Below are 72,089 nucleotides of genomic sequence, written 5' to 3'. Positions count from 1 at the left end.
TAGGAGGCTGGCACTCAAGGGGTTAAATCTACTCCAATTTCTCAAGCTGCAGCTATTGTGGTACTACAATCCTAGATTTAGGATGTTCTTTGGGCAGTAAGCAGTCACGTTAATATGCATGTGGCAATAGAGACTGAATTAATCTCCTTTATGTATTTGGAGTTAACTCTCTTGGTGACTCAGGGGTTAATTTTTGGGCTCTATAATATTGCATCTGTTGTTTTTATTAATACAATGTGTTTGGGCACTGATCGCACAATCGCAATGTTTTTAGCCGGCTCTGACAGATTTCTCAGTCGGAAAGCTGTTTAGTTTCTTTTTCTCTTTGTTGTCGGCTGGAAGCGTGAGCTTTCACTACTGTGGCGCAGCTTCCATAGCCAATCACGTGATGCTCTCTTTACATTGCAGAGACCAGAGCGGTTGCGACTGAGAGCAAGTTTCAAGTGGGCAGGCAGGTAGTCACCTCAGTCACTGACTGAGGTGTAGAGGTGTCTTTTAGAGATCGTTTTTAATTTCAAATTGCTGCCTAATTGATGTGAAAACTTTTTATATATGTTGGGTGCATTGTTTGTCTTAAAGGATTTAAAGGGACAGCACCTTGTTATAACATTTAAAGGGGAAGTAACTTATATAAGTATACTTGCTAAATATTTTTTCTGCATTATGGATCCGGATCCTGCTACTATCGACAGGTGCCGGCTTTGCTTAGAGAGCCAAATTATACCAACCTTGCAATTTTGTTTTTTATGTACAGAGAAAACTATAATGCATAAAGATAAACTTTTTGTTTCTAAGCCAACCGTCTCTCAGGACACGGCTGTTCAGGCAATGCCACAGCCTTCTCAATGTCCCAAGCCTTAATGGTATCACATGCAGTGCCCTGCGGTTCCTCTCAAATCTCCCAGGAGATTTAAATTTGCAAGCAGAGATGTCTGCCCAAGTATCTTCTGCGTTTTCCTGTGGTATTAGCTGCCATTCCCATGCTACAGGGAAAATGCAAGAGGAAAGTTCTGCTACCTCAATTGCTTCTCTCATAATCTAATGAGGAAGATACGTCGGTAGCCTCTGAAGGTGAAATCTCAGATTCGGACTGTATAATTCCTTCATCTGATGCTGAAGTTGTATACTTCTGATTTAGGGATGAATACCTCCGTGTACTGTTAAAGGAGGTTTTGCTGCTCTTGATGATTCAGATATTCCTTCCGCTGTCATCCCTAGGAAATCTGACAAGCTTAATAAATACTTTGATTTTCCTTCCTCTGTGGAGGTCTTTCCAGCCAGACTGTGCCACTGAGATTAAGCACATGAAGGGGAGAGACCTGGGATTCCTTATTCCCCCTCTCCTGTCTTTAAGAAGATGTTTCCTGTTGCTGACTCCATTGAGGACTCATGGCAAACGGTTCCTAAAGTAGAACGGGCTATTTCTACTCTGGCTAAGAGAACTACTATACCTATTGAGGATAACTGCTCCATTAAGGATCCAATGGAAGAATAGAATGCCTTGTCTGATTCTCTCCAGGTAGAGACTCCTTTAGAGGAACTCCAACATAGGATTAAGGCTCTTAAGTTGGCCAATTCCTTTATTACTGACGCTTCGTTGCAGGTCATTAAGTTGAGAGCCAAAAATATCTGGTTTTGCTGTGCTTGCACGCAGAGCATTGTGGCTGAAATCTTGGTCAGCCGATGTTTCCTTTAAATCTAAGCTTCTAACGATCTCTTACAAGGGTAAGACCTTGTTTGGACCCGATCTGACAAAAATTATTTCTGATATACAGGGGGAAAAGGGTCTTTTCTCCCACAAGACAAGAAGAGTAGACCAAAAGGACATCAGAGTAATTTTTGTTCCTTTCGTAACTTCAGAGGTAAGCCTTTCCCTCCCTCTTCCAAGCAGGAACAGTACAAGCCATCTTGGAAACCTAATCAGTCTTGGATCAAGGGGAAGCAATCTAAGAAACCCGCAGCTGACTCTAAATCAGCATAAAGGCTCTTCCCCGGTCTGGGAGCGGATCAAGTGGGGGATAGACTTTCACAGTTTTCCCAAGAATTGGTGCGGGATGTCCCAGATCCTTGGGCTGTGGACATAGTATCCCAGGGTTACAAATTGGAGTTCAAGACCTTTCCTCCCAGGGGCAGGTTCCATCTCTCAAGATTATCTGCAGACCAGATAAAAAGAGAGGCGTTCTTGAAATGTGTACAGGACCTTTCCGACCTGGGAGTGATAGTTCCAGTACAGGAACAGGGTCTAGGGTTTTATTGCAACCTGTTCATGGTTCCCAATAAAGAGGGAACTTTACGACCAATTCTAGACTTAGTGTCTAAACAAGTTTCTCAGAGTACCATCCTTCAAGATGGAAACTATACGTTCCATTCTTCCCTTGGTCCAAAAGGGTCAGTTCATGACGACAATAGACCTGAAGGATGCGTTCCTTCATGTTCCTATTCACAGGGATCATCACAAATTTCTAAGATTAGGTTTTCTAGAAAATCATTTCCCGTTTGTAGTTCTTCCGTTTGGCCTTGCTACAGCTCCCAGAATTTTTTAAAGAGGTTCTGGGGGTTCTCTTGGTAGTGTTCTGGTCATGGGGAATTTCAGTGGTGCTCTATCTGGACGACATTCTGGTTCAGGCACCGTCTTTTCAACAAGCAAACTCTCATACAGAGATCTTGTTGTCTTTTCTACGTTCCCACGGATGGAAAGTGAACCTGGGAAAGAGTTCCCTTGTTCCAGTTACAAGGGTAGTTTTCTTAGGAACCATAATAGATTCACTATCGATGAAAATATTTCTGACGGAGGTCAGAAAATCCAAAATTCTCTCTTCTGTCCTCTCTCTCCAGTCTACTGTTTGGCCATCAGTGACTCAATGTATGAAGGTAATTGGTCTGATGGTCGCTTCCATGGACATCATTCCCTTTGCTCGATTCCATTTGAGAGCTCTGCAGTTATGCATGCTCAGGCAATGGAACAGGGACTATGTGGATCTGTCTCAGAGGATAGATATGGATCAGTCGACAAGAGTCTCTCTCCTGTGGTGGCTGTCTCAGGAACATCTCTCTCAGGGAACATGCTTTCGGAGACCTTCCTGGGGGATTGTGACCACGGACGCCAGCTTGCTAGGCTGGGGAGCAGTCTGGGACTCGTTAAAGGAGCAGGGATTCTAGACTCGGGAGGAGTCAGCTCTCCCCATAAACATCTTAGAGTTTAGAGCAATTTTCAATGCTCTGATGGTTTGGACTCAGCCTTAGCCCAGTTTATCAGGTTCCAGTCAGACAACATAACCTAAGTGGCTTACATCAGCCACCAGGGAGGAACTCGAAGTTCCTTAGCCATGAAAGATATGGTTCGGATTATTCAGTGGGCGGAAGCTCACAATTGCTGCCTATCTGCCATCCACATTCCAGGAGTGGACAACTGGGAAGCTGATTTTCTGAGCAGACAGACTTTTCATCCCAGGGAGTGGGAGCTCTATCCAAAGGTGTTCTCCAGCTTAACCCTCAAATGGGGGGTGTCGGAGCTGGACCTGATTGCGTCTCGGCAGAATGCCAAGCTCCCGAGGTATAGTTCAAGGTCAAGGGATCCACAGGCCGCTCTGATAGATGCTCTGGCGGTTCCTTGGGTTTTCAGGCTGGCATACCTGTTTCCTCCATTCACTCTCCTTCCATGAGTCATTGCTCATATCAAGTCAGTAATTCTCAGAGCTCCTGCGTGGCCTCGCAGAATCTGGTATGCAGACCTAGTGGAGATGTCGTCTCTTTCACCCTGGAGATTGCCTCTGAGGAAGGACCTTCTACTTCAGGGTCCCTTTCTTCAGCCAAATCTCGTTTCTCTGAAGCTGACTGCTTGGAGAGTGAACGCTTAGTTCTGTCTAAGCCTGGGTTTTTCTGAGTCGGTCATTGAGACCATGATTCAGGCTTGCAAGCCTGTTACTAGGAAGATTTTCCATACGAAATGGCGTAAAAATCTTTATTGGTGTGAATCCAAGGGTTATTCTTGGAGTCTTAACCTTGTTCTTAGAGTTTTGCAGCAGGCTCGGTTTGAGCCAATGCATTCCATAGATATTACGTTATTATCTTGGAAGGTTTTGTTTCTTGTTGCTATCTCTTCTGCTCGGAAAGTCTCTGAACTCTCAGCTTTGCAGTATGATTCACCTTATCTTATCTTTCATGCTGATAAAGTGGTTCTTCGTACTAAATTAGGTTTCCTTCCTAAAGTTGTTTTGAATAGAAATATTAATCAGGAAATTGTTGTTACTTCTCTATGTCCTAATCCTTCCTGTCATAAGGAACGTTTGTAGAACAACCTGGATGTGGTGCGTGCTCTGAAATTCTATCTACAGACGACTAAGTATTTTCACCAGTCTTTTGCTCTGCTTGTTTGTTTTTCTGGGAAACGTAATGGTCAGAAAGCTAAAGCTACTTCTCTTTCTTTCTGGTTGAGAAGTATAATTCGTTTGGCCTATGAGACTACTGGTCAGCAGCCTCCTGAGAGAATTACAGCTCATTCCACTAGGGCTGTCTCTTCTTGGGCTTTCAAGAATTAAGCTTTTGTGGAACAGATTTGCAAGGCAGTGACTTGGTCTTCTTTGCATACTTTTTCCCAATTTTTCTAAATTCAATACTTTTGCCTCGGATGAGGGTTCTTTTGGGAGAAAGGTTCTTCAAGTGGTGGTGCCTTCCATTTAGGTTCCCTGTCTTGTCCCTCCCTAATCATGTGTGTCCTCTAGCTTGGGTATTGGTTCCCACTAGTAATTGATGATTCTGTGGACTCAACATATCTTAGGAAAGAAAACAATTCATGCTTACCTGATAAATGTATTTATTTCCGGATATGGTGAGTCCATGGCCCCGCCCTTTATTTTAAGACAGTTATTTATTTATTTTACTAACACCTCAGACACCTCTACACCTTTGTGTTATCTTCTTTTTCCATTTCCCTTCGGCTTAATGACTGGGGGTTATGGGTAAGACAAGTGACATTTAAGAGCTTTGCCTCCTTTGTGCTCTTTGCCTCCTCCTGCTGGCCAGGAGTGGTATTCCAACTAGTAATTGATGCCGTGGACTCACCATATCCGGAAATAAATAAATTTATCAGGTAAGCATAAATTATGTTTTCTGGGCATGCAGAGTCCACGACCCACCCTTTTTTTTATATTTAAGACGGCAGTGTTTTTGTACAAACCTCAGACACCTCTTTACCCTTGTGTTATCTTATTTTTTCCATTTTCCTATGGCCAAATGACTGGGGGTTATGGGTAAGGGAAGTGACACTTAACAGCTCTGCTGGGGTGCTGTTTGCCTCCTCCTGCTGGCCAGGAGTTGAATATCCCACTAGTAATTGGAATGAAATTGTGGACTCTCCATGCCCGGAAAGAAAGAAATATATCAGGTAAGCATACATTTTTTGTTTTTGGGACTAAAATAATTGAATTACTAACATTTTCTGTGAATGCCATTTTAAAAGCTTTAAATTTAAGTGTTAATTTCTATTTATGGGATGTTGGGGAGTAATTTAAAAATAGTCCACAGTGACCAGTAAACTGCCCTCTAGCATAGTGGTCCCCTCCCCTTGTAGTAGACACTAATTTCTAACAGTTAAATGTTTTAAAAATAAAATATTTATATTATTTACAAATAACATTACTCCCATTCTATTTCTTTTTAACAGGTAGCTCCACAAGCTGCAATAATCCTAGTCATGATCTGAGTACAGATACTTCTTTCGATCTTTTCAAAAATAGAAGATGCTACATAGGAAACGTATGTTCTGAATGCGGGAAATGTTTTACCAGGAAATCACATCTTATTAATCATCAGAGAATTCATACAGGAACAGGGGAATTTTCATGTCCTGTATGTGGAAAATGTTTTACGTGGAAATCACAACTTATTATTCATCAGGAAATTCATACAGGAGAAAAAAGATTTTTATGTTCTGAATGTGGGAAATATTTTGCTCGAAAATCTACTCTTTTTATTCACCAGAAAATTCATACAGGAGAAAGAGCATTTTCATGTTCTGAATGTGGGAAATGTTTTACTCAGAAATCTACGCTTATTATTCATCAGAAAATTCATACAGGAGAGAAAGAATTTTCATGTTCTGAATGTGGGAAAAGTTTTACCAAGAAAGCAAATCTTATTACTCATTATAAAGTTCATACAGGAGAGAGAGACTTTTCATGCTGTGAATGTGGGAAATGTTTTACCAAGAAAACAAATCTTATTACTCATCAAAAAATTCATACAGGAGAAAAAGCATTTTCATGTTCTGAATGTGGGAAATGGTTTACTCTAAAATCAACTCTTATTAGTCATCAGAAAACTCACACAGAAGAAATGGCATATTCATGTTCTGAATGTGGGAAATGGTTTACTCGGAAATCATCTCTTATTAATCATCAGAAAGTTCATACTCGAGAAAAGGCATTTTCTTGTTGAAATGTTTTACTTTGAAATCAAATCTTACCACTCATCAGAAATTTTATATTAAAGAGAAAACCTTTTTATGTGATGGTAAACTTTCTCCTTTTGTTAAAACAGATCCAGAATGTTAGCAATATTCTAGATGGAGTTGAATTCATCAGTTGTAATATAGATGCGCTATAACTTGTTGTATAATGTAGCACTGAACTTTTAATAGCCAGTGCACTGGCTAGCGGTTTCAACTATCTCCAATCAGCGCTCTAACCATACAGCACTTTAGTTGTTGCTAGAACACAGATTGGAGAACAGTTCAAACCTTTAGCTCACAAAAAAATAAATTACTTTTTAAGTGGCCATCCGAAGCACAAGGTAATTTCAGAGCTACATTAAAAAGTAAGTAAAAGCGCATCTTTTTTTCAACTGATTAATTAAACTTCATCAAAAATACCACTAACATTTATAAAAAGGGCAAAGTTTACCATCACTTTAATGTTCTGAAATCAGATTTTACCACCTTAAGTACAGAGAAGGACATGTAGTTGTCATCGGCACAATGCCTAGAGTCTTAATGACTACATGTCATCCTCCTTGTGAGGGTGCATTTTCAGAGATGGTAATAACACTCCTGCACTTCAAGCAGTTATGAGGTGGGCATGTGTGTGTGACATCGGTGACATCATCAAGCCCAGGAAGTGCCAGGCTGCTGCAGAGTAGAGAAGGGAGCTGGATTGGGTTTGAGTATTAAAACCCCTTGATAGCTTCCATAAGACCAAGAAGAACCTAAAACCCACCTTTTGACAAGCAATTGTCTGTTCTTTCAAATGTGTCTTCCTTGGGAATATTAATTTTAAGCATATTTAAAATTAAAAAACAAACAGATTTTTGTTGTGATAGGTTCTCTAGGGCTATAATGCCTAATCAAAAAGGCCTACAGATTCAGAAGACCACTATTTTAAAGCCCAGGAGGCCCTCTGTTTAAAAAGACAGGTGATAACTGTGGTAATAGTTATCACCTGGTGTAAATAAAATGTGTATTTATTTGCATAAATCCTCTATGTGCAGGTCAAAGTTATATAAATATACCTTAAAGTCCTTGTTTATATGAAGATAAACACTTCTTTGAAATTTAGGTACTTGTGAGGGCATTTAGTCAGGTGATCACTGAGGTGACAGCTTTACCTATATGAAATTTAAATTGACCAGGTGTATCAAAAGTGCAAGATGCCCTCCAAAAGACAGTGGATTAGAATAGTCCCCCTGGCTGCAGCATGCAATATCAATTTGTATTTAAATTGTTTATAGCTACTTGTATATATGAAATGCATTGTGCTGAAATGTAACAAAACAATTTTTATTTTTAAATGTTTAATTTAATACATAAACAATGTGAATTATTCTATGCTTATTTCTCTTGTAAGGTGTATCCAGTCCACGGGTTCATCCATTACTTGGGATATTCTCCTTCCCAACAGGAAGTTGCAAGAGGACACCCACAGCAGAGCTGTCTATATAGCTCCTCCCCTAACTGCCACCCCCAGTCATTCTCTTGCAACTCTCGACAAGAAAGGAAGCATCAAGAGATATGTGGTGACTTAGTGTAGTTTTACCTTCAATCAAAAGTTTATTTTTAAACGGTACCGGCGTTGTACTGTTTTACTCTCAGGCAGAAATTAGAAGAAGAGTTCTGCCTGGAGGTTTGATGATCTTCGCGGTTTGTAACTAAGGTCCACTGCTGTTCTCACACATAACTGAAGAGCATGGGACAACTTCAGTTGGGGGAACGGACTGCAGATTACCTGCTTTGAGGTATGTTCAGTATTTTTATTTCTAGAGAGATGAAATGAGTTCTAGAAAATGCTGACAGAGCCTTGTGTATATTGAGGTAAGCCTGATGCAGTGATTTAACAGCGACTGGGATCATGCTTACAAAACAGGGTAATACTCATGTTATTACTTATATTACTTAGTGACAAAACGTTTACATGACTTCATAAATAGGACGTTTTTTCTCTGAGGGAGATAACTCTTTATTTGGGGCCTAGTTTCCACATGGCTAATCAGATACTCCTAGGAGTACTTTCTTAAGGCCCCTCTGGCATGCAGTACATGGTGGGAGGGGCCTATTTTTGCGCTCTAAATGCGCAGTTTTTTTTTTTTTTTTGTTTTTTTTTTATATTTATTTGTATAATTAGGGAAAAATAATGACAATTCAAAAAAAAATACAATAACAGTGTGTTATCAAAAGAATGCAAAACATTATTAGCGAGTTAGCTATCAATGAACAATTCTAAGAAGTCGGTAACAGTTAAACCAGTATGAGTAAGCGAGAAAGAACAAATCGAAAATTTGGATTACCGTTACCCTACGGGAGAATCTTGTTTTTATCTTATTCCCCATTTTCAATTATTAAATAAAATCTGGTTAACCAGAATCACACCTAGAGCAAACCAAAACAATAAAACAGGACACAACAAAACCAAAACATAAGAAACAAAAAAACAACAACAAAAAAAACAACAACTCTGTCGGGCCCCCCCGAACCCTATTACTCAACATCCAGTGCCCATTCTTGCGGAAAGCGACCCGAAAGGATACTAATTACAACAAACTCGGAGTCAATGAATGGTTTTATCATTTTTTTTTTGGAGTGCCAAGGGCAAGGAAAGAACAAACAATTCCCATTTCCTGAAAAAGACCCCTAAATGCTCTTCTTGTGGATATGGAATATTAAACTGTTCCGTCGTAAATTGATTCATTAGGGCCGCTTTAAAATGAACAAATTTAGGTGCTTCACGGGCCTTCCATAATTTGAGGATCAGATTACGTCCTATTAATATGATTGTGTTTAAAAGACTAAAATTTTTACTAATGCCTTGGAATTGTACCAGGAAAAAAATCTCAATGGGTAACAAATCATGTTCCAGCTTCAAAACTGTATTCATCCAATAAGAATTGAAAAATTTTGGGGCAACCCCAAAGACAATGTACTAGGTCAGCATCCGTTGACAAGCATCTAGGGCACAGAACCTTTGTATTGTACCATTTAGATAAAGCACCGGGGGTAAAATACCTCTGAAGCCCAATTTTTATCTGAGATTCTCGCCACACTGTAGGCACCCAACTGTTGGATTAATTTAAAGCTTCCGACTATAGTTTGTTCGTTTATCTCAGGGAATTGGGTAGACCATTTTACTACCATTTCGCTGACCTGTGAACTAGAGGACTTTTGGAGTACAAGTAAATATAATGGGGAAATTGGGTACAGTCCTGCTGCATAAATAGATATCCTTGGCTGTAGTTCACCTATTGACCAGTTCTTTCCATAATTTTTAAGTAACTCGTAAAGATAATGTCTGGCTTGAAGATAAGCATAAAATTCACGAGGCCCGAGGTCAAATTTGTTCGCTATATCGGAAAAAGGTAGTGGGTAGCCATCCGTACCCAAAATTTGATGCATAGTTTTTAAACCTTTTAATGCCCAGTCTTTGAATATCTGGTTGGAAAGACCCGGGGTAAAATTCGGATTACCGCATATTGGTAAATATTGCGAAACATATGGAGAGCAATCCAATTCTGTACAAAGTCTTTGCCATGCCACTATAATATTTCTAAATGTAAGAAAAATACATTTGAAGGAAGTGACGTTAACGGGCAATGGAGTAAAGCCGTTAGCTGGAAGGGTGCCACTATCTGCGATTCCCAGGCACACAAAGAGATTTGATCTTTTTCAGTTACCCAGTCCAGAGCGAATCTGGCGAGAATAACTAAATTGTAGATTTGTATATTAGGGAGGGCTAGACCTGCTGCCAATTTGGAGTTCATCAAACGATGACAGGCAATCCGCGGTTTGGCACCTTTCCATAGGAATCTAGAACAAGCCCTGTTATACTCAACAATATCCTTTTTGTGTATAAACAACGGTATATTTTGAAAAATGTACAACAATCTAGGAAAAATAACTGTTTTAATCAATGTCACGCGGGCAGATAGGGAGAGAGGTAACATGCACCATTCTTCTAGTTTTTTACTACAGTGTGCCAACTCGAACCCGTAGTTATTCTTGTACCATTCCTCCGGGTTTCTGGTTAACCGCCAGCCTAGGTAATTAATTTGTGATACTTCCAAGAAGGGATGTTTAATGACAAGTGAGGGGCGTTAGTGTAGCCACATTAATTCTGATTTCGTGGTATTAACCCTAAAACCAGAAATCTCACTAAAGTCTTGGATAATACTCTGTAACTTTGGCAGCGTAGTCCTCAGATTAGAAAGAAATAGTAGCAGATCGTCCGCATACAAAAGCAGGACCAATTTCTCCCCCGCCAGAGAGATGCCATCCAACTCCTGACGCAATAATATGGCCAAAGGCTCCAAACTGATGTTAAATAACAGGGGCGAGAGTGGACAGCCCTGTCTAGTCCCTCTGTTTAAAACAAATCTTGGAGAGGTTACATTGTTAACAATGATGGCCGATGAAGGAGCGCTATAAATTAAACGCACATAATTATTAAAGAACCCTGTAAGCCCAAATTGGTCCAAGGAAAAGAACAGATGATCCCAGCTTACCCGATCAAAGGCTTTTTCAGCGTCAATCGTTAAAATGGCATTCTCGGGGAGCTCCTGTGAGATAGAAACATTATACCTGTGCCAAAGGGATTCAATGAGCACTAAAAGTTTTCTTGTATTTTTAACCGGATTCCGTCCGGGCATAAAGCCAGATTGATTACCATGTATTAAATCACCTATATGTGGTTTTAATCGAGTAGCTAAAATAGCTGCTAGAAGTTTATAGTCAGTATTGAGAACTGAGATGGGTCTAAAGGAACTTGGTAGTTCAGGATCCTTACCCTTTTTTAAAATTAACGAAATATTTGCGGCTGCAAAACAAGGAGAACAACTGGTGTTTTCTGAAAAATAAAAATTGTATAACCTAGTCAATAAGGGGGTCACCTGGGTCTGTAAAACCCGGTAGAATTCAATAGGAAGTGCATCTGGTCCGGCCGCTTTATTGGGTTTGGTGTATTTAATTGCTGATATGATTTCGTCTTCCGTAATAGGGGCGTTAATATATTCCCTAGCTTCCTGTGATAATTTCGGGATCTTAATCTTTTCCCAGAATTCTTGTTTCTTAGTTAAATTAGGAGACTCTGGGCTATATAAATCTTAAAAAAATTCAAAAAAGACCCTTTCAATATCAGAATGATTTGTGTACCTGTTGGCACCTTGTTTAATCGCAGAAATTGCCTGCCTCGGGGAGGATTTGGCCAACCTAGAAACAAACTTGGCCGATCTTCCGGTGAAACCACCGTATAAGGCTTTTGCTCTAAGATCATCGTGGGCACTCCTTTGCTTAATATGTATGTCTCGAAGGGCCTTTGCCCTAACATATGCCTCCCAACGGTCGTTACTTGGGTTATCTAAATATGTTCTGTAGGTATTTTTTACATGATTAGCAAGTTGTCTAGCCTCCTGACTGTTTTTCTTTTTCAAATATACCATGTAAGATTTAATCTCCCCTCGTAAGACAGCCTTGGATGCCTCCCAAAACACTTCGATTTTATCTAAATAATTCCCGTTATTTCTATAATAATCTGCCCATTTCTGTCGTAACCAATTCTGAAAACTAGTATTGTTACTTAGGAATCTGGGAAAATGAACATAATTATTGCAGCGAAATGGCAGCGTGGTCAGAGATTAAGATATCCTCAATTTTAGGTACCCAATCCCATTTAAGCAATGCATCTGAGATGAGGAAGTAATCAATCCTTAAGAGTGCTTGATGCACTTGAGATAGACATGTGTATTCACGAGAATCTGGGTTCTGTACCCTCCATATATCCACAAGACCTAACTGCGAACATATCTTCTGGAAGATCCGTACTTTTTTTACCTCTATTGTACAGTGATCTTTTTTTTGAGCTATCTAGAATGGCATCTGCTGTCAGGTTAAAATCACCTGCAATAATTAAATTCTGGCCTATAAACCTGTGTAGCTTCACTAATAATACATCCCAAAAATTATGGTCAATTTGATTAGGTCCATAAATGTTACAAACTGTATATTTGAAATTGTTAATCTCCATTTCCAAAATTAAAAAGCGCCCACCGGGGTCTAGTTCAGTATTAACAATTCGATATTCCAAGTTCCTATTCATTAGAATAGCGACCCCCCTCTTCCTAGATGGAGACGGGGCGGCAATAACCTCCCCAACCCATTTGGTTTTAAGTTTAGGGATTTCCGGGGGCTTAAGGTGTAACTCCTGGAGGAGAACTATGTCAGGCTTAAATTTCCCCAAGTGTTTTATTATGGATTTCCTTTTAATTGGGGAGGTTATGCCGCCCACGTTCCATGAAATTAAATTAAGATTAGGAGTTGTCAGACCTTACTTTCTGAATTGAAGGGAGGGGACAGACAGAGGAAAAAAAAAAAAAAAAACACATACAACACTTAATTAAACCCACAAATCCATTTTTGAATGTATCATACATCACATAATAAGCTAAACAATACACGATCATAAGCCAGTAACAGTGTAAAGTACCTATCAGACCTCTTAACAGTAATATCCGCATATCCATTGATTCAAAGATCCAAAATAAACTGTTCCCTAGTGAATTATGGGACACCTGCTGCTTTACAGAAAGCCTCAGCTTCCATCACATTATTTAGTATGTGAGAGATTCCTTCTCTCATCACAACTAGCTTAGCGGGGTATATCAGTTTAATGTTGTAACTCTCTCTCTGCAATCTACCATAGAAAAATGACATGTCCCTTCTCTTGGTCAGCGTTTCAGAGGAAAAATCTTGAAAAATTACTAATTTGTGTAAACCAAAGACAAAGGGATTACATTTTCTATAGTGCTTGAGGTACAGTAACTTGTCTTGGAAGTTAACAAATTTAAATATCACTGGCCGTGGTCTAGAGCCTTCACTGGTGTCCCTATGGTGTCCTAGCCTGTGTACCCTCTCTATCTGAAAGGGAGCAGCAGGAACTGGTATCTGCAACGCCTGCGGTAAAGTAATTGTCACAAAGGCCATTAAGTCTTGGAATTCTGGTAATTCAGGGAGACCGATCACTTTTAAGTTATTACGTCTTGAGCGATCCTCAAGGTCTTCGATCTTAGCCTGTAGTGCAGCGATCGTTTTACTGTGTATATCTATCGTTGGATCTTGAACATTGAGTCTGTCTTCTAGATCTGAAACTCTATTTTCGACTTCGTCTAATCTTGTTGAGAACTGTCTGACCTCACCCGTAAGATTGGATATCTCATTCCTGATCTCAAGTTTAATTAGATCAAATTGGGGGGATAATATTTTGGCTACTTCAGCAGCATATTCTGCCATATTATTATGGGAGGGACTAGCAGTACCCTTGTCATATGATGACTCAATGCTAGAATCCATAGTCCTGCTGCTCCCTTTCTTGTCCTTAGACTTAGGAGGCATATTGGAGGGCGATCTCTTTTGGAGTAAGTATCTGTCCATGAAACAGAAAAATACCTCAGGTCTCTGAGCTTGAGGAAAGGAGAAAAAAAAAAAAAAAAAAAGTGAGAAAGACTCCTACTTATACTGCTATTATAAAAAGTGGTGCTGCTCTAGCGTAATTCAGAGAAGCAGCTATAGGGTATGTTGGGAGTATTACAGCTATTAATATTAGATTAATTCTAGGTTATCCAGTAAAAAAATAGGCTGAAACCAGTGCATGTACTTCTAGCAAAAAAAAAAAAAAAACGTGCTATTTTACCTTGACTGACCCCGTAAAAAAGAGGGACAAAAGAAGGTGCTTCTTATAGTAATTATACTGTGGTGTTTGGCTATATTCTTACCTCGTCCTAAGCGGGGTGAACTTAAGTTAAATATAATGATATCTAAAGTGCCTGTGCTTTTATTTCCCTTTTCTCCCTTTAAAGTACAAAATTATATCACAACAAAGGAGGGGAGAAAACTAAAAAATGTTTCCTAAAGTGCATCTATTCTATAAGTGAAATTGTCTCTTCTTGATTGGCCCGGAGAAAAAAAAAAGACAAAAAAGAGAGCAGCTATGGTAATATGCTGCCCACAAAGGATCAACTGACACTTTGTTAGTGTCACTTTAATTCAGGGCCAACCCTGAAAAAGAACGCCCTAATCATGTGCAATCTAAAGTGCTTATACTTTAATATTGTGTGAACCTTAATTACAGCTAACACATCAATAATTTACAGATTGTGCAAAATACCTATTCTAACCTTCGAATGTACATGTGACAATAATTGTTTTTTGCGTTAGCTTACAAATGTGGCCTATACCTAGTATATAAGGGGACCCAGCTAAGTCAGAATAATAGAGGTTTCGAAGTTAAAGCCCAAAATAGCTCCAAATAATATAATAAGTCAAGATGAGACTCACGGAACAGTCAGTTGCAACTGGTTATACCTGATGTGGAGCACCCAATTGCAAATGGCCACACCTAATACACTAAAAAGCAACTTCAGTTTCTCTTACTCAGGTGATAACTCATCCCCCTAATTCAACATCCTCATCAATGCTGTAATATTTTATGCAGTAAAACACTACTCATAGATACTGCTGCTGGTATGCAGTATTAGAAAAAAGGGGGAAAGCAGCACAAAAACAATAAATACAACAAAATAACTGACTCACTTATATACAGTGTCTATCCTTATAACAGAAACCAAAAAACAAAAAGTGAAACCAGAAAAAACCAAGAGAAAAAAAAAAAAAAAAAAGCAAGGTTAGATAGATAAATATTTAGCCAGTCTAATATAAACGTATTATTTCAAAGAATAGCTTGTATTTTATATTTTGATATGCTGTCTGTCCCATCACAAGTGAAAAACCAAAAAGAAAGAAAACCCGTCCAGGAGAGTGACCCAATATTTAGGCAAATAGCTTCAATGTCACTTCTGAAAAATAGAAATAAGTCCTGCACATAATGGCTTTATCCTATTCCCAAAGCAAAGTAACCAATATTTGCTTGTAGCCGACTCCTGTGCTATATTTAGGCACCCTCTGCCGTATTCCAATTATTCCCACTGGACACCCAGAGAACTGGATCACCCAAGTCCACCTATAAAGTGTCCTTCGAGATTCTCTCTAATGACTTCTGCCCCGCACAAATCTTACCTGGGGCCGTAAAGTACCTTGCTGTCCAGACAGGAACCGTATTAAACCTTATACTCCACGTTCTCCTGCCTGCTTGTTGGGATGGCTTATGGGCTCTTGACGTCTTGTCTCGTCTCCTGATGTGCTCCGGGACCCACAGAGCCAGAGATCACCAGACGCAAGAAAGTAAAGACCAGGCAAGTCTGACTTCAGGCACTTCTAGGTTAGAAACAGCGGCCAGAACCACTTTCCGCATAGCCCAACCAGGTAGGCTGACAGACCGCTTCTTCTTCTGTTGTAGGTATAACCAGGCACCCCTAAGCAAACATAACCCGCCTTCCAGGCGAATCGCTGATGTAGCCGGAGGGCCCTTCCCCAACGCCAGCACACTCAACACCGAAGTCAAGCCAAATTCATGTTCGGGCACCGCCGAGCCACCACGTCACAGCTCCAACCAATGCGACCACAGAGTTGGACCACACCACCCGCGGCGGCGCCAGCAACCGGAGGGGCAATTCAAAGTGCAAACCGGAACCGTCAGGCAGACATGAGCACCGGCAGTGTCCCCACTCAGGCAGGTATGTTTAGCGATGAACTAGGCACCTCGAACAGTCATATCTCAGCATCCAATGGCTCCCTGGCGGGGGGCAGGAGCTTCAGTGTCCGCACAGCCCTTGTTAGAATAGCAAGTTAGAGCCGTGCCCGGGAGCCATAAACCGGTGCAGGAGTACTTTAGATAGGTAAAGTAATCAGGTATTGGATAGCCCAGCTCTGTAAAACACCGGGTAAAAAATGGTGTGCACCAGCCAGCGTGCACAATTAGACTGAATGTTCAGACTTCCAAGTGTAGGATCAAAACGTCCTTAGAACCCGAGCCTAGAACCGGCCAAGGGTAACAACATAGGCTGGTGATGTAATTAGCCACTCAAAGAGGCGCGGAGCTCCAGATACACCTGCAGCTACCTGCAGTCACCTGTACACCCCTCCTCCAGCCGGAAGTCTCTCAAAATGCGCAGTTTTAATTCAGACTGAGACATCCAGCTTCCCTAGAGGAGTCCTCTGACACCTGAGGACCATTACAAGGGGTTTATTTCTGCACAAAATCGTATTTGAGGGCAGGTAGTAGCCTCAGCAGAGCTGTGGCAGGGTGCTCAACTGTCTTTTAACGTTTTTTAAATCCGTTTTGGGGCCTAAGGGGTTAATCATCCATTTGCAAGTGGGTGCAATGCTGCTTTAGTCCCTTACACACACTGTAAAAATTTCAAAGTCTTTACTATATTTTTTTACTGTTTTGCAGTTTAAGTGTTAGTTTTTTTCTCTTAAAGGCACAGTAACGTTTTTGTTTAATTGCTGTTTTACCTTTATTAAAGTGTTTTCCAAGCTTGCTTGTCTCATTACTAGTCTGTTAAACATGTCTGACATAGAGGAAACTCCTTGTTCAATATGTTTAGAAGCCATGGTGGAACCCCCTCTTAGAATGTGTACCAAATGTACTGAAATTTCTATAAACTATAAAGACCATATTATGGCGCTTAAAGATTTATCTCCAGGGGATTCTCTGACTGGAAAAAGGGAGATTATGCCATCTAGCTCTCCCCATGTGTCAGAACTTATAACTCCCGCTCAAGTGACGACAAGTACATCTAGCGCGTCTAATTCTTTTACCTTACAGGACATGGCGGCAGTTATGAATAATACCCTCACAGAGGTATTGTCCAAACTGCCAGGGTTACAAGGAAAGCGAGACAGCTCTGGGGCTAGAACTAATACAGAGCTTTCTGACGCTTTAATGCCTGTGTCCGATATACCCTCACAATACTCAGAAGCCGAGGCAGGTGAGCTTCTATCTGTGGGTGACATTTCAGACTCAGGGAAGGCATTACTTCAGTCTGATTCTGAAATGACAGCATTTAAATTTAAGCTTGAACACCTCCGCTTATTGCTTAGGGAGGTTTTAGCGACTCTGGATGACTGTGACCTCATTGTGGTTCCAGAGAAATTGTGTAAAATTGACAAGTATTTTGCAGTGCCTGTTTACACTGATGTTTTTCCAGTCCCTAAGAGGTTTTCGGAAATTATTACTAAGGAATGGGATAGACCAGGTGTGCCGTTCTCTCCCCCTCCTGCTTTCAAAAAGATGTTTCCCATAGATGTCGCCATGCGGGACTCGTGGCAGACGGTCCCTAAGGTGGAGGGAGCGGTCTCTACCCTAGCTAAGCGTACAACCAACCCCTGTCGAGGACAGTTGTGCTTTCCTAGATCCTATGGATAAAAAATTGGAGGGTCTCCTTAAGAAAATTTTTATACATCAAGGTTTTATTCTCCAGCCTCTTGCATGCATAGCCCCAGTTACTGCTGCAGCGGCTTTTTGGTTCGAGTCTCTTGAGGAGGCTCTGCAGGTAGAGACCCCGTTAGACGATATTCTAGACAGGATTAAAGCTCTTAAATTAGCTAATTCCTTTATTTCTGACACCGTTTTTCAGTTAACCAAACTAACGGCTAAGAATTCAGATTTTGCCATTTTGGCGCGTAGGGCACTATGGCTTAAGTCCTGGTCAGCAGACGTTACTTCAAAGTCTAAACTTCTTAACATCCCCTTCAAGGGATAGACCCTATTCGGTCCTGGTCTGAAGGAGATCATTTCTGATATTACTGGAGGAAAAGGTCACGCCCTTCCTCAGGATAGGTCCAATAAGTTAAGGACCAAACAGAATAATTTTCGTTCTTTTCGAAACTTCAAGAGTGGCGCAGCTTCAACTTCCTCTAATACAAAACAAGAGGGAATTTTTGCCCAGTCCAAACCAGTCTGGAGACCTAACCAGGCTTGGAACAAGGGGAAGCAGGCCAAGAAACCTGCGGCTGCCTCTAAGACAGCATGAAGGAGTAGCCGCCGATCCGGGACCGGATCTAGTGGGGGGCAGACTTTATCTCTTCACCCAAGCTTGGGCAAGAGACGTCCAGGATCCCTGGGTGCTAGAGATTGTTTCCCAGGGATATCTTCTGGAATTCAAAGGTTCATCTCCAAACCAGATAAAAAGAGAAGCATTCTTACGTTGCGTTCAAGACCTACTGGTTATGGGAGTGATCCACCCAGTTCCAAGAGAGGAACAGGGGCTGGGTTTCTATTCAAACCTGTTTATAGTTCCCAAAAAAGAGGGAACTTTCAGACCTATCTTGGATCTCAAGATCCTAAACAAATTTCTCAGGGTCCCATCCTTCAAGATGGAGACAATCCGATCCATCCTCCCTATGATACAGGAGGGTCAATATATGACTACAGTGGACTTAAAGGATGCTTATCTCCACATTCCGATTCACAGAGATCATCATCAGTTCCTCAGGTTCGCCTTCCTAGACAGGCATTACCAGTTTGTGGCTCTTCCCTTCGGGTTAGCCAGGGCACCAATAATCTTTACCAAGGTTCTAGGGTCCCTTCTGGCGGTTCTAAGGCCGCGGGGCATAGCGGTAGCCCCTTACCTAGACAACTTTCTGATTCAGGCGTCGACTTTTCAAATCGCCAAGTCCCATACGGACATTGTTCTGGCCTTTCTGAGGTCTCATGTGTGGAAAGTGAACATAGAAAAGAGTTCTCTCTCTCCTCTCACAAGAGTTTCCTTCCTAGGAACTCTAATAGACTCAGTAGAAATGAAAATTTTTCTGACAGAAGTCAGGATATCAAAGCTTCTAACCTCTTGCCGTGCTCTTCATTCCACTTCTCGGCCATCAGTGGCTCAGTGTATGAAAAGGATCAGCCTAATGGTAGCGGCAATGGACATAGTTCCGTTTGCCCGCCTACATCTCAGACTACTGCAACTTTGCATGCTCAACCAGTGGAATGGGGACTACACAGATTTGTCTCCTCTGTTAGATCTGGATCAAGAGACCAGGGATTCTCTTCTCTGGTGGTTATCTCGGGTCCACCTGTCCAGGAGAATGAGTTTCCGCAGGCCAGAGTGGACTATAGTGACGACAGATGCCAGCCTTCTGGGCTGGGGCGCAGTCTGGAACTCCCTGAAGGCTCAGGGTTCGTGGACTCAGGAGGAAGCCCTCCTTCCGATAAACATTCTGGAACTAAGAGCGATATTCAATGCTCTTCAGGCTTGGCCTCAACTAGCTGCGGCCAAGTTCATCAGATTTCAGTCGGACAATATCATGACTGTAGCCTATATCAACCATCAGGGGGGAACAAGGAGTCCCTTGGCCATGATGGAGGTTTCCAAGATAATTCTATGGGCAGAGATTCACTCTTGCCATCTCTCAGCTATCCATATCCCAGGAGTAGAGAACTGGGAGGTGGATTTTCTAAGTCGGCAGACTTTTCATCCGGGGGAGTGGGAGCTCCATCCGGAGGTATTTGCCCAGCTGATTCAACTATGGGGCAAACCAGAACTGGATCTGATGGCGTCTCGTCAGAACGCCAATCTTCCTTGTTACGGGTCCAGGTCAAGGGATCCCCAGGCAACGCTGATAGATGCTCTAGCAGTGCCCTGGTCCTTCAGCCTGGCTTATGTGTTTCCACCATTTCCTCTCCTCCCTCGTCTGATTGCCAAGATCAAGCAGGAGAGATCTTCGGTGATTTTGATAGCACCTGCGTGGCCACGCAGGACTTGGTATGCAGATCTGGTGGACATGTCATCCTTCCCACCATGGACTCTGCCGCTGAGGCAGGACCTTCTACTCCAAGGTCTATTCAAACATCCAAATCTAGTTTCTCTGCGTCTGACTTCTTGGAGATTGAAAGCTTGATTTTATCAAAGCGTGGTTTCTCCGAGTCGGTCATTGATACCTTGATTTAGGCTCGAAAGCCTGTCACCAGGAAAATCTATCATAAGATATGGTGTAAATATCTTCATTGGTGTGAATCCAAGGGTTACTCATGGAGTAAGGTCAGGATTCCTAGGATACTATCTTTTCTCCAAGATGGATTGGAAAAGGGATTATCGGCTAGTTCCTTAAAGGGACAGATTTCTGCTCTGTCTATTCTTTTACACAAGCGCCTGGCTTATGTTCCAGACGTTCAGGCGTTTTGTCAGGCTTTGGTTAGAATCAGGCCTGTGTTTAAACCTGTTGCTCCGCCATGGAGTTTAAATTTAGTTCTTAAGGTTCTTCAAGGGGTTCCGTTTGAACCCTTGCATTCCATAGATATCAAGCTGTTATCTTGGAAAGTTCTGTTTTTAGTAGCTATCTCTTCGTCTCGAAGAGTTTCAGAGTTATCTGCCTTGCAGTGTGATTCCCCTTATCTGATCTTCCATGCAGATAAGGTAGTTTTGCGTACCAAACCTGGGTTTCTTCCTAAGGTAGTATCTAATAGGAATATCAATCAGGAAATTGTTGTTCCGTCACTGTGTCCTAATCCTTCTTCAAGGAAGGAACATCTGTTACACAATCTTGACGTGGTTCGTGCTTTAAAGTTTTATTTGCAAGCTACTAAGGACTTTCGTCAAACATCTGCATTGTTTGTTGTCTACTCTGGAAAGAGGAGAGGCCGAAAGGCTTCGGCAACTTCTCTTTCTTTTTGGCTAAGAAGCATAATCCGTTTGGCTTATGAGACTGCTAGCCAGCAGCCTCCTGAAAGAATTACAGCTCATTCTACTAGAGCGGTAGCTTCCACATGGGCTTTTAAAAATGAGGCCTCTGTTGAACAGATTTGTAAAGCGGCAACTTGGTCTTCGCTTCATACTTTTTCCAAATTTTACAAATTTGATACTTTTGCTTCTTCGGAGGCTATTTTTGGGAGAAAGGTCTTACAGGCAGTGGTGCCTTCCATTTAAGTACCTGCCTTGTCCCTCCCTTCATCCGTGTACTAAAGCTTTGGTATTGGTATCCCACAAGTAATGGATGAACCTGTGGACTGGATACACCTTACAAGAGAAAACAAAATTTATGCTTACCTGATAAATTTCTTTCTCTTGTGGTGTATCCAGTCCACGGCCCGCCCTGTCACTTTAAGTCACCACTGCACCCTATAGTTTCTCCTTTTTTCTTGCTTGTCTTCGGTCGAATGACTGGGGGTGGCAGTTAGGGGAGGAGCTATATAGAAAGCTCTGCTGTGGGTGTCCTCTTGCAACTTCCTGTTGGAAAGGAGAATATCCCACAAGTAATGGATGAACCCGTGGACTGGATACACCACAAGAGAAAGAAATTTATCAGGTAAGCATAAATTTTGTTTTGAGAAAGGTTACCTAATGCAGTTAAATTTTGACTAAGATTGCATGCTATTGTTTACAACCTTGTTTATTAAGCCATTAAGGACTGGGAATTTCAGAGAAATGGGTCTTATAACAGGGTGAATTCTCACCAAGGCTTGGATAAAAGTTTGAACATCAGGTAATTTGGCCAGTTATGCCAATTATGCGGAAATCTGACCTTTTAAAAAACTAGCATAATCCCTTATCTAGTCCATCTTTAAGGAACTAAAGAATTCTAGGCATTCTAAAAGATTTCCCAGAGAAACCTCTAGAAGAACACCAAAGTAAGTAAGCTGTCCAAATCTTATGGGGGGAAAAATTATGCGTGACAGGCTTTCTTGCTTGCTGTAAAGTAGAGATAACATAATCGGAGAAATCTCTGTTTTTGAGAAATAGTCGTTCAACCTCCATGCCAGAGATTTGAAATCCATATAATACAAGGGTCCTTGAGATAGCAGATCTTTCTTTAAGGGTAGAGCCCATGGAGGAAGAGATGACATCTGTATTAGGTCCCCATACCAAGTTCTGTAGGGCCACAATGAAACTATGAGAATTACAGAAGCCAATTCCTGTTTGATTCTTGAAATGACCCTTGGAAGAAGAACAAACAGAGGAACTTTCCAAGTGCAGGCTAGAGCATCTATCATGTGAGCCCTTGGATCTCTTGACCTGACGCAATAAACAAGAAGTTTGCTGTTCAATTTGAATGCCATGAGATATATTTCTGTAAGACCCCATCTCAGAACTAATTGATTGAACACATCCTGATGAAGAGATCATTCCCCTGGATGGACGGACTGACAACTTTAGAAATCATCTTCCAAATTGTTCAGGCAGTCTGAAGTTTGGTTCTGTGAAGTTCCATGAGAAATAAGCATGTTTGAACCAAGTCTATTATCATACCCAGAAAGAGACCGCGCTTGTGGCTGGTGATAACGACATTTTGAGGACATTGATATCCCATCCTTGTTCTGAAGGAAATATATCATTCTGTGGATATGAACAGAAGCCAGAGAAAGAGACAGAGTTTGGACCAAGATATCCAAATAAATAACAACAGAGATTCCCTGAGCTCTGATCACTGCTTAGAGAGTCCCTCAAACCTTTATGAAGATGAGAAGGGCGGTGGTCGACCGAAGGGGAGGACCACAAATTGGTAATGCTTGTTAAGAAAAGCAAACCTTAAAAACTGGAAATGATCATTATGAATTGGAAAATTCAGATATGCATCCTTTACATCTATAGTTGTCATAAGTGCAAGATGGTACGGATCATTTCCATTTTGAAAGAGTGTACAGAACAAATTTGTTCATAGTTTTTTGTTAATTAAATATCTTTATTGAAATTTAAAGCATGGTCTCAATAGAAAAAGTAAACTGAACATAAGGATTTAGAAGTTCATTCCAGGAAAGCTTGTCACATAATATCAGTGCTAAGCCAACTCCTAGTGTGAATAAAATTTTCAGATTTTAACTTTGCGTTATATTATTGTTTTCTGTTCCCAAATAAGTCTTGTTTACCCATAAGGCTATAATGTATTTTTTCTAAAGAAGGAACATAGTCAACCTCCTGAAGCCAAAGTGTATATGTAGGGACTTGTGGGTTTTTTCCAATACCTCAGTATAAGCCATTTTGTACAGTTCATCATACATTGAAAGGGTTTCAGGCTATATTGGCATGGGATTTTGGGAGTATTGTTTAGAAGTATCATGGTGGGAGTGAGTTCTAGCGTAATCCCCAATGTGCCGTTTATGCATTTAGTGATGCTGTCCCAGTAAGATTTTAGCAGAGGCAGGGTCACCTGATGTGGGATAGGGTACCTACCTCTCCACAATGTCTCCAACATTGGCGGGATGTGTTTGGAAATATGCTGTGAAATCAGTGTGGTGTCCAGTACCACCTGGAGAATATTTTGTAATTAAGTTCCGTTATAACTATGTATAGTAATAATTTTTTTATTGTACCAAATATCTTAGTCCACTGTGCGTCAGTTAATGTAGTATTTAATTCTCTTTCACATTTTATGATCTAGGATGGCCTTTTATCAGGAAAAGAGCCTTTTAGCATTTTATATATAAGAGAGATGTACCACTTAGAGATATTGGAATTCGTACAGAATGCTTCAATTGGAGTAAAAGGTCTCATGAGGTCAGCTTTATTTGGATTGGTTAAAATGTCATGGCGTTCTTGGAAATAAGGAAACCAATTATGAAAAGGTGGGCCTATGATTCGGGAGATATCTGCTTAGGATCAGAAGTGCCCTCTAGACAATAATAAGTGCACAGGAATATTTGAAAGTTTACCAGCTATTATGGGAGTTTGTATCAGTTTGGGTTGTGCATATAATTGATTGTTCAAAAGTGTAGTTAGAGGGGAATTCGGACTCTATTGTTTTAGCTGTCAAAATTAATTTGTCCCATATTTTTAGTGTGCTCGTTATATAGTAGTTAGTGATCAAAGCCTGTGGTCTGTATTTTACTGGGATCCAACATAATTCTCCCAGATTTTCCCTTAGAGCAATTTGTGATTCTATTTGGACCCATTTTTTCGAGGGAAGTGAGTTCCACCCAACTATGCGTGCAGGGTGAGCAGCTCTATAATAATTTACAAACAGGTAGATTATGGGTTTTGGGATACGGCTTTTAATGCTGAAAAATTGGCAATTTCCGCGTAAAAGCAGTAACGCAGCTATTGGGAGTCGTGTTGGTAAAGCTATATCGCAAACATTTTAGCCTGTAACGCAACGTTCATCCCGCACTCAAAAAAATTAAGTTTTTGCATGGGATTTTAATAGCGCCAGTATAACAGGTTGTGAGGTGAGGCTAAAATGCTTGTGTTACAGCCTATACCGACATGATCCATGCCGCTATCTGAAAGCAGTAGTTACGAGTTTTGTGAAACATTTTTGTTTTGCTAAACTGATAACTAAAATGTTACAAAGTATACTAACACCCATAAACTACCTATTAACCCCTAATCTGCCGCCCACCCACATCGCGACTATTATATAAATTTATTATCCCCTAATCCGACGCTCGCCGACATCGCCAACACTATAATGAAGCTATTAACCACTAATCTGCTGCCCCCTGACATCGCTGACACTATAATAAAGTTATTAGCCCCTAAACCTCCGGCCTCCCACATCTCCACCACTAAATAAACCTATTAACCCCTAAACCGCCGGCCCACCACATCGCAAAACACTAAATTAAACTTAACCCCTAAACCTAACACCCCTCTAACTTTAAATTAAAATTACAACTATCTTAAAATAAATTAAAACCTACCTGTGAAATAAAAAAAACTAACATTAAACTGTAAATTAACCTAACATAAGTATTCTAATAAAATAAAAAACTACCAATTAAAAAATCTAAATTACAAATTAAAAAAACACTACGAGAAAAATAAAAATCTAAAATTACGAAAAATAAAAACACTAAACTTACAAAAATAATACACAAAATTATCAAAAATAAAAACAATTGCACCTGTTCTAATAGCCCTATAAAAAATAAAGTCCCCCAACAGTAAAACCCCCCACCCAACCAACCCCCCAAAATAAAAAAAACCTAACTCTAAAAAACCTAAGCTACCCATTGCCCCTAAAAGGGCATTTAGCTCTTTTTCAAATAGCCCAAACCCTAATCTGAAAAAAACACCCCAAAAAATAAAAAAAATACCTAACCTTAACTCCAGAATATCTACTCACGGTTGCTGAAGTCCGGACATCCTGGTGGCGAGAAGTCTTCATCCAGGCGGCGACATCTTTATCCATCACGGGGGCATCTTCTATCTTCATCCAGGCAGCACAGAGCGGAACGGCAAAGACATCCTGCACAGAGCATCCTCTTCATACGCCCTACACTGAAGCTTCAATGCAAGGTAGCCGTTTCAAAATGGTGTACCTTTCATTCCTATTGACTGATTTGATTCTTCAAATTCAAATCAGCCAATAGGATGCAAGCTTCTGAAATCCTATTGTCAGTTCAAAACAGTCAATAGGATGAGAGCTACTGAAATCCTGATCCTGATTTCAACGGCCAATAGGATTTCAGAAGCTCGCCTCCTATTGGCTGATTTGAATTTCAAGAATCAAATCAGCCAATAGGAATGCAAGGGACGCCATTTTGAATCGCGTCCCTTGCATTGAAGATTCAGTATACAGCGGGGACTGTATGAAGAGGATGCTCCCGCTCCGCGCCGCCGAGATGAAGATGGATGAAGACCTCGCTGCCTGGATGTCCGGTCTTCAGAAACTGTAAGTGGATCGTCGGGGGGTTAGTGATAGATTTTCTAAAACTTTTTTTTTTTTTCTTTTAGATTAGGGTTTTGGCGTTCTTAAAAGAGCTAAATGCCCTTTTCAGGGCAAAGCAAAAGGGCTAAATGCCCTTTTAAGGGCGATGCCCATACAACCACCCTTTTCAGGGCAATCGGTAGCTTAGTATTTTGTGGGGTTGGTTGGGTGGTGGGTTTTACTGTTGGGGGGTCTTTGTATTTTTTATTTCAGGTAAAAGAGCTGTTTAACTTAGGGCAATGCCCTACAAAAGGCCTTATTAAGGGCTATTGGTAGTTTATTGTAGGCTAGGTTTTTTTTTTTATTTTGGGGATAACTCATTATTTTCCCTTATGCTGCTATTAAAAGTTTCCGTAGCGCCACAAATATCCCCATCTACGCTCAAATCCATAATGCTCACCCAGACCCAGTAGTTATTGATATTCCGCTAGCCAAAAACATTCACAAATCACTTCAAAAAATCATACAAAGTACACTTACACTCATACAAACACTATACAATTTTTAATAAAATATTTTTATTTTCAAAATATAACGATCAAAGTTACGAGATCTCGGGTGTTAGAAAAATGCACACAAACCCATTTTACATTGACTTACATAGACATACATGAACATACACTAATTTAGCTACATCTATGTACAAATATCATCACATACATACAGGATTAGATACATACAAACAATATACAGCACATTACGTACATAAAACATTTTTATATTATGAAATTAACACAATTTAGGTACTTTTTCACAGAAGGACATGACGTCACTCACTTTACACTCAACACAAGTGTTGAAAGTTTTTTCCTTGCAATTTCTAGCCTCCATTGTCTTCTATGGGGAATACATGGCTCGTGCACGCGACCGACCTCTTTTCGTAACACACAAGATATTTTTCTCCTTTAAAACTCGTAATAGCAGGGTTATAATTGTGGCGCTAATTCATTCATTCTTGCATTGGTCCCACTATGACAAATAGATCAGGAAATAGACTATTTGACACTGGAGTTATGGGTTTTACTTGTGTGAACATCACTACAACATCAAATTATTTTAGGAAATTACATTACATCAACTATAAATCACGATCAACTCTATCATCACCAATACGAAATCGGTTTCAAGAATTAAATCATATTTAAATGGACATAAAAAATACTTTTTAAGATTTCATTGTTCACAAACAGTAGCCGATTTTAAACACTTGTCTCATTTACGTCTATTATAGCATTTCATTTATTCAAGTCATATGCTTGGATGAAGAGCATATCTAGAAAGGCACACCAGATGATGATTGATGGCTGCACATAGATGACCTTTTGTCATTGCCTCATACATGTGCATTGCTATTCATTCAACAAACCATATAGAAACAATGAACACATTTACATCATACAAGTACACTGGAAGGTTTTTTAACATTGGATTCTCTCTCTGAATCATGAATGAGAAATTATGGCCTTAGTGTCCCTTTAACATCACAATTTAAAAATAATATATCATTAGGAATTACGTAGAATAATATGATATCATTAGAAAATATTAGAGTTGTCGCTTTTTTGGAAGGAACAACAATGCTATACTGCTTTATATCAATGAACTTATGTGGGTGAGAATCACAATACATACATATGTACATAACACACATCACACAACAACAAAGCACACATTTCATTTATCTTTATATTTTTTTTTAATGGTTTTTATTTGAGGTTCAATATAGGGCATACATAAAATATAAATCAGCAAACTATCGGCTAGATAAGAAGTTGTGCGTTAAGGTAAAAAAGCAGCGTTGGCAGGTCCTAACGCTGCTTTTTTACGCCCGCTGCTATTACGAGTCTTGCAGGTATAGGCGTACCGCACACTTTTTTGGCCCTTTTTTCTATGGGACTTCCATAGCGCTGGTATTACGAGTTTGTCCTGGGAGGCCAAAAAGTGAGCGGTACACCCTCTACTGCCAAGACTCCTAACGCATTTTAAAGTCAGTAGTTATGAGTTTTACGCTACAAAGCTGTATAGGATGCACCGCGCCGTATGTCTTGAAGATGGGGCCACTCTGCGTCGGAAGGATAAAGATAGAAGATGCCATCTGGATGAAGATTTCTGCCCGTCTGGAGGACCACTTCTGCCCGTCTGGAGGACCACTTCTGCCAGCTTCGTTGAGGACATCTTGCTGCTTGGATGAAGACTTCTCCCGGTAAGTGAATCTTCGGGGGTTAGTGTTAGGATTTTTTAAGGGTGTATTGGGTGGGTTTATTTTTTAGGTTAGGGCTTTGGGCTGCAATAGAGCTAAATGCCCTTTTATCGGCAATGCCCTTTTCAGGGCAATAGGGAGGTTATTTTTTTTTTAGTTAGGCTTTTATTTGGGGGGTTCGTTGTGTGGGTGGTGGGTTTTACTGTTGAGGGTTGTTTGTATTTTTTTTTTTACAGGTAAAAGAGCTGATTTCTTTGGGGCAATGATAGGTGTAATTAGTTTAAATATCTTGTAATTTGTTTTTTATTTTCTGTAATTTAGTGTTTGTTTGTTTTTTGGTAATTTAGCTAATTTTATTACATTTATTTAATTGTATTTAATGTAGGGAATTTATTTAATTGTAATGTAGTGTTAGGTGTTATTGTAACTTAGGTTAGGTTTTATTTTATTTAAGCTAGGTAGTTAGTAAATAGTTAATAACTATTTAGTAACTATTCTACCTAGTTAAAATAAATACAAACTTTTTTTGAAGGTCAAGCTTGAAAGGCCCTAAAAATTGCACAGAGATCTAGAACATTAATTTTCAACCTCGCCTCTCAAGGATCCCAAAGCTCCTGTGCTGTCAGAGACCCCCAAATAGCTGAAATACTTGCATCTGTAGTGATCACAGACCAGGTAGGATGAGCAAAAGAAGCCCCCTGAATAATAAACTGATGATCCAGCCACCAAGTTAGAGACTGACTTGTACTGGGATCTAAAAATATCTTTTGACAAAGCTGAGTATAATCCCTGCACCATTGACGGAGCATACGAAGCTGAAGAGGTCTCATGTGAAATTGAACAAATGGAATTGCATCTAAAGCTGCAATCTTGAGACCTAATACTTCCATACACAGAGCCACTGAAGGGAATGAAAGAGACTGAAGGTTCAGACAAGCTGACACCAATTTCAACCGTCTTTACTTTGTTAGAGAAAGACTCATGGAGTTTATTTGGAAACCCAGAAAACTAACCTTTGTCTGAGGAAAATTGATCCTCCAAACATGCTTTTGAAGAAACAAGAGTTGATTGGTGTGAAATTCTACTAAAGGAAAAGATGGAGCTAGTACCAATATATCATCGAGGTAAGGAAACGCTGCAATACCCTGGGCTCTGATTACAGACAAAAGGGCACCCAGAAACTTGGTAAATATTATTGGAGCTGTAGCCAAACCAAATGGAAGAGCAACAAACTGAAAGTGCTTGTCCGAAAAGCAAACCTCAGAAACTGTTAATTTATTCTGTTAATTGTAGTTTCTGTAAATTTATTCGCAATGAAAGAGAATTCACGACTCTAACTGGTTGCATCAAAAGGATGCTGGGATTTGCAAACTGCAGAACCAAAAACGTTGTCTATTGTCTCCTTTGCGTATGTGGCAAAACATATATTGGAATGACAACACGCGAACTGCGCACGAGACTGGGCGAACATATTAACAATATTAAGAATTGCATAAACGACAAAGAGAAGAATAGAAACCTTACCCCAGTGGCAAGGCACTATATCAAGAAACATGGAATTAAACCTGACTTGAAGGTGTCTGTTTTACAGGTAATCAAACCTGGCATTAGAGGTGGAAACATAGAAACCATGCTACTACAGGCTGAATGTAGATGGATCTTTTGGCTTAACGCTCTGGCACCAAATGGTCTGAATGAACAAGATGGATATGGTTCATTCTTGTGATATAGTAGATTACATGCTCATATATATGGGATACCATATTTTGTATGAATGTATCATCACCTTCATACTTGTTATGATTACATCAACAGTAATAAATTTTATTGCATATCTTATCACTATCATCACCTTTATGATGCAATAGATAAAAAATATTCTGTGTATTATTTCTACAAAAGACATACTTATCTACTATAATTATTATGTGTATATATCAATTTTTCTCAACTGTAGTTTGGCTTATTACATTTGTCCCTCTATTGTATTAGTCCATACAAGAATTACTTTGATATAACACACTGTATCCACATTACATAAAATTATAGATGAATTTTGATTCTGCTTGAGCATTTCTGATATCTCTGTTTGAGTGTATTTTTGGTCAGTCACCTATTATAGCTTCCTTGACAATATCACCATACTATAGGTATTTCATACGGTATGTCTCATATTGTAATAACGAAATTGTGACCAAATACCGTTTGAGAGACAAATTGAAATTACGAACATAAGTATATGTATAAAATATGCATTAATGTTTTTGCTTCACATACAGATTTCTCTTTATCTGTTTCAGTTTCAGTATTTGTCTATGGTCCTGTTCTATTTATGATACAAATCCTCCAGTCCATATATCTTATCTTATTTGATTGTGGGACTTCCATTGGATACTTCCATCTATTCAACATAGTCTCATATAATCATCATCATAGTAAGAATTCCTCAACCAAAACATTCTGTTATTTAATTAACTACATCAACTATATAGGTGCCTGCACTTTTGTACCCTGTGGATCGTTAAATATTATATCTTGATATGTGCATTTGGTTACGGTATTGTTTACCGACAATAGTATTCCTTTTATGCATTGCCTATGGTTGAACTACTCTTCCTTATGTCACCTTATAAAATAGATATGTGACACATATCCGCGAGTTAATGTATTTCAATATTTTAATATTACTTTTATGGGTAACATACCGATTCTCTATAAGTATTATGAACATACAGCTGTGATCTGTTTCTCTTTATGAGATACCATTTAAAAGGGCAATGAATATTCATAAAAACTTTTTCTGGGAATCTCTTTTTTGTCTCATATTTGGATCTTTTTTATCTTTTGATCTATATTATGTCAATAGTGCCTATCATTCGTTCTTTACCGAGTATAAAGTCAAATTGTCATACATTTGTTACATATCATCTGTATGGCTTTTTCCCTGTTATTTGATGCAATGTGTATTTATATACTTTATTTGACTGCTGAATTGAACATAACGCTATGCGTGTCAGGAGACGGTACTGTTTTCCGGAGTCAAATTAATCTGTTTATCTATCATGCCAGGAGACTTTTGACGGCATTGTTTTACCAACTCATACAGAAAGACGGTACTGTTTTCCAGTGTCAAATAATCTGTTTACCTCAGCAGAACCACTCCCCCCATTCTCTGTCAGATTACTCAATGGTCACGTGACATTCGCCTATACAATGATAGGAGGACGATCCTGATTGGTCTTTTTTGGGGGGGTGAGAAATCTCCGACCCCAGGATTGGCTATCTAACCGTACATAGGCAGTGAGGCTGCTACCAGTCTGGTTAGCCTTTGAGAAAGCCTAGTCAGGCAAAATGCGCATCAGGCGCTCTGGAAGCTACATTATCCATTTGCTAATTCTTTTCCTTATATTGTCACCTTTATTATGAATTGTTTAGCATGACTTTGACGGACTTATACCGCTCCAGTATTGCACTGAGATATTTTTTGGTATATTTCTGCCTAAGCCTAACCTTACTGGTTATTGTGATAAGGTTTCTCTGACAGTATCGATATTGGGTAGATTACATGGATATGTTAGCTCTCCATACACTCTGTTTTTAATCTAAGTATTATTCATTACTACACTAGTAGTCCTTTTTATTATTACTATTAAATGTTAATTTTTTTATTTTTTTTTATTTTTTTAAAATATTTATTTATGACAAAGACAAAGAAGGTTATTACAATCTCGGTTACCAAGTATAAAAACATGTGTCACAGTGAGTATACATAATATATAAATACACGCTTAGGTAAAAAGACATATAGGTTAAATTAAAAAAGAAAGGGTGTCTATACATCATTTCAATCCTTCAAAATTATATAGTGCACTAATAATTATAAAAGTAAACATAGAAAATTGCGTAGGGTAACCAGATAAACCTTTGTACAATAACTAGTCTTTCTTTGTCTCTAGAATTTCCCCCTTTTATCCCTCCCCTATTGGAACAGGACGAGCCAGATCAACCAGAGCCAGGAAAAAAAAAAAAAAAACATATAATATATAAAATAATAACAGAAATAAGGATCCTCCCTCCCATTCTCCCCCCCCCCCCCCAAACCATCTCACTCGGCATCCGTTACCCATTCTTCCGGAAAGCGGCTCCCTAGGATGTTGATCTGGACAAACTCTGAATTTCTAAATGGTTTGATTAATTTTTTTTGTTGTAGTAAGGGCAGAGATCTTACAAAAGGTTCCCATTTTTTAAAAAATACTTCTAAGTATTTATCTTGAGGGAATGGCACATTATACTGTTCTGTTATGAGTTGGTTGCAGAGGGCCATTTTAAACTGGGCCATAGTAGGTGCAGAAAATGCTTTCCATGATTTAAAAATGAGGCTACGTGCTGTTAGTATTTATCAGACTATAGTTCTTAGTAATGCCCTGATATTTTACCAGGAAGAAAATTTCAATTGGGGAAAATTTATGATCCAACTTTAAGACCACCGTCATCCAGAATGTAATTTTTCCCCAGTATTGACCTATTTTGGGGCAGCTCCATAAACAATGGAATAAATCAGACCCTATAGATGAACATCTGGGGCAGGGCACCTTAGTTTTGTACCACTTAGAGAGGACCGCAGGTGTAAGGTATCTCTGCAGCCCAATTTTCATCTGTGACTCCCTCCAAGTTGTCGGGACCCAACTCTGCTGGATTATTTTAAAGCTCCCGACAATAATCTCCTCATCAATTTCTGGAAATAGAGTAGACCACCTAGCGATCATTTCATTAATTTGCAAATTTGAAGCTTTCTGATTTAGCACTAAATATAAGGGGGAAATAGCGTATATTCCTGCCGCGTAAATAGTAATCCTAGGCTGTAGTTCACCCATAGTCCAATTGTTCCCGTGTTTCATGTTCAGCTCCCAGAGAAGATGCCTAACTTGAAGATAGGCATAGAATTCTCTCGCCCCTAAAGCATACCGTGTCGCAATTTCATGGAATGTAACTGGCTGCCCCTCTGTATCTCGAATTTGACCCAGGGTCTGAAGGCCCTTTGACTCCCATTCTCTAAATATCTGATTGTAGATACCGGGACTAAACTCTGGATTGCCCACTATGGGTAAATATTGTGAGACATGAGGAGAGATTCCCACCTCTGTACACAGTCTTTGCCAGGCTACAATGACGTTCTTGAAGGTACATAGGTAGAATATATTGGAAGGCAGAGACTAAATGTTAATTTTTAATACACTCACCAACTTTGTACAGCCCTCCTTGCCTTTCTTTTTGAGTGCTCAGCTACTGTCCGATTTTTTCTTCTCACATTTTTCAATTATTGTGGTGATCTGAGACATAGCAACGGAGGAACTGTTCCAGAGCTTGATTAGACCATTCCGCAGCCCCAATGGATTGAGGGTGATATGCCGAGGAGAAGGAAAGATGGATGCCCATTTGAGCACAAAAGGAACGCCAAAATCTGGAGACAAACTGGCTACCCTGGTCCGACACTATCTCCTTGGGTAACCCATGTAAACAGTAGACCTCCTGGGCAAAAATTAAAGCAAGCTCCTGAGCGGTAGGCAACTTCTTCAAGGGAATGCAATGTCACATTTTAGAAAAACAGTCAACCACCATAAGGATAACAGTATTGCCATTGGAAACAGGGAGCTCGACAATGAAGTCCATGGAAAGATGTGCCCAAGGACGCTCACCATTAGCAATAAGTTGAAGAAGACCCACAGGAAGATGTCGAGGAGTCTTATTCTGTGCACAAACTGAGCAGGAGGCAACATACGCAGCAACATCAGAACAAAGACCTGGCCACCAGAATTGTCGAGTGACAGACCAAATCATCTGGTTCTTGCCTGGGTGACCTGCGGCTTTAGGATAGTGGTAAGTGTGCAAAAGTTTAGTTTGAAGATTCTCAGGAACAAAACACTTACCACTAGGTTTCTCCGGAAGTGCATTGGTTTGTGCAGCCAGGATCTCCTCCCCCAAGGGAGAAGTCAAATTAGTACGTATGGTAGCCAAAATATGGTCAGGAGGTATAACTGGAGTAGGTACAGACTCCTCCCTGGACAGAGGCAAAAATTGTCGAGAGAGGGCAGCCCTAACATTCTTACTACCAGGCAGGTAGGAGACCACATAATTAAACCGAGACAAATATCTGGCCTGTCGGGTCGACAAACATTTTGCTTCAGATAGATAAGTTAAATTCTTGTGGTCAGTAAGAATGAGCACTGGCACGCTACTACCCTTGAGAAGATGCCTCCATTCCTTGAGTGCCAAAATTATGGCCAGTAATTCCCTGTCGCCAATTTCATAATTGCACTCCGCTGGAGACAATTTCTTAGAGAAGAAACCACACAAATGCAAGGATCCGTCAGGCGTAGGACGTTGAGACAAGAGGGGCCCTACTCCAGTCTCAGATGCATCGACCTCAAGAACGAAAGGCAGGACAAAGTTAGTATGAGCCAGAACTGGAGCGGCAGCAAATGCAGTCTTAAGACTATCAAAGGCCTTAATGGTAGTAGGTGACCAATGGAGTGGATCATTCTCTTTACGGCCATATATGTGATAGGTTTGACCAAGGAAGAAAAGTTTTTAATAAACTTTCTATAGTAACTTGCGACTCCCAAAAAACGTTGAATAGACTGAAGAGCAACTGGGCGAGGCCACTGCAGAACTGCAGATAACTTGTCAGGATCCATGGAGAACCCTGCGATGGAGATAACATAACCTAGGAAGGTTACTTGAGTCTGATAGAACTTACATTTCTCGAGTTTACAAAACAGGCCGTTCTCACGTAGTCTCTGAAGGACCTGTGTAACATCAGAACGATGAGCCTCAAGTATGGGTGAGTGTATGAGGTTGTCGTCTAAGTACACCACAACACACTGTTGCAACATATCTCGTAGGACATCATTAATAAATTCCTGGAAAACAGCAGGAGCATTATTACATAGGCCAAAGGGCATTACAAGATACTCATAATGCCGCTAAATCTGTTTTCCATTCGTGGCCCTCCTTGATCCTAACGAGATTGTATGCTCCTCTCAAATCAAGTTTAGTAAAGACCGTAGCTCCCTTGAGGCGGTCAAAGAGTTCCGTAATGAGCGGAATAGGGTAAGCATTCTTAATGATAAGTCGATTAAGACCCCTATAATCGATACATGGTCTTAACTCACCACCCTTTTTCTTCAGAAAGAAGAAGCCAGCCCCTGCAGGAGAGTAGGATTTTCGGATGATCCCCACGACAGAGCATCGGCAACATACTCCTCCATAGCACAATTCTCCGCAACAGACAGAGGGTAAACCCGGCCCCCGAGGAGGAATGGCTCCGGGTTGCAGGTCTATGGCACAATCGTAAGACCGGTGAGGAGGCAACGTACCGGCAAGCACCTTGTCAAAAACGTCTAGGAACTCTCGTTACTCCTCTGGCAATTGACATACCGAAGAAGTGCACAAGACTTTAACTGGTTTCCGAAGACAAGTGGAAATACATTGTGAAGACCACAACAAAATTTCAGACCTGCGCCAGTCAAGACTGGGTTTGTGCTTTTGGAGCCAGGGATAACCCAGAACAACCGGAAAATGCGGAGAGTTTATCACCTGGAACTGGAGGGTTTCAAAATGGAGAGCCCCAACAGCCATGGATAACGGAGCAGTTTCGTGAGTAACAAGAGCGGGCTGAAGAGGCCTGCCATCAATGGCCTCAATAGCAAGCAGAACGGACCGAGGCAAAACAGGAATGGAGTGCTTTGATACAAAATCATTGTCAATGAAATAGCCTGCAGCACCAGAGTCAACAAGAGCCTGAGTGACTATGGAGGAGTCCACTCAAAGGACAACCGTGACCAAAGGTTTCTCATTTAGCGGTTCCGGGGACAAGGATAAACCACCCAAGGTCTGCCCCCGACAGGGCCTTAGGTGTGAGCGTTTCCCGGCCGTGTAGGACAAGGCTTCAAAAGGTGGCCCTGTAACCCACAATAGAGGCAGAGCTCCTCCTAAAGGCCCTCTCCGCCACGGAGAGACGTGTGAATCCCAACTGCATCGGCTTAACAGTACCTGGTGACTCGGGACCAGGAGGCATGGGAGGAGAGGGAGGCATGGGTGGGAATGAACACGTAGGAGACAATGGAAAAGGAGGCTTCCGCAAGCGCTCCTTGAAAGAGGGCTCTGAGTCTGATGTCAATTAGGATCAAAAAAGACACCAATGCCTCGAGATCCTCTGGTAAATCTCTGGCAGCAACTTCCATCTTTAATCGCATCAGAGAGCCCATGAAAGAAGGCGGCAACAAGGGCTTCATCGTTCCAACCTACCTCTGCGGCAAGCGTACGGAACTCAATGGCATACTGAGCAACAGATCTTGTACCTTGCTGAATGGACATGAGTAGTTTAGCAGCAGAGGAGCAGCGAGCCGGAACATCAAATACCCTTTGAAAGGAGGCCACAAATTCAGGGTAATTTGAAATCACAGGTTTATTAGTCTCCCACAAGGGATTAGCCCAGGCAAGACCTGTGTCAGAGAGTAACGAGATGAGAAATCCCACCTTAGCTCTGTCAGAGGGAAACGCCTGAACTAACATCTCAAAGTAAATACCCATCTGGTTCAAAAACCCTCTGCACTGATTAGGATCACCTCCATATCGCTGAGGTAGAGGTGCAGAACCAGACATGCTCCTGGTAGGACTAGGTGCAGCAGCGGAAACAGGAGCAGCCATAACTTACAGGACACTTTGGTCCAAATGTGCAGTGCGAGTCAGCAGGGCTAGTGCAAATTGATCCAAGCAGTGATCCTGTTCATCTATCCTGGAAATTATGGCAGGTAAAGGTGGATTATTAGCACCATCAGGATTCATGGCCCTTGCGTAATGTCAGGATACCAGGAATCTGAGACGAGAAGTGCAAAAATAATCACACCTTTATTAATAGCAAAAAATAATAAAAAGTCCACAAGTCAAATAACAAGCCAGGAATCAAAACCCGAGCTGGTAGTCAGACGAGCTGAGTAAGGAGCCAAAGCGAATATTCAGACGAGCCGAGTCAGGAGCCAAAGCGAGTAGTCAGACGAGCCGGAATCAGGAACAAGGAGAACAGCAGAGTCAGGAACAAGCCAGGGATCAGGAACCAGGAGGGACCTCAGACAGCCAGGTAATACACAGGAGCTCTCACAAACAGGTCTGAGACAACACAAGGGCAAAGCATACTGAACCTTTAAATAATAAGTGATGACATCACAATTCTGACACTGCATCCTGTCTCACAAGGATGATGTACACCAGTCTGGCCATAAAAGGAAGTACAGGAAATGAGCAGCATCACACAGTATGCACCAGAGTCAGCAAGAGAGGTGACATGGCAGACAAAGCAGGGAAAAAACCCTGACAGTTCCCAACATCTGTCCCTGTAGATAAACTGCTTGTGCCACCTCATCTGGCTCCATGGCCCAAGTATAATGCAATTCTCATGGGATACTCCTCTATCAGACTGAACTCGGCCAGTAGTATTGTTATCCCAGCATTGAGCCGGAAAGATAGGAAATATCCAAGAGCAGAGAAGGTTTGCAAGGTGAGATAAGTGGCACTTACCACAGGCAGGGCAGTCCTTGGCGGCAACAGACAGGAAACCAGAGAAAGGTAGTTCAGGGGTAAACCAATAGGATGGTCAGGCAGGCAGGGATCGGCAACAATAAGGCAGTTCAGAGGTAAACCACTAGAATGATAAGGCAGGCAGGGTTTGGCAACAGTAAATCAATCTAGCAGTTTAAGGGTTAAACAGGCAGAGTGGTCAGACAGGCAAGGTTCAGCAACAATATAACAGTCCAGCAGTTAAGGGTTAAACAGGCAGAGTGGTTAGACAAGCAAGGTTCAGCAGCAGTATATCAATCCAGCAGTTTAAGGGTTAAACAGGCAGAGTGGTCAGACAAGCAAGGTTCAGCAACAATATAACAATCCAGCATACAAATAAGCACAACCCAGGAGAACAGTAAGTAACACCTATACTTGGGCAGTGATAGGTAGGAGTGAAGTTACTTACATGGGCGCAGGATTCGCGCCAGAGGAGATCCAGAGAGGCTTCTGCAGGAGGAAGCGTGCAGCGATGACGTCACCACCACACTTAGAGAGGAGCCGAGTCCCCCCTAGGCAACGAGCAGACAGCAGGCGCACGTCCCTAGCAACAGCTAGAGCGGCGCGACAATGGCCAAGCCATATATGTCTGCTATTTCTGAACAAAGGGGATCCCAGAGAAGCTTTTACAATCAATTGTACTATGATTGCACAATTGGTATATAAATAATTTCAGTGAGAAACCCAAAGTTTGAGTAAACATTTTTTATTATTTGATTGCATTTGGCATTGATGGCATGAAATATACCAAAATTGGCCTACATCAATACCTTGGGTTGTCTACTTAAAAAAATAACATAATTTGTGTAAGAACTTACCTGATAAATTCATTTATTTCATATTGGCAAGAGTCAATGAGCTAGTGAAGTATAGTTTCCAAAACCTCAAAATGCCTACAAATACACCCCTCACCACACCCATAATTTAGTTTAACGAATAGCCAAGTAGTGGGGTGATAACATAAGGAGTAAAAAAGCATACAAAAAGACGAACTGGAAAAATAAAATTAAAAAAGCAGTAGAATCAAACTGAAACAGCTGCCTGAAGAACTTTTTCTACCAAAGACTGCTTCAGAAGAAGCAAATACATCAAAATGGTAAAAACAATAAAAGTATGCAAAGAAGACCAAATTACTGATTTGTAAATTTGATCAACCTAAGCTTAATTCTGAAAAAGCCCAAGAAATGGCGACTGAACTTAATAAAATGAGCTGTAAATATCTGAGGCGTAGCCTGCCCTGCCTTTAAATAAGCCTTGAAAAACAAAAGCTTTAATCAGAATGCCAAAGAAATGGGAGAGGCTTCCTAACCTTTTCTGGAACCAGAAAAACAGCAAATAGACTAGAAGTCTTCTGAAATCCTAGTAACCTCGATATTGAATTATAAAGCTCTTACACACATCCAAAGGATGTAAAGAACTCTCAACAAATTCTTTAGGATTAGGACACAAAGAAGGAACAACAATTTCTCTAATGTTGTTCAAATTCACAACCTTAGGAAAAAAAGAAGTCCACAAAACAACTTATCTAGATGAAAAAATCAGATAAGGAGACACACAAGAGAGAGCTGATAAATCAGAAACTCTTTTAGCAGATGAGATATTAAAAAGAAACAACACTTTCCAAAAAAATAGATAATCTTCAAAGAAAATATAGGCTGGAAAATCTTTAAACCAAATAAAACTCCAAAAAGGAGAAATTCATAAATGAACAGGCTTGATACTAATCAAAGCCTGAACAAAACAGTGAATATCAGGAAGTTTAAACACGCTTTCTAGATAATAAAACAGAAGAACAGAGATTTGTCCCTTCAAAAGATTTGCGGACAAACTTATCCAAACCATCCTGAAAAACTGTAAAATCCTAGGAATTCTAAAAGAATTCCAAAAGAATTTATGAGAAGAACACCATAAAATATAGGTTTTCCACACATAATAATACATGTTCCTTGAAACAGACTTATAAGCCTGCAACATAGCGATAAAAACTGAGTCAGAGAAACCTCTATGACTAAACACTAATCAATTTCCATACCCCCAAATTAGTCATTTGAGATCCCGATGAAAAAAATAGCCCCTAAAACAAGTGGGCTGGCCAAAGAGAAAGTGGCCAAGGATGGCAACTGGACATCCGAACAAGATCCACATACCAAACCTGTGAGGCCATGCCGATGCTATCAGAAACACATGACACTGTTCCAGTATGATCTTGGAAATCACCGTTGGAAGAAAAAAACAGAGGTGGAAAGATGTAGTCAGGTTGCAAAACCAAGACACGGCTAATGCATCCACCATCTCCACCTGAGGATCCCTGGACCTGAAAAGGTACCTGGGAAATTGAGATACTCCACCTCCCAAATGTCTAAAATCATAGAAATAGACAGGAGATGAATTCCCTCTAAGAACATATTCAAGATACTTCTTAATTGCTAAGGAACTATGAGTCCCTATGGTTGCTTGACAAATGCCACAGTTGTGATATTGTCTGTCTGAAATAAAAAAATGAAAAAGTTCTCTCCTAAAAGAGGCCAAGTCTGAAAGAGCTCTGAAAAAATAGCACAGAGTTCTAAAATATCGATTGGAAACCTCGCCTCTTCAAGTTTCTAAACCCCTTGTGCTATCAAAAGACCCTTTAGACAGCTCCCCAACCTGTAAGACTTGCATCCATTAAGAATACAGTCCAGGAAGGATGAACAAAAGGAGGCCGCCTGAATAAAATGGTGATAGACTAATCGCCAAAACAGAGAGTAGAGTGTTAGGATTTAACAATATCAACTGTGATATCTAAAAACAATCCCTGGATCATTGATTCAATAAGCAAAGCATAAAGAGATCTCAGATAAAAAACTAGCAAAGGGAACCACGCCCGATGCTGCAGTTATGAGACCTAAAACTTGCATGCACATAGCCACTGAAAGAAATGTTCTAGACTGTAAGTTAGACGAGCTAATGCCACTTACAATTGACTTTTGTCCGATAAAGACAAAGACATGAATACAGAATCCATCTAGAAACCCAAAAAGAAGTGGCTTTTGTCTGAGGAATCACAAAACTCTTAGGTAAATTAAATCCTCTAACCATGTCTTAAAGAAACAAAACTTAGTTGATTCATGAGGGATTCCACAAAAAGAAAAATCCATATATTTGAATACTGCTCTTTCATATGTATGTATTGGGTACTTGTAAAGCGCGTCTAGTCACCCGTAAGGGACTCAAGACGCTGCTCATTTAATCGACCTCGGAAGGATGAAAGGCTGAATGGATCTCATCGGGAATCGAACCTGCAACCCTCAGGTTGCTACAGAGCTCAGCCACAGTGCATTAGCATGCTGAGCTATCTGGACGGCTTTAATAAAAGAAAAGTTTAAGCTAATACCAAGATACCATCCAAATAAGGAAGCACCACAATACCCTACTGTCTGAAAACAGAAAGAAGGGCACCAATAATTTTAAACAACTTTCCAATTTACTTCTATTATTCAAATTGCTATTGATACCCTTTGTTGAAAAACATATCTAAATAGGCTCAGTAGCTGCTAATTGGTGGCTGCACATAGATGACTTCTGTGATTGGCTCACCCATGTGCATTGTTATTTCTTCAAAAAATGATATATAAAGAAAGAAGCAAATTAGATAATAGAAGTCAATTTGAATGTTGTTTAAAATTGCATTCTCCATCCGAATAATGAAAGAAAATTTGGAGGCTTAATGTTCCTTTAAGTATGAAAACCCAAAAAATTGCCATAAAGCTTAGATTTTAATTTTACCCAGTTTGTGGGGGGGGTTTTCTCTTCAAAATGCATTTTAATTTGCAAGAGGAAACTGAAGATCATCATAGATCCCATTATAAGGGATCAAAGCAAACAATACACTGGTGCCAAATAGTTTTCATTACATTCAGTAATATCATTGTTTATATCAATATAAAATTACATGTATTTGGATATCTGACTGTAAATCTGCACAAACTATACAGTAACTAGAGTCTGTGCATAAAGTGTCACTATAATATACACACAGGGCACTATCTCACTGCCACATACACACACATAACACAAGGCACTGTGTCACTATCATCACATACACACACAGGGCACTATGTGACTGACACATACACACACAGGGCACTATCTCACTGCCACATACACACACAGGGCACTATGTGACTGACACATACACACACAGGGCACTATCTCACTGCCACATACACACACAGGGCACTATCTCACTGCCACATACACACACAGGGCACTATCTCACTGCCACATACACACACAGGGCACTATGTCACTGCCGCATACACACACAGGGCAGTATCTCACTGCCACATATACACACAGAGCACTATGTCACTGCCACATAAACACATAGGGCACTATCTAACTGCCACATACACACACAGGGCACTATGTCACTGCCACATACACACACAGGACACTATCTCACTGCCACATACACACACAGGGCACTATGTCACTGCCACATAAACACACATAACACAAGGCACTGTGTCACTATCATCACACACACACACAGGGCACTATGTGACTGACACATACACACACAGGGCACTATCCCACTGCCACACACACACACAGGGCACTATCTCACTGCCACATACACACACATAACACAAGGTACTGTGTCACTATCATCACATACACACACAGGGCACTATGTGACTGCCACATACACATGCAGGGCACTATCTCACTGCCACATACACACACAGGGCACAATGTCACTGCCACATACACACACAGGGCAGTATCTCACTGCCACATACACACACAGGGCACTATGTCACTGCCACATACACACACAGGGCAGTATCTCACTGCCACATAAACACACAGGGCACTATCTAACTGCCACATACACACACAGGGCACTATGTCACTGCCACATACACACACAGGACACTATCTCACTGCCACATACACACACAGGACACTATCTCACTGCCACATACACACACAGGGCACTATGTCACTGCCACATAAACACACATAACACAAGGCACTGTGTCACTATCATCACATACACACACAGGGCACTATGTGACTGCCACATACACATGCAGGGCACTATCTCACTGCCACATACACACACAGGGCACTATGTCACTGCCACATACACACACAGGGCAGTATCTCACTGCCACATACACACACAGGGCACTATGTCACTGCCACATACACACACAGGGCAGTATCTCACTGCCACATAAACACACAGGGCACTATCTAACTGCCACATACACACACAGGGCACTATGTCACTGCCACATACACACACAGGACACTATCTCACTGCCACATACACACACAGGGCACTATGTCACTGCCACATAAACACACATAACACAAGGTACTGTGTCACTATCATCACATACACACACAGGGCACTATGTCACTGCCACATACACACACAGGGCACTATCTAACTGCCACATACACACACAGGGCACTATGTCACTGCCACATACACACACAGGGCACTATGTCACTGCCACATACACACACAGGGCACTATCTCACTGCCACATACACACACAGGACACTATCTCACTGCCACATACACACACAGGGCACTATGTGACTGCCACATACACACACAGGGCACTATCTAACTGCCACATACACACACAGGGCACTATGTGACTGCCACATACACACACAAGGCACTATGTGACTGCCACATATTCACACAGGGCACTATGTCACTGCCACATACACACACTGGGCACTATGTGACTGCCACATACACACACAGGGCACTATCCCACTGCCACATACACACACAGGGCACTATGTGACTGCCACATACACACTCAGGGCACTATCTCACTGCCACATACACACACAGGGCACTATGTCACTGCCACATACACACACAGGGCACTATCTCACTGCCACATACACACACAGGGCACTACGTGACTGCCACATACACACACAGGGCACTTTGTCACTGCCACATACACACACAGGGCACTATGTCACTGCCACATACACACACAGGGCACTATGTCACTGCCACATACACACACAGGGCACTATCTCACTGCCACATACACACACAGGGCACTATGTCACTGCCACATACACACACAGGGCACTATCTCACTGCCACATATACACACAGGGCAGTATCTCACTGCCGCATACACACACAGGGCACTATCTAACTGCCACATACACACACAGGGCACTATCTAACTGCCACATACACACACAGGGCACTACGTGACTGCCACATACACACTCAGGGCACTATCGCACTGCCACATACACACACAGGGCACTATCTCACTGCCACATACACACACAGGGCACTATCCCAGTGCCACATACACATACGGGGCACTATCCCACTGCCACATACACACACAGGGCACTATGTCACTGCCACATACACACACAGGGCACTATCTGACTGCCACATACACACTCAGGGCACTATCTCACTGCCACATACACACACAGGGCACTATCTCACTGCCACATACACACACAGGGCACTATCCCACTGCCACTTACACACACAGGGCACTATCTCACTGCCACATACACACACAGGGCACTATGTGACTGCCACATACACACACAGGGCACTATCTCACTGCCACATACACACACAGGGCACTATGTGACTGCCACATACACACACAGGGCACTATCTAACTGCCACATACACACACAGGGCACTATGTGACTGCCACATACACACACAAGGCACTATGTGACTGCCACATATTCACACAGGGCACTATGTCACTGCCACATACACACACTGGGCACTATGTGACTGCCACATACACACACAGGGCACTATCCCACTGCCACATACACACACAGGGCACTATGTGACTGCCACATACACACTCAGGGCACTATCTCACTGCCACATACACACACAGGGCACTATCTCACTGCCACATACACACACAGGGCACTATCTCACTGCCACATACACACACAGGGCACTATCTCACTGCCACATACACACACAGGGCACTATGTCACTATCACATACACACACATAACTCAAGGCACTGTGTCACTATCATCACATACACAGGGGCACATTCTGGAATGTGACCTTGCCCAATGGGTTAACATTTCAATAGGACAACACCAGAGTTCCAACCTAGCTCTAGAGGGTTAATCAGCAGCAGGAATCCGCAGTTCCCCCAGCATCCAGTCCTCTACAATCAGCTGCTGCAGCTGTCAGCTGGAACTTAACCCTTTGAGCGCTGCAGAGACACATAAGGTAGACTGTGCACTGTGGATGAATGAGTGGGTGGAGGGCTGTGTGCACCATTAACATCTGTTAACAAAAGGCAGACACAGCTACTGCTCAAGATCAAGGAAATAGCTTAGTCTTGGTGACACCGTTATGACCCCTGACCACTCCCCACAGAAACCTAACAGCGGCAACTTTGGCAAGGATTGTGTACTGTATTACTGAAGTCAGGAGGCAGTAGGGACTATTCCTTAGTTATTCTTGCTCAGTAGGGGGGAGGGGGGGGGAGAGAAAACAGCGGCAGAAGCAGAACCACTAAATGAGGTTTATAAATCTACTGCTTAAAGGAACAGTGAACATTAGTTAACAACAGCACATTCACATTGTAACTTGTTTACTCTTAAAGAGAAAAAAACACTAACATTAGGTCACTGGACTGTCAACAAGATAACAAGCTTACAGACATCATGACCTGACACTGCAATGCTAGCAAACTAAGTAGTCAGCGCTCCTCTAACTCACTCAACTGGGCTGTAAGCAGAGTAGCAGACAGAGGCACATTCACATAGGACAATGTGTTTAAAAATGTACTTACTGCAACCTGCCCGAAACATAAATGAGCTAGCAGTTTCAAGCGGGCTGCAGGGAGTACATTTTGAGAATCACACACATTGTCTTACGTGCCTCTGTCTGCTTACAGCACAGTTGAATGTGCTACTGTGCTAAATACCCATCCCATGCCACTCTGCTTAATATCCATCTCGCTAGATCCTGGCTGTCAAGTGTCAACTTAGGGGGCTGAGTTTAATGCCACTAACATACTCAGAGAGCCATATGCCTGCTTGTCCACTGGGCTATGGCAAAAAATGCACACATTCACAATATTTAGAAGTGAAATACTAATGCTGCGTAACAGAGATTGTTATACTAACTGCATTTGACACTCACTCAGTTTATGACACGTGGGACACAGTCATGCTCGCTCGGCAGGCACTGTCTTGCTGGTTCTCCCTCCTCACTGTTCCCGCCAGCAGTCAATGACGCCAGTAAGTCCGACGTCACAAACAAGCCTGGCCCTGATGGCTGACTGGCTGTGAGTAGCTCCATCTCATAGAGGCAGTTTTAAGAACCGCCTCTATTGGAGAGTGATATGGGCCCCAGTGAGACACCACTGGGTGGCACTAGCCAAGAACAGTAGTCAGCATCCATTGTTGCGCAATCAAGGAGGGCAGCGGAACGGCTTACTGCCTCTTAATTGCACAACATGGATGGGAATGGATGGGATCACATCTGGTGGCGCCGGAGGGGGAGGGGGGTTGTACCTGGGGGTGTGTGGTCCAAAAATATTAATTACAAAAAAAAAGTATTTTTTTATTTTTAATCATAATTAAAAAAAAAAAAAATCTGATTGGAAAGGGGAGGCGCTGAATTGTGTTCCAGGGCATCATAATTTCTACAGTAACATCAGAGTCAGGATCAGAATGAGACATCTTGCAAAATGTAACAGAAAAAGAAAAATAACATTAGGCAAAACCTTCAATTTCGATTATCTGGATGTCATAAACCGAGCGCTAGTAAATATGCCTTAAGCTCACTTCCAAAAGTCCCCTAGCAGACTTAGAAGGTAACAATATGAGATAGGTGTGGAAGGGAGCGCTGAAAGCTAAAAAGGCTAAAGTGGTAACAATTTAATGCATATATTGACATATAAAGACAGCGATTAAAAATATAATAATACAATATTTCTATGGCTAAAAACGACATGGATCCATGATAGATATAAAAAAGTAGGTACACATTAAAAATGGTATGGCGTCATAAGACTCTACCAAAGGTGGTTATGTACAAATATTACAAACAATGCAAAGAATAAATCAAATTGGGTGAATAACCAATCGTGAGATGTGTGTGGCAATCACAAATACAAAACTTGAAATGAATAAATCAAAAATAGCAAAAATATCAAACATCTATGGAAGTGTCCAAATAAATAAAGTACAAAGTGTCCAAAAAAATGTGTGTCCAAATGGTAATATCCAAACGGTGGTGTGTAATAGTCAATCCAAACTTAAATGTGTCATGAAAGAGTGAAAAGCATTCTGTGAAACGGTGAGATGTAGTATAAATCTCCAAATGGATTTCCAAAGGGTGAACTAGAAATGCTTGATCCTATGGATGTGAATACAAATAGAGAGCAAAAAATAGGAAAAAAATAAAAATAGAAAAAACAAAAAATAAATCCTGAACCTGCAAGTAAACAAGAAAAAACAATAGTGCAATAAAGTTTTTACACTTTTCAAAATGATAGAAATAAGCTCACCAGTAGTATGTCAACGCGTTTCGGCCTTTCCCAGGCCTTTTTCAAGACTATACTGCTATGTGTCTACTGGGAGCTTATATAGGGAAACAGCCAGGGTCAATTGTATCTATTTTGGTGCCAAATTTGTTAGGACCGCCCCTTCCTGTTGCTGCTGGTGTGTTCTGGGAGTTTTTTTTATAATCTGCGTTTTCTTACTCTTAAAGGTGACTAATATGTTATACATATGGTGTGTGTTTGGAGAATTAAATTAAACATATGGTAGTGTTAGTTTCTGTAAAGAAATGATAGCCCTGTGAGTTCATAATCTAGTTTGCCGGGTATTGCCGGTGTTGGGCATCATTTCCGGTATTTTGCGTCACTTCCGGTTCCGGTTTAAGTTCTTGTTACGTCACTTCCAGTTTCGGTATGACTGGATCGCTGTCTTTATATGTCAATATATGCATTAAATTGTTACCACTTTAGCCTTTTTAGCTTTTAGAGCTCCCTTCCACACCTATCTCAAAACATTCAATTTCCACAATGTAACAGTTTCAGTAGAGAAAAACAAAAGCAGGCGTAATAGCTTTCAAAGATCATGAAAACAGCGAGCAATAGAGGGGTAAAATAAAAAAAATTTTGGTGCCAAGAACGACGCATTGCGCAAAAGAAGTTACATTTTTTTGCCGCAAAACTAACACCAGGAAATGACACAAGTTGCGTCATAACAAAAGCGATTTTGCGCCAAAACAAATAGCATCAACAAAGACGCAGGAAATGACGAAATTTGCGCCATCAAAGGCGCAACTTTGCACCAAAAATGTTTGCGCCAAGAATGACGCATAAAAAAACAGCATTTTGCGCCCTTGCGAGTCTAGATTTGCCAGCAAAATATGAAAGTCAAATTAGAAAAAAAAACGAACCCGAGGTAAGAAAAAAGTTTAAAGGGACACTGAACCAAGTTTTTTTTTTTCGTGATTCAGATAGAAAGTTCCTTAAAATGTCATGCTCTAATTTTCTTCATTCTCTTGGTATCTTTATTTGAAAAGCAAGAATGTAAGTTTAGATGCCGGCCCATTTTTTGTGGACAACCTGGGTTGTTCATTCTGATTAGTGGATAAATTAATCCACCAATTAGAAAGTGCTATCCAGAGGTCTGAACCAGACAAAAGTTTAGATGCCTTCTTTTTCAAATAAAGATAGCAAGAGAACGAAGACAATTTGATAATAGGAGTAAATTAGAAAGCTGCTTAAAATGGCATGCTCTATCTGAATCACAAAAGAAAAAATTTGGGTTCAGTGTCCCTTTAAATAAACTTCCCAAACATGTTTCCTATACTGAAACTGTTTAGACTGCAAAGAGAAATACACATAGACCTGACTCATGGCAAATATAAGTAAAATACATATATTTAAAACTTTATTTTAATACATAACGCGTTAAACCATAGCTGAGAGTGTCTTAAATAATGATACATACTTACCGAAAGACACCCATCCACATATAGCAGATAGCCAAACCAGTACTGAAAACTATCAGCAGAGGTAATGGTATATAAGAGTATATCGTCGATCTGAATGGGAGGTAGGAGATGAATCCCTACGACCGATAACAGAGAACCCTTGAAAAGATTTCCCGCGAGGAAAACCATAAAATCAATAGGCGATAATCTCTTCACATCCCTCTGACAAACACTGTACTCTGAGAGGAATTGGGCTTCAGAATGCTTAGAAGCGCTTATCATAGAAGAAATCATAAAAAACAAGCACAAACTTACTTCACCACCTCCATAGGATACAAAGTTTGTAAAACTGAATTGTGGGTGTGGTGAGGGGTGTATTTATAGGCATTTTGAGGGTTGGGAAACTTTGCCCCTCCTGGTAGGATTGTACAGTATATCCCATACGTCACTAGTTCATGGACTCTTGCCAATTACATGAAAGAAATATATACAGTTTTGACAGGTAAATAAAACATAATTTATGTAAGAACTTACCTGATAAATTCATTTCTTTCATATTAGCAAGAGTCCATGAGCTAGTGACGTATGGGATATACATTCCTACCAGGAGGGGCAAAGTTTCCCAAACCTCAAAATGCCTATAAATACACCCCTCACCACACCCACAAATCAGTTTAACGAATAGCCAAGAAGTGGGGTGATAAGAAAAAAGTGCGAAAGCATATAAAATAAGGAATTGGAATAATTGTGCTTTATACAAAAAAATCATAACCACCACAAAAAAGGGTGGGCCTCATGGACTCTTGCTAATATGAAAGAAATGAATTTATCAGGTAAGTTCTTACATAAATTATGTTTTCTTTCATGTAATTAGCAAGAGTCCATGAGCTAGTGACGTATGGGATAATGACTACCCAAGATGTGGATCTTTCCACGCAAGAGTCACTAGAGAGGGAGGGATAAAATAAAGACAGCCAATTCCTGCTGAAAATAATCCACACCCAAAATAAAGTTTAATGAAAAACATAAGCAGAATATTCAAACTGAAACCGCTGCCTGAAGTACTTTTCTACCAAAAACTGCTTCAGAAGAAGAAAACACATCAAAATGGTAGAATTTAGTAAAAGTATGCAAAGAGGACCAAGTTGCTGCTTTGCAAATCTGATCAACCGAAGCTTCATTCCTAAACGCCCAGGAAGTAGAAACTGACCTAGTAGAATGAGCTGTAATCCTTTGAGGCGGAGTTTTACCCGACTCAACATAGGCATGATGAATTAAAGATTTCAACCAAGATGCCAAAGAAATGGCAGAAGCTTTCTGGCCTTTTCTAGAACCGGAAAAGATAACAAATAGACTAGAAGTCTTTCGAAAAGACTTAGTAGCTTCAACATAATATTTCAAAGCTCTAACAACATCCAAAGAATGCAACGATTTCTCCTTAGAATTCTTAGGATTAGGACATAATGAAGGAACCACAATTTCTCTACTAATGTTGTTGGAATTCACAACCTTATGTAAAAATTCAAAAGAAGTTCGCAACACCGCCTTATCCTGATGAAAAATCAGAAAAGGAGACTCACAAGAAAGAGCAGATAATTCAGAGACTCTTCTGGCAGAAGAGATCGCCAAAAGGAACAAAACTTTCCAAGAAAGTAATTTAATGTCCAATGAATGCATGGGTTCAAAAGGAGGAGCTTGAAGAGCCCCCAGAACCAAATTCAAACTCTTCAAACTCCAAGGAGGAGAAATTGACTTAATGACAGGTTTTATACGAACCAAAGCTTGTACAAAACAATGAATATCAGGAAGATTAGCAATCTTTCTGTGAAAAAGAACAGAAAGAGCAGAGATTTGTCCTTTCAAGGAACTTGCGGACAAACCTTTATCTAAACCATCCTGAAGAAACTGTAAAATTCTCGGAATTCTAAAAGAATGCCAAGAAAAATGATGAGAAAGACACCAAGAAATATGTCTTCCAGACTCTATAATATATCTCTCTAGATACAGATTTACGAGCCTGTAACATAGTATTAATCACAGAGTCAGAGAAACCTCTTTGACCAAGAATCAAGCGTTCAATCTCCATACCTTTAAATTTAAGGATTTGAGATCCTGATGGAAAAAAGGACCTTGCGACAGAAGGTCTGGTCTTAACGGAAGAGTCCACGGTTGGCAAGAGGCCATCCGGACAAGATCCGCATACCAAAACCTGTGAGGCCATGCCGGAGCTACCAGCAGAACAAACGAGCATTCCTTCAGAATCTTGGAGATTACTCTTGGAAGAAGAACTAGAGGCGGAAAGATATAGGCAGGATGATACTTCCAAGGAAGTGATAATGCATCCACTGCCTCCGCCTGAGGATCCCGGGATCTGGACAGATACCTGGGAAGTTTCTTGTTTAGATGAGACGCCATCAGATCTATTTCTGGAAGTTCCCACATTTGAACAATCTGAAGAAATACCTCTGGGTGAAGAGACCATTCGCCCGGATGCAACGTTTGGCGACTGAGATAATCCGCTTCCCAATTGTCTATACCTGGGATATGAACCGCAGAGATTATACAGGAGCTGGATTCCGCCCAAACCAGAATTCGAGATACTTCTTTCATAGCCAGAGGACTGTGAGTCCCTCCTTGATGATTGATGTATGCCACAGTTGTGACATTGTCTGTCTGAAAACAAATGAACGATTCTCTCTTCAGAAGAGGCCAAGACTGAAGAGCTCTGAAAATTGCACGGAGTTTCAAAATATTGATCGGTAATCTCACCTCCTGAGATTCCCAAACTCCTTGTGCCGTCAGAGATCCCCACACAGCTCCCCAACCTGTAAGACTTGCATCTGTTGAAATTACAGTCCAGGTCGGAAGAACAAAAGAAGCCCCCTGAATTAAACGATGGTGATCCGTCCACCACGTCAGAGAGTGTCGTATAATCGGTTTTAAAGATATTAATTGAGATATCTTTGTGTAATCCCTGCACCATTGATTCAGCATACAGAGCTGAAGAGGTCGCATGTGAAAACGAGCAAAGGGGATCGCGTCCGATGCAGCAGTCATAAGACCTAGAATTTCCATGCATAAGGCTACCGAAGGGAATGATTGTGACTGAAGGTTTCGACAAGCTGAAACCAATTTTAGACGTCTCTTGTCTGTCAAAGACAGAGTCATGGACACTGAATCTATCTGGAAACCCAGAAAGGTTACCCTTGTCTGAGGAATCAATGAACTTTTTAGTGAATTGATCCTCCAACCATGATCTTGAAGAAACAACACAAGTCGATTCGTATGAGATTCTGCTAAATGTAAAGACTGAGCAAGTACCAAGATATCGTCCAAATAAGGAAATACCACAATACCCTGTTCTCTGATTACAGACAGAAGGGCACCTTTGTAAAATTTCTTGGGGCTGTAGCTAGGCCAAACGGCAGAGCCACAAACTGGTAATGCTTGTCCAGGAAAGAGAATCTCAGGAACTGATAGTGATCTGGATGAATCGGAATATGTAGATATGCATCCTGTAAATCTATCGTGGACATATAATGCCCTTGCTGAACAAAAGGCAAGATAGTCCTTACAGTTACCATTTTGAATGTTGGTATCCTTACATAACGATTCAATATTTTTAGATCCAGAACTGGTCTGAAGGAATTCTCCTTCTTTGGTACAATGAAGAGATTCGAATAAAACCCCAGCCCCTGTTCCAGAACTGGAACTGGCATAATTACTCCAGCCAACTCTAGATCTGAAACACATTTCAGAAATGCTTGAGATTTCACTGGATTTACTGGGACACGGGAAAGAAAAAATCTCTTTGCAGGAGGTCTTATCTTGAAACCAATTCTGTACCCTTCTGAAACAATGTTCTGAATCCAAAGATTGTGAACAGAATTGATCCAAATTTCTTTGAAAAAACGTAACCTGCCCCCTACCAGCTGAGCTGGAATGAGGGCCGCACCTTCATGTGGACTTAGAAGCTGGCTTTGCTTTTCTAGAAGGCTTGGATTTATTCCAGACTGGAGATGGTTTCCAAACTGAAACTGCTCCTGAGGAAGAAGGATCAGGCTTTTGTTCTTTGTTGAAACGAAAGGAACGAAAACGATTATTAGCCCTGTTTTTACCCTTAGATTTTTTATCCTGTGGTAAAAAAGTTCCTTTCCCACCAGTAACAGTTGAGATAATAGAATCCAACTGAGAACCAAATAATTTGTTACCCTGGAAAGAAATGGAAAGTAGAGTCGATTTAGAAGACATATCAGCATTCCAAGTTTTAAGCCATAAAGCTCTTCTAGCTAAAATAGCTAGAGACATAAACCTGACATCAACTCTGATAATATCAAAAATGGCATCACAGATAAAATTATTAGCATGTTGCAGAAGAATAATAATATTATGAGAATCATGATCTGTTACTTGTTGCGCTAAAGTTTCCAACCAAAAAGTTGAAGCTGCAGCAACATCAGCCAATGATATAGCAGGTCTAAGAAGATTACCTGAACACAGATAAGCTTTTCTTAGAAAGGATTCAATTTTCCTATCTAAAGGATCCTTAAACGAAGTACCATCTGACGTAGGAATAGTAGTACGTTTAGCAAGGGTAGAAATAGCCCCATCAACTTTAGGGATTTTGTCCCAAAATTCTAATCTATCAGACGGCACAGGATATAATTGCTTAAAATGTTTAGAAGGAGTAAATGAATTACCCAAATTATTCCATTCTCTGGAAATTACTTCAGATATAGCACCAGGAACAGGAAACACTTCTGGAATAACTACAGGAGATTTAAAGAGCTTATCGAAACGTTTAGATTTAGTATCAAGAGGACCAGAATCCTCAATTTCTAAAGCAATTAGTACTTCTTTAAGCAAAGAACGAATAAATTCCATTTTAAATAAATATGAAGATTTATCAGCATCAACCTCTGAGACAGAATCCTCTGAACCAGAAGAGTCATTAGAATCAGAATGATGATGTTCATTTAAAAATTCATCTGTATAAAGAGAAGTTTTAAAAGATTTTTTATGTTTACTAGAAGGAGGAATAACAGACATAGCCTTCTTAATGGATTCAGAAACAAATTCTCTTATGTTATCAGGAACACTCTGAACATTAGATGTTGATGGAACTGCAACAGGTAATGGTACATTACTAAAGGAAATATTATCTGCATTAACAAGTTTGTCATTACAATTAGAACAAACAACAGCTGGAGGAACAGCTACCAAAAGTTTACAGCAGATACACTTAGCTTTGGTAGTTCCAGCACCAGACAGCGATTTTCCTGAAGTATCTTCTGGCTCAGATGCAACGTGAGACATCTTGCAATATGTAAGAGAAAAAACAACATATAAAGCAAAATTGATCAAATTCCTTAAATGTCAGTTTCAGGAATGGGAAAAAATGCCAAGAAACAAGCTTCTAGCAACCAGAAGCAATGAAAAATGAGACTTAAATAATGTGGAGACAAAAGCGACGCCCATATTTTTTAGCGCCAAATAAGACGCCCACATTATTTGGCGCCTAAATGCTTTTGGCGCCAAAAATGACGCCACATCCGGAACGCCGACATTTTTGGCGCAAAAGAACGTCAAAAAAATGACGCAACTTCCGGCGACACGTATGACCCCGGAAACAGAAAAGATTTTTTGCGCCAAAAAAGTCAGCGCCAAGAATGACGCAATAAAATGAAGCATTTTCAGCCCCCGCGAGCCTAACAGCCCACAGGGAAAAAGTCAAATTTTTAAGGTAAGAAAAAATGATTGATTCAAATGCATTTATCCCAAATATGAAACTGACTGTCTGAAAATAAGGAATGTTGAACATCCTGAGTCAAGGCAAATAAATGTTTGAATACATATATTTAGAACTTTATAAAAAAGTGCCCAACCATAGCTTAGAGTGTCACAGAAAATAAGACTTACTTACCCCAGGACACTCATCTACATGTTTGTAGAAAGCCAAACCAGTACTGAAACGAAAATCAGCAGAGGTAATGGTATATATAAGAGTATATCGTCGATCTGAAAAGGGAGGTAAGAGATGAATCTCTACGACCGATAACAGAGAACCTATGAAAATAGACCCCGTAGAAGGAGATCACTGCATTCAAATAGGCAATACTCTCCTCACATCCCTCTGACATTCACTGCACGCTGAGAGGAAAACCGGGCTCCAACCTGCTGCGGAGCGCATATCAACGTAGAATCTAGCACAAACTTACTTCACCACCTCCATAGGAGGCAAAGTTTGTAAAACTGATTTGTGGGTGTGGTGAGGGGTGTATTTATAGGCATTTTGAGGTTTGGGAAACTTTGCCCCTCCTGGTAGGAATGTATATCCCATACGTCACTAGCTCATGGACTCTTGCTAATTACATGAAAGAAATTAAAAACCAAGACTCTATGTTTAAATGCAGTGATAGCAAAAATGCTAAAAAATTCTCTGGCATTTTGGGCAAGTTTATCTCTGAAAGTCCAGGTAGTGAAGGGGTTCACCTGTAATCTTTGTAATTGTCAATATGTAGGGAAAATGTCACGTGAAGTAAGAAAGAGATATAGTAAAATGCTACAGTATAGAATCTGCAGTAGCCCAGCACTTTAACTGTGTTCACTTCACTAACATTGCTGACATGAGCGTACAGGTGATAGACATAGCCACAACACCATCACCATCTAGAGGAGGAAACAAGAATAAGATCTTAGAAAGAAAGGAACTATTTTGGATTCTAAAGTTGGAAAGAAGTTTTCCCAAAGGAATGAATAAGGAATGGGATATAAGCCATTGTGTGTAGAATTAAAGGGACACTAAACCCAAATTTCTTCTTTCGTGATTCAGATAGAGCATGACATTTTAAGCAACTTTCTAATTTACTGCTATTATCAAATTGTATTCATTCTCTTGGTATCTTTATTTGAAATGCAAGAATGTAAGTTTAGATGCCGGCCCATTTTTGGTGAACAACCTGGGTTGTCCTTGCTGATTGATGGACAAATTCATCCACCAATAAAAGGTGCTGTTCAGAGTTCTGAATAAAAGGCTTAGATGCCTTCTTTTTCAAATAAAGATAGCAAGAGAACGAAGAAAAATTGATAATAGGAGTAAATTAGAAAGTTACTTAAAATTGCATGCTCTATCTGAATCATGAAAAAAAAAATGAATTTACTGTCCCTTTAACTATATGTCTATGTCAAGTCAATTAGTTTACTTATTCTTTCAGTTTATTTTGAAACCTAAAGGATAATGTTTAATATGTATATTATATATCAGTTAGGACAGAGGAGGTTTAGTGATAATTTCAATGTCAACTGTATAAAGGTCAAGTAAGTTAAATAGATATAAAAACTTAGCATAAAATTAAATAGAATACGCCTAACTGATTGATTATATCTTTATAATTCAAGTCTGAATTAATTATACCTTGTCCAAATGATTATTATATTCTTTGTTTTTTATTCTAGCACACCTGGCAGTGCCGTACCTTTTTTGTACTATGATAATGAGACCCCCAAGAAGGTGCTACTGCTACCATAACGTCCCCTTCTCTACAGGTTGTCACATGCAGTTTGCTGTGCCACATAATAAAAACATAATTTATGCTTACCAGATAAATTCCTTTCCTTCTGGATAGGAAGAGTCCACGGCTTAACAGTTGGGAATTACAACACCTGGCCACCAAGAGGAGGCAAAGACACCCCAGCCAAAGGCTTAAATACCCCTCCCACTTCCTCATCACCCCAGTCATTCTGCTGAGGAAACAAGGAAAAGTAGAAGAAATATCAGTGTATAAATGGTGCCAGAAGAATAAAATAAATAATAGGGAGCCGCCCCTAGATAATAAAAAAACAAAACGGGCAGGGGCCGTGGACTCTCCCTTTCCGGAAGTAAAGGAATTTATCTGGTAAGCATAAATTATGTTTTCCTTCCTAAGATAGGGAAAGTCCACAGCTTCATTCCTTACTGTTGGGAAAACTATACCCAAGCTCCAGAGGACACTGAATGAATAACGGGAAGGAAGAAAAAAAAAAAGAAGAAAGATAGAGAAGTCGTAGTGGCCTTCTGCCACTTACGCTTCCCCAAATAGACAACAAATAAAGAGGAAGATTGTCTAAACGCCTTGGTAGCCTGAAGATAAAACTTCAAGGCCCGAACCACATCCAAATTGTGAAGCAAACGTTCCTTTGATGAAGAAGGATAAGGACACAAGGAAGGAACAACAATCTCTTGATTGATGTTGCGATCTGACACTACCTTAGGAAGAAATCTAACTTAGTACGTAAAACAGCCTTATCTGCATGAAAAGCAGAAATTTCAAACGGAGCCTGTTGCAGAACACGAAGAACAAAATTTAGGGGCCTATCTATCAAGCTCCGTATGGAGCTTGATGCCCTGTGTTTCTGGCGAGCCTGCAGGCTCGCCAGAAACAGCAGTTATGAAGCAGCAGTCACAAAGACAGACTGAGCAGGCGGACAGACATCGGCGGAAATCAACCAGATCGAGTACGATCGGGTTGATTGACACCCCCCTGCTGGCGGCCCATTGGCCACGAGTCTGCAGGGGGCTGCGTTGCACCAGCAGCTCTTGTAAGCTGCTGGTGCAATGCTGAATATGGCGAGCGTATTGCTCGCCGTATTCAGCAAGGTCTGGCAGACCTGATCCGCACTGTCGGATCAGGTCCGCCAGACTTTCTTAAATAGGGGCCTTAGGCTTCAACGTGGAGCCCCAGATCTAAAGACAGGTCTGATCCTAGCCAGAGCCTTGACAAAGGACTGCACATCCGGACAGTCAGACAATATCTTATGTAGTAAGACCGACAGGGCCAAAACCTGTCCTCTCAGAGAACTAGCAGAAAGGCTCTTCTCCAGGCCATCCTGGAGAAAAGATAAAATTCTGGCAAACTTAACTTTGTGCCATGAAAAACCATGCTCTTCACACCAGTGTAAATAAGTCCTCCATACTTTATGGTAAATACGATTAGTAAAACCTTCTCTTGGCTAACACTAAGCGTTCAATCTCCACGCAGTCTAGATTTTGATGAACAAACGGACCTTGTACCAGCAGATCTCTGCGACAAGGTAACCTCCACCGAAGAGATGAGGACATCCCCACCAGATCCGCAAACCATGTCCTCCGCGGCCACGAGGGAGCAATCAGGATCACTGATGCCCTCTCCTGCTTGTTGCGGATTACCACACGAGGAAGAAGCTGTAATGGAGGAAAGAGATAAATGAGATTAAACCTCCAAGGTATTGCTAGTGCATCCACTAGCTCCACTTGAGGATCTCTCGACCTCGACCCGTACCTGGGTAACTTGGCATTGAGACGGGACTCCATGAGATCTATCTCCGGCGTCCCCCACTTGCTGCATATCTCTGCAAACACCTCGGAATGGAGAGACCATTCCCTTGGGTGAAAGGATTGCCTGCTGAGAAAATCCGCTTCTCAGTTATCCACACCTGGAATGTGGATCGCTGACAGCGAACATCTGTGGGCCTCTGCCCACACCAGTATCCAAGATACTTACTTCATCGCCAAGAAACTTCTCGTTCCCCCTTGATGGTTGATGTAGGCAACCGAGGGTATATTGTCTGATTGGAATCTGATAAACTGGGACGAACCCAGAAGGGGCCAAGCTTTCAAGGCATTGAAGATTGCTCGTAATTCCAATATATTGATCGGAAGGGAGGACTCCTCCTGAGTCCTCAGCCCCTGTGCCTTTCTGGCACCCCAAACAGCTCCCCATCCATATAAGCTTGCGTCCGTAGTCACAATTTCCCAGGATGGTCTTTAGAAGCACGTCCCTCGGGACAGATGATCTGGACAGAGCCACCAAGAGAGCAATTCTCTTGACTGGCTGTCTAATACAATCTGTTAAGACAGATCTAAATGATCTCTGTTCCACTGTCTCAGCATACATAGCTGTAGGGATCTGAGATGGAATCTGGCAAAAAGAACAATGTCCATGCAAGACACCATAAGACCAATCACCTCCATACACTGAGCCACAGAGGGACTCAAGTAGCTCTGGAGGGCAAGACAAGCCAAAGTTAGCTTGCAACATCTCTGGTCTGTTAGAAATATTGCAAATGAAGAAAAGGGATTCAAAGTAAAACATCTATTTATTTGAATATAGTTTAAAAACAGATAGGAGGCTCCAAAAACAGAACAAGACTCGAAGTGGGCGCAGCACTAGTGGGCTTACGCGTTTCGGCTGTCAAGCCTTAGTCATAGCCTGTTAGTGCTGTGTCAACTACACATATTTAAAATATAAGTATCTTGCTGATTGGCTCTGCAGATACCCTAATTAAAACAAACATACACCCATTACAATTTAACCCTTAAGGCCTGTAGGTACCAAGGCAATAGGCAAAAGACAAGTCTATATGTTATAAGAACAGTAGTGCACATATTGTAAAAAGGAAAGGAAAGAAAAGAAGCAAAAAGAAAAGTTGTATACAACCTGGACATATGTTTAGCTGCAGGAAAACTCTTGACAAGTTTCAATTTAGATAGAAAAAAAGACTAAAAAGGGATCAAGTCAAAACAAAATACAAAGCATTATGAAAAGCAATAAAGGCAACATTTGATACATTCTTATTATTTATCCACCAATAAAAAAGTGCTGTCCAGAGTACTGAGCCAAAAAAACCTTAGACGCCTTCTTTTTCAAATAAAGATAGCAAGAGAACGAAGAAAAATTGATAATAGGAGTAAATTAGAAAGTTGCTTAAAATTGCATGCTCTTTCTGAATTACAAAAGAAAAAAAAATTGGGTTCAGTGTCCCTTTAAGTGACACAAATGTTGTACTACTCCCAGTAATTGATCATATCATACTTTGATTTTAGTCCACTTGGTACCCTGGTGTCAAGTGTAAAGATCCATAAAATGTCCCTTTTGGCTAGCAGTTGATCATGGTCTCCACCTCTCTTTGGCAGCATTACTTTCTCGATCGCACACCATTTGAATGTGTTCAGGTTTCCATTGCGTTTGTTTACAAAATGTTGGACCAGTGGGGTAGATGCTTTACCTATATTGATAGTGGATAAATGCTCCCTGATTCTAGATCTCATGTCCCTTGACATGAGACCTACATACTGCAAATTGCAAGGGAACAAGTAATCAGGTAAATAACCTAATTGGTCGTGCATTTGAGCCATGTTTAAATGTCAAAACGTTTACCATTGGCTGTAGAAACAAAACTCTTGGTGATGAGTGCATATTCACAAGGCCTACATCTGCTACTGCCACATTTATACATTCCAACATGCCTCAAACAAGAGCTATTAGTATTTGGTGAACTTTTCAACTGTGTTGGTGCCAGAATGCTCCCCAAAGGTTTGATCTTTCTATAAGAGCATCTAATTCCCCTGCCAACTGCATTCACTAGGTGGTCATCTGCTGCCAGAAGTGAAAAGTGCTTCTTCACTATCCTGCAGATCTGTTGATTTTGGGCACTAAACTCAATAACAACCCCCCCATAAGCTCTAATTTTCTCTTCATCCAAAAGCAATTCTCTAGGGGTGAGCTCTACTGCTGTCCTAGCTCTCAATATGTCGTGTTTAGGGTATTTTCTATCTCTTAGTTTAGTGGTGAGTTTGTCTGCTTCCCTCTCAAAGTCTGAAGAATGAGAACAATTCCTTTTCAGCCTGGTGAATTGTCCTTTTGCAACAGCAAATCTGATCTGCTTAGGATGATAACTGTTGTCGTGCAACAGTGTATTCCCTGATATGTGCTTGAGGTACACATTGATGGATATTTTTTCTCCTTTTATCCCCTTCAGGGTCAGATCCAAAAAATGTATTTCAATTGGGTTCATCTTAAATGTGAACCGCAAGTTCATGTCATTGTCATTCAAATTCTCAATTAATTTCTGCATATCATTGTGATCTCCTGTCCAAATGAACAGGAGAATAGGAGATCATCAATGTATATTTTGTACAACTTAATGTTACTCTTAAAGGGGTTCCTATCTCCTAGCTCCCACCAACCTAAATACAGGTTGGCGTATGATGGGGCAAATTTTTCCCCCATCACTGTACTGCATCTCTGGAGGTAGAACTTACCTTCAGATTTAAAGAAACTATGATTGAGAACTAAGCAAATGATACTCACCACATAGGCCTGAAATTCTGGAGAATAGTTATTGAACCTGTTAAGAAAAAATGCAATGGCTACTGTGCCCTTCTCATGTGGAATACTCGAATTGCATTCACTGCAATCTCTACTCCATTCAAAATCTTTAGTGATATTGATAACATGTTTAGTATCCCAAATATAGGAAACCAACGTCAATACCAATGGTTGCAAAATGGAGTCGACCCACTGTGAGGGATGCTCCAAAAGGGAGTCTATCCCACTTACAATGGGTCTTCCTTGGACATTAGCCAGTGTTTTATGGACTTTTGGTAGATGGTGAAACCAGGGGGTCTTGGGAAATTTTACATCAAGATATTCTACCGTTTGGTCATCCAAGAACCCCTGTTCCCTACCATCATCCAAAATGTGTCTGAGTTCATGCCTGAAATTATTTTTTGGATCTCTATCCAGAACAGAATAATCATTACTGTACTGTACTTCTGCCACATAGTCATGTTTGTCCATTACGACAACGGCTCCCCCTTTATCGGCAGTGTGTACCACCAATTGATGGTTATTCTGAAGCTCATCCAGAGCCTTTTACTGTAGAGAGATTGTTATTTATTGTGCATGCCCTGTTTTTTAGTTTGACAAGATCAGTCTCTATTCTCTGTTGGAAAGTTTCCAATATACCACCTCTACTGTGTGTTGGTGTGATATACCTTTAAGGTATATCACCTGTTTGGCCTCTAACCCTATATAAGGCTTCCTGTTCCTGTATCTCATTGCCTGAATATTGAAGGACATATGCACTGCAGTGAATCTGAGTACCTAAATTTCTCTGATTGTGCTGCTGTGTTTCAAACTTCCTACTACAAGTTCTATTACTAAGTTCTAATTATTATTCTATAAAGTAATATCGTTACTTATTCCTTTTGTATTATTGGGCAAGCTCTTCTCAGCCTTTTCCAGGAATCTCTCATTCAAACTTACCGTTACGCTGACAGGAGTCATCTGTCTGCAAAATCTCTCACCGAGGACACAGCGTCTGCAGGACCGGAAGTTAGTCACGCACATACCCGCTGCTGTGTAAACTCTGAACACGCCGAGGAGGTCAGGTATCAAAGTGTTATCCACTTCAAGCGTATTATTTCTCTCATTGATTTGTGTACATACAAAACTTTGTATCAACTTACTCACCAATTGCCACTGCAAATACCGGAACTCTTTCTATGACTGTTTACCTACACTTTACCTCAGTATTGCTCATTGCTGGATTCCTCTCTATAACTGTGAGCTTCTGTGAGTGCATGAATTGTACGGGTGTGTGTGTGTGTGTGAAGATAGAAGGACACTAATAGTTTATACCTCATCAATTGTGTAAGGATTCTTACTGCCTTAATACCAATTCAAACTACTAATCTCCTTGCTAAGCTATTCATATCAGAGTCAGCCCACACTGTGAGAAACATCTTAAAGCATAAACTCTGCTCTCATTAATCCTGAAATTATTTAACATAAAAACTAGCTCACTGTACTGTTACCTAGAGTAATCAGTGACTCTTGGGTTTCATTCACAAAAGAGCAACAAAAACTAATTTTTCTAACAAATATTGCAGCAATTATATCGTATTTGTTACATAATATTCAGGCCATATAAAACATTAGCATCTGGTTATCAAACCATGGATCCTAATGAAATTAAAAAGGAATTTAATAATGTGTACCAGAAGCTTGATTTCTTAGCTCATGCATTAAATGAAGTCAAAGCTGAAAACACAGCTATCAGAACCTTGATAAAGGATTCATTAACCCCTAAGGAACCACAGCTTCCTGAGCCACATATACAAACACCTACACCCTTATTTGAGTGGTGAACCGCGGACTTGGGCCAATAGATTTTTTGAGCACAATGACCCAATACTAGATTCACTTCAAGAATTCTTTTCTGCTTTAGCTAGTTTATATGAGGACTCAAACAGTCAGCTAAACGCAGAAACAAAATTAAGAGCCCTCAAACAAGGGAAAAGAACAGTGGAAGAATACACCACCGACTTCCAAATGTGGGCTTCTGAATCTCTTTGGAATGAGATCAGCCTGAAAAATCAATATAGGTTGGGACTCTCAGAGGCTCTGAAAGACGAGCTATCTCATCTGGATATCCCTGAGACACTTGCAGCACTGATTAAACTCAGTACAACACTTGACCGTAGACTGAGGGAAAGAAAGGCCGAAAAGGGTTTCTATGATTCTACCCCCAGGCGCATGACACAAACTACCCAAGGTCACGATAGAAACCAATCCACAGCCATGGAGATAGGCACTATCAAGGGACCACTATCTGCAGAGGAAAAGACCAGGAGGAGACTGGCGAATCTTTGCCTCTACTGTGCTCATAAAGAGCATACAGTATCCTCATGCCCACTATTGGCCAAACAAAAGAAGGGTAAGATTAAGACCTCTATATTAGTGTGCAAAACTGGTACTCCAAACCAACTCACTTTATCCATTTCTTTACAGTGGGATCAAACACATACCCAGACTGACGCCTTAATAGATTCCGGAACATCTGGGATATATATAGATGCTGATTATGTATATAGAAATAAAATTCCTATTGTGTGTAAAAAGCAACCAGTGTTTGTCAAATTAATTGATGGTTCTTTAATACAAAAAGGGCCTATAACCCATCACACCATTCCTTTACTGACAACAACACTAGATGGACATACAGAATATTTAGCCTATGATATAATTCCTATTGATAGACATGCAATAATTCTAGGGTACTCATGGTTGAATACACATAATCCAAACATAGATTGGTCTCACAACACCATTCTTTTAACTTCAGATTACTGTACTAAAACTTGTTATCCACATTGTTCAATATCCAGCCTGGAGACTGGTTTACCATTGGCATATTCTGATTTGGTAGATGTGTTCGATCTCAAAGAAGCCGACAGTTTACCACCTCATAGGCCCTTTGACTGTCCGATAGACATAATTCCCGGATCACAAATCCCATATGGGAAGATTTACCCACTATCTCAAACTGAACTTGAACACTTACGCACATATCTAGATGATAATCTCAAAAAAGGCTTTATCTCACATTCCACATCACCAGCTGGAATATTTTTTGTAAAAAATAAGGACCACTCACTACGACCCATAATAGATTATAGAGGCCTCAATGCAATTACCATAAAAAATCGTTACCCACTACCCCTGATACCAGAATTGATAGAAAGACTGACAAACGCAACAATTTATACCAAACTAGATCTTAAAGGAGCTTATAACTTAATTCGCATCAAAAAAGGGGATGAATGGAAAACTGCCTTCAGGACACGCTATGGCCTATTCCAATACAACGTGATGCCATTTGGATTAACAAATGCCCCAGCGACTTTTCAATATTTTATTAACAAAATATTCCACGATCTCATAGACGTATGCGTCATCATCTATCTAGATGATATTCTGGTATATTCCAAATCCCTTAAAGAACATGAAAAACATGTAAGATGGGTCCTGACACGGCTACGAGAGCACCGACTGTTTGCAAAGATGGAAAAATGTAATTTCCATGTTCAACAAATAAAATTTCTTGGATATATCATTTCACCTAATACAATCCAAATGGATCCAGACAAGATCATTGCAATAACTAATTGGCCACAACCTAAAACTCTGAGAGCACTCCAGAGGTTTCTGGGATTCTCCAATTTTTACAGAAAATTTATAAACAAATTTTCAGACATTGTGAAGCCACTCACACTCCTTACTAGAAAAAGTTGTAACTGCGAATGGAATGAAGAGGCTCAAAAAGCATTTCTTACTCTAAAACATTTATTCACAGTAGCACCTGTGTTAACCCTGCCTGATTATACTTCACAGTTCATTTTAGAAGTAGATGCTTCTAATTATGGACTAGGAGCCGTCTTATCCCAGAAGGATAAAACTACTCAGGAATTACATCCCATAGAGTTCTACTCCAGATCTCTGCTCCCTGCTGAACTAAACTATAATGTGGGAGATAAAGAACTTTTAGCGATTAAAGCTGCTTTCGAGCATTGGAGGCATCTTTTAGAAGGATCTCCAGAACCTTTCCTGATATACACGGACCATAAGAACTTAGAATACTTGCGAAAAAACAAGACTCTCTCGGCCCGACAAGTTCGCTGGTCCTTATTCTTAGACCGTTTCAATTTTTTAATCACCTATAGACCTGGAAACATTAATACTAAAGCAGATGCACTATCTCGAATACCAAATGTCAATTCGAGTCTGGATACCCTCAACCCGATTATTCCTCAAGAAAAATTCTTGGGATCCCAAACCTCTCTTGAAAGTGAGATTTTATCTGAACTCCTTAAAGAAACAGAGCTACCTAGTGACTGTGAGAAAGACGAAGTCACTGGACTCTACCTTCACAACAAGAAAATCTATGTTCCCAAAACACTCAGAGAAGTCATTCTGCATCATCATCACGACAATGTTTTAGCAGGACATAAAGGCATACAAAAAACCACAGAGCTAATTAAACGCTACTTCTGGTGGCCTCAAATGGAACTTTCTATAATCTCTTATATAAAAAAATGTGATATATGTGCAAGAAATAAAGTTATACACAAAAAACCAATTGGTTATCTCTCACCACTACCAATACCGACTATGCCATGGTCCACCATCTCCATGGATTTCATAGTGGATCTACCCTCATCTCAACACTTTACCACAATATTAGTAGTTGTTGATCACTTAACAAAACTCGCACATTTCATCCCTCTCAAGAAATTACCTACTGCTATGACTACAGCTAGAGTGTTTTTGGAACACATAGTACGCCTACATGGCATTCCCACTACCATCATTTCTGATCGGGGTATGCAGTTTACCTCAGCTCTCTGGAAATCACTTTGTAAACTCCTACAAATAGAGACTAGGTACTCAACATCATTCCACCCCCAGACCAACGGGTTGACTGAACGCCTAAACCAGACTTTAGAGCAATTCTTAAGATGTTACATAACCCACTTACAGGACGATTGGATTGAATACCTACCTATGGCAGAATTCTCTTATAACAATTCGATATCAACTTCCACAAAGATGACTCCATTCTTTGCCACTTATGGATATAATCCATCCACTATAGCCATATCGCATGCCCCGATCTCTTGTCCAAGTATTACTGATTTCACCTCAACACTAAAAGACAGACTAGAGATACTCAAACTGCACTTAAGTGAGGCTAAAGACCGTCAGAAAAAATATTATGACTATCATCATTCACCAACACCTCTCTACAAAATTGGTGATTTAGTGCTGCTTTCTACCAAACATCTAAAGCTCCAGCTCCCCAGCAAGAAATTAGCTAATCAATACATCGGACCGTTCCCCATTATTTCCATAGTGAATCCGAATGCTGTAAAGTTGAAATTACCCATCGATTGTAGGTTGCACCCTGTATTCCACGTTTCCCTACTTAAACCTTATGACTCCCTTCATCAATCATCTCCTCTCCCTCCTGTTTTGCTTCAGGATGGTCCGGAGTATGAGGTGGAGCGAATTCTTGACTCCAGGGTACGGAGGCGTTCTCTCCAGTATTTGGTTAAGTGGAAAGGTTATGGTATGGAGGAAAACTCCTGGGTTTCCCACTTGGACGTTCATGCTCCTTCTCTTCAATCTGCATTCCACAGGCGTTACCCCGATAAACCTTCCTGATTTGAATTGGGGGACCTTGAAGAGGGGGGTATGTGATATACCTTTAAGGTATATCACCTGTTTGGCCTCTAACCCTATATAAGGCTTCCTGTTCCTGTATCTCATTGCCTGAATATTGAAGGACATATGCACTGCAGTGAATCTGAGTACCTAAATTTCTCTGATTGTGCTGCTGTGTTTCAAACTTCCTACTACAAGTTCTATTACTAAGTTCTAATTATTATTCTATAAAGTAATATCGTTACTTATTCCTTTTGTATTGTTGGGCAAGCTCTTCTCAGCCTTTTCCAGGAATCTCTCATTCAAACTTACCGTTACGCTGACAGAGGGTCAGCTGTCTGCAAAATCTCTCACCGAGGACACAGCGTCTGCAGGACCGGAAGTTAGTCACGCACATACCCGCTGCTGTGTAAACTCTGAACACGCTGAGGAGGTCAGGTATCAAAGTGTTATCCACTTCAAGCTTATTATTTCTCTCATTGATTTGTGTACATACAAAACTTTGTATCAACTTACTCACCAATTGCCACTGCAAATACCGGAACTCTTTCTATGACTGTTTACCTACACTTTACCTCAGTATTGCTCATTGCTGGATTCCTCTCTATAACTGTGAGCTTCTGTGAGTGCATGAATTGTACGGGTGTGTGTGTGTGAAGATAGAAGGACACTAATAGTTTATACCTCATCAATTGTGTAAGGATTCTTACTGCCTTAATACCAATTCAAACTACTAATCTCCTTGCTAAGCTATTCATATCAGAGTCAGCCCACGCTGTGAGAAACATCTTAAAGCATAAACTCTGCTCTGAAATTACTTAACATAAAAACTAGCTCACTGTACTGTTACCTAGAGTAATCAGTGACTCTTGGGTTTCATTCACAAAAGAGCAACAAAAACAAATTTTTCTAACAAATATTGTAGCAATTATATCGTATTTGTTACAGTTGGATAAAATCTGGACTTTCTTTTAAAGGAGTGACCCCAATTTGCTGTATCTAAAGTGATCTTGGACTCATTCTCGAGAGTTTGTTAGTGTGTTCCCTGTTCACCCCTATTGATCACTTTGGGTCTGACTACCTGCTCTTCAGGAGGGGTAACATTGTTTTTTAGAATCCCTGAGGTGATAGGAGCAGAGGCAGAGATCCTATTACCATCATCAGAAGAGCATTCAGTGTCACTATCTGAAAAAGATACATTTTTGGATGATGATCTACGGCCTCTGCGTCTGTGGTTACCTCTTCTCTGGTTACCTGAAAATTTATTCCTCCTGAATTCTACCCGCTGTTTACGGTTCCAAATATACACTGAATTAGTCTGGTAGTCAGACCTGTCTCTTAAAAACTTTGAGTGTTTGTTTTCCATTACCAAGCTTTTACCTTTTGCTACCATACACCTAAGGATAGAATCAGATTTTTCAAATTGGGGTTCACTAATGCGTTTGTCCATTTCTATTTGTAAATCAATCATTTCTTTTTAACAACATGTGACTGTTTAAGCTTATAGTCCCTTAACATTAGCATAAGTCTTGATGAGCATTCAGATAAAATACTGTTCCAAAGTTTGAATGAAATCTTTATCACTGGGATCCACATCAAAGGTGGGAAATTTGTAGACCCATAGGCCTCTGGGGATAATTTTCTCATCCATATACTTGTCAAAGGCCCAAATGTCCCACTGTACTTTGCATTCTTTCAAAAGTAGGGATTCCATTGCCTCAAAAAGGGTGCTCAAAGATAGAATACCCTTGTCATCTGAAAAGATTTGCTCATATTCTGATATGTCATTGCCTCTTGCTGTGGCAGGCAATAAGGAAAAAAAGTTTTTGACTTATTAACAATTTCTTGTGATGGAGCTTCCATAATACAGAGCACCGATGCCCAGATGAACTGTTAAACACTCTAAAGATACCTCCAGGTGGTTAGAAATATCCTCATGGATATGGAGTCTATTATAGAACCCAGGAATTTCACTCTGGTACTTGGCAAAAGAGAACTCTTTTCCAAGCTTATCTCCCATCCATATGATCGAAGAAGACTGAGAAGAGACTCTGAATGCTCCTCCGCATGACGATAGTGGAAGATGGTGCCTGCACCAGAATATCGTCCAAGCATGGGGCTACTGCAATACCTTGGGTTCTGGCAACGGCTAGAAGGGCCTCCAGAACATTCGTAGAGATTCTTGGATCAGTAGCTAGGCCAAACGGAAGTGCAATGAACTAAAAGTGCTGATCCAGGAATGCAAATGGTAGGAACTGAAAGTGTTCCCTGTGTACTGAAACATGAAGGTATGCATCTTTCAGATCTATAGTGGTCATAAACTGTCCTTTCTGCACTAGAGGATAAATGGACTGTACTGTCTCCATCTTGAAAGAGGGGACACTGAGAAACTTGTTTAGGCACTTTAGGTCCAGAATCAGACAGAAAGTTCCCTTCTTCTTGGGGACCATGAAAAGGTTTGAATAGAACCCCAAACCTCTTTCTTCGGTAGGCACCGGGACAATAACTCCTAAAGAGGATAGATCCCAAATGCACCCTAGAAAAGTTTCCTTCTTTTCTGGTCTGCTAGACAGGTTAAAGAGTAGGAATCTGCGACTGGGTGGACGAGATTTGAAACCTATCTTGTATCCCTAAGATACAACCTCCAGGATTCAAGGGTCCTTAACGTCCTGGAGCCAAGCGTCTGAAAAAAGAGACAGTCTGCCCCCTACACAATCCAACCCCAGATCGGGGGCTGCCCCTTTGTTTTCGGCTGGCTTCTTAGTCTGCTTAGACTTATTCCAGAACTGAGCCAGCTTCCAAGTACTTTGAGATTTGTCAGAACGAAAATTAGAAGATTGTCGTCCCTTACACTTGTTCTACTTATACTGCGGTAAGAAGGCACCCTTGCCTCCAGTAACAGTAGAGATAATGGAGTCCAGCCCTGCACCAAATACAATCTTCCCCTTGAAGGGAAGCGAAAGGAGTCTGGACTTCGAAGTCATATCACGATTTCACCGCATCACAAATAAAAGAACAAGCAATTCTCAGAGCTCTAATTCTGTCTTGAATATCCTCGAGAGGAGTCTTCGGTTGAAATAGAAAGCCTGTATGCTAAAACATCTTTCTTAGAAAAGTTTCCATTTTCTTATTCATCAGCTCTCTGAATGAAGAACTATCCTCTAACGGAATAGTCATACGTTTAGCAAGCATGGATATAGCACCATCCACCTTAGGAATGGAGCCCCACATCTACAGTTGAGAATCCGGTACCAGGAACAACCTTTTAAAATTAGACGAGGGAGAAAAATATCCAATTCTGTCCCCTTCATTACCAATGTTTGCCATCTTAACCGGCACAAGAAAAGTCAAAGGAACTTTCCTGTTTTCATAAACTCAGTCTAATTTAGGAATCTTAGGTTCCTCAGGCAGCGTGGCCTCTGGTACCTCTAGCGTAGACAAAACCTCCTTTAATAAAAAAAACCTCAATAAGTCAATTTTAAATTTAATGGAGGGTTTCTCCGCTGAAGGAGGCTTAGACTATTAAGTCTCTGACCCAGAAAGTTCAGCCTCTGAAGCTACAGAGGTTAACTCATCGTTGGATAACTGAGACATTATAGCTAAATCCTGCAAATATTTAGATGACTCCGGGTCAGAGGAGCTATGTTTAACCTTTCTTTGCGTTTGATAGAGTGAGATATCACACTCAGGGCCGCAGCCAACGCCGATTTTAACTGCGCAGGAAAAGTCTGCAAGAAATAGGCCCCCTCCGGGTGCAGGATTAGATGTGCTACGGGGAACTGCATGTGAAGTGGATAATGTAGCAAGGGTAGTAATCTCACGGGATTCAGAGTCCTGAGAGTTAGACAGCTCACAGGGACTAAGAGCCTTAGCAGGCTTGTCTCCCTTCTTAGACTTTATAATGGTGTTAAGGCATGTGGAACATAATTGAGTGGGTGGGAAAACCATGCCCTCCTCACAAAATAAACAGGTATGATTTAGTACAGAAGGAGTACCTTCTAATATGTCAGAGTCCTCCATAGCTCAGACTATATCCACAGATGGACACAAATAAAAAACGTTTTTTTATTATAGCAAACTGCACCTTTATACTCTTAATGGCTGGGGCACTCACCACCTCCTAGACCCAGACAGTTAACAAAGGAAACACTCTCCTCACGTTCAAGTCTCCGCCGAAATGGAGGAAATGAACATAGACCAGACAGCCTGTTATTACAAGTACAACAAGTATAAAGGAGACACACTGTGTCCCTGTTGTTTTTAACATGTTATGTGTAAAATTAAAACAATCTTACCTCCAGGATCCATGCTGTGGAACAGAACACAGCCTCTCAAGTATGATAGTCTTATAGCAGCGCTCCTGACATGGACTTGAGTGAGAAAAAGCAGGCAGTGATTGCATAGGAGCTGTTAGCAGTAGTCTGTATGGTTTCACAGAAAAAAACATAATTTATGCTTACCTGATAAATGTATTTATTTCCGGATATGGTGAGTCCACAGCATCATCAATTACTAGTGGGAATATCACTCCTGGCCAGCAGGAGGAGGCAAAGAGCACCACATCAAAGCTGATATATGTCACTTCCCTTACCCATAACCCCCAGTCATTCAGCCGAAGGGAAATGGTAAAAGAATTGAACACAAAGGTGCAGAGGTGCCTGAGGTGTTAGAAAAAAAATAACTGTCTTAAAATAAACGGCAGGGCCGTGGACTCACCATATCCGGAAATAAATAAATTTATCAGGTAAGCATAAATTATGTTTTCTTTCCTAAGATATGGTGAGTTCACAGCATCATATATTACTAGTGGGAACCAATACCCAAGCTAGAGGACACCGATGATTAGGGAGGGACAAGACAGGTAACCTAAACAGAAGGCACCACTGCTTGAAGAACCTTTCTCCCAAAAACATAAATTATGCTTACCTGATAATTTCATTTCCATCGAGGGGAGGAGAGTCCACGGCTTCATTCATTACAGTTGGGAATTAAGAACCTGGCAAAGACACCCCAGCCAAAGGCTTAAATACCTCCCCCACTTCCCTCATCCCCCAGTCATTGCCGAGCAAACAAGGAAACAGTAGGAGAAATACCAGGGTATAAATGGTGCCAGAAGATAAATTAAATTTAGGTCCGCCCATCGGAGATACAGATGGGAGCCATGGACTCTCCTCCCCTCGATGGAAATGAAATTATCAGGTAAGCATAATTTATGTTTTCCATCTAAAGGGGAGGAGAGTCCACTGCTTCATTCATTACTGTTGGGAACATATACCCAAGCTCTAGAGAACACTGAATGAAACCGGGAGGGAAAAGGTGGACCCTAATCTGAGGGCACCACAGCCTGCAAAACCTTTCTCCCAAAAACAGCTTCCACAGAAGCAAAAACGTCAAATTTGTAAAACTTTGTAAAAGTGTGTAAGGAGGACCAGGTAGCCGCCTTACAAATTTGCT

The sequence above is a fragment of the Bombina bombina genome, chromosome 4, assembly GCF_027579735.1.
Source record: "Bombina bombina isolate aBomBom1 chromosome 4, aBomBom1.pri, whole genome shotgun sequence".
Lineage (NCBI taxonomy): Eukaryota > Metazoa > Chordata > Amphibia > Anura > Bombinatoridae > Bombina > Bombina bombina.
The sequence above is the reverse complement of the archived record's forward strand: the minus strand, read 5'-3'. Positions refer to the sequence as shown.